A 72,089-nucleotide genomic window follows, 5' to 3' on the forward strand; every position below is an offset into this window, starting at 1 on the left:
CAACTGAGTAAAAGGGGCCAGGGCTCTGAGCTTGGGGCTGCCTTTGGCTCTTGTCCCAAAGGGATAGTGCAGAGGCTTCCCCGGCAGTGTCCAGAATCTCCCTAATCCCTCCTTCCCTACTTCAGTGCCTCAGCAAGTGCTGGTCTCGGGCTCAGCCAGAAGGCTGAGTCAGCGGGGAGGACCAGGGGGCCCCACACTCTCCCAAGCCAGTCAGTTCCCCGCGTTGGGGCCGAATTCCGTGTGTTCTCATTGCCATTCTCCCTACTACAAGAGGTTCAAGAGAACAGAGTGAACTGTCTAAGTGTCACAGTTTGGGATCCTTGGAACTGACAGCACCGCGATCACCTCGGAACTCAAGGGGAGGTCGGAGGGGCTGCTGGGGAACAGAGGGAAGCTGGGGTGGTTAGACACCATCTCCTGAGGTTAGGAGAGCCAAGGGCCTCCCATGGCCAGGCCCGCTTCCTCTCCAAGGCCAACCCCACCCCCACCCCGTCCCGGGCAGGCAAAGTACAATGGGGCAGCTTAAGGAAGAGCCGAAGCAAGAAGACGGGGAACAGGAGGCAACGATGGAGAGATATGGAGAGGGAGGAGGGAGGCAGAGGAAGAAGGGCTTTAAATGCTCCCTCCACCTGGAGGCCCGTCCTGGTGCCCATGACCAGCAAAGCGACCTCTAAGCTGGCACCGTGGGGTCTTTGTGATCTGTGTGTGTTACACGCGTGCCCACAACACCCCGAATGCCACGGAGCTCCTGGGCGCAGGGCTCGAGCCGGCCCTGATCCCGGCCCGGGGGCAGTGCCTCTTCCCTCCCTCCCGGGCACCTGGTGCAAGAGCTGGAAGAAGAGGCCCAGGCGATGAGCGACTCCGAGCAGGACGATCCCCAGGGTCCCGCAGGCCCAGAGGGCGCAGCAGGGAACCAAGGCCCAAACCGCGTCCATGTCCCAGCCACACTGGTGGACGCCAGCCCCGGGCAATCACTCGAGCCCCAGTCCCGGCTGGGCTACACAACCGGCCTAAGCCCGGGCAGCACCACGCCCCGTCAACGCTCCGGCCCACCTAGTGGGCGGGGCTTCGAGAGCTCCGGGCAAGCCCCGCCCCACCCTGCGTGGGCACGTCTCCTCTCCACCCAGAGATCTGAGCCACGCCCCCAGCCCCCGGGATTGGTGGCTCCCCAGTCCCTCCCTTTCTCCCTCGTTCTCCTCCGTCTTTCCTGCGAGAACGGAGGTCGCTCTGTGATTTGTCCCGCCTACGTCATCATGTGACCGGCGCCTCCCAGTCAAGCGGAAAGAAAGCCCTGAATTCCGAAGTCTTCCGCCCTCTGGAAGTTATGGTCATCCGGGTCCTTAGAGCGGGTTCCCGCCTTGGGAAGCTGGAGGAGGAAAAGAAAGGAAATCAGTTACTCAGAAACTCGCCAGCTTTTGCCTCTCACAGGCCCTATCCCCATAACCCTAGCCTTTTCTTAGGCCCCGCCCCATCGTCGCTCCAACTTCTGAACAAGTGGAATGGGGGATGGGAAGGGAAGCTCCTCACAGGCCCCGCCTCATCATTACCCCCCCTCCCCCCCCCAGTTTACAGAAACACCCCTCCCCGGCAAATACTCTCCTGACCACGCCCCATCACGCCGCGCTTTCTGTTTCTCAGCGCGCCTCCCTGGGCTTTTTACGTGCCCTCACTGGCCTCCCCCAAACCTCCTTCTTCGGGGGCCCCACCCCGTCAGGCTGTCAACTCTGGATACCCCAACTGCCCCCAGCCGCCTTCACTATGACTTGGAGCAAATAGCCCTGGACCACAAGCCAAGAAGACGGCAATTCAAATCCAGCCTCAGACTCTCCTAGCAGTGTGACTTTGGACAAGCGACTTCACCTGTATCTGTCTCTAGTTCCCATTTGTTAAAATAGGAGTGATAACAACAGCCCTGGAGGACCAAATGAGAGAGTATTTGTAAAGTGCCTTTTTGAGAGCTTTAAAATATTATCATCTAAATGCTATTGGAATTATTTATCGTCAACTCTGCCTCTTTAGGAGTTTAGAATTGCAGTGGATCACGATTGCCTGTTCTTCCTCCCAACGTTCTGTCCTGGGCCCACGTTCAGTTGTCTATGAGGAAGATTCTCCATTCAATTTCCAGCCCTATTCTCTCATTTCTTGAGTTATGGAGAATCTAATGGCCTTTAAATTAGAACTAGATGTCCTAAAAGGGTGATATGAGCAAATTAGGGGAACATGGTAAATTTCACCTGTCAGATATATGAATAAAAGAATTTAAGACCAAATAAGGGAGAACATGAAATGCAAAATGGATATCTGATCACATTACATTTAAAAGGTTTTGCCCAAACAAAAACAATGCTACCAAAATTAGAAGGAAAGCAAGAAACTGGGGGGGGGGGGGGAGGGAAGGGGGGAGGAAGAGAGGGAGGGAGGGATGTTAGAATTTTAAAGCAAGCTTCTTTTATAAAAAACTTCATTTTTCAGATCTATAGATTTCTATAGAGACCTGAGTCAGATTTATAAAAGGACTTATCCCCAATTGAAATCCTGGTCAATCCTGGATCAAAGAATATGAAAGCAGCTGGGTGACACTGTGGATTGAGTGTTAGGCCTAAAGTCTAGAAGATTCATCTTTCTGAATTCAAATCTGGACTTAAGACATGATTTTGGACAAGTCATAACCCAGTTTGCCTCAAGTTTCCTCATCTGTAAGATAAGCTAGAGAAGGAAATGGCAAACCACTCCAATATCTTTGCCAAGAAAACTTCAAAAAGGGTCACAAAGGGTCAGATTCAAACATGACTGAACATCATCACCACCAGGAACAGATAGGAATAACCAGTTTTCAGAAGAAATAAAAACGATCTCTAATATAAATACTCTAAAACTTGATTAGAGAATTGCAAATTAAAGCAATCTGAGAAAGCACTTTACATCTATTGATTGGATAATATTGAATAAAAAATTGATAAATAATTGGAGAGAAGGTGAAAAAATTGGGACATTTATGCATTGTTGATAGATTTGTGAACTGATTTACATTCTGGAAAGCAATTTAGGACTATGCCCAGAGGGCTATAAAACTGGGTATATTCTTTGACCCAGCAATGTCATTGAGAAAGGTATTGTATTTGTATCCCAAAGAGATCAGAGGAAAAGGAAGAGGATTTATATGTACAAAGGATTTATATGTGGGATTTTGTGGTAGAAAAGAATTGAAAATTTAAGGGATACCCTCAAATAGGGAATGGCAGAAGAAGTTGTGAGATATTATCTTGATGGAATGCTATTGTGCTATAAGAAATGACAAGCAGTAGGTGCTGAACACCTCTGACTTCAAGAGCAGCAAACAGTTCTTTTGTGTTTAGCTATAGGAGAAGGGACGGTTATCACAGAAGCTTCTTCAGAGCCTCTATGTTCCAAATAAGGGAGAATGGCATTGAGGGACACTCACCAAGTGAGGTCTTTTCAGCACTTCAGTGCCTCATTTTCTTGACTACCACACCAGCTACAACATGCCTGGCCCATATTGGGTTCTTACTAAATCCTTGTTGACTTGATCTGGCTGTCGGTAATAGTAATCAGCTGCATACAAAAACCAGGACAAACTTTCCTATAATGGAGCATGTGCCTCTGTCTTTTTCCAGCTTCTTTTTCCACAAACAATCCAAGACACCTTCCCCCAATTCTCACAGGAATCTTTGTTCCAAAATATCTATTGCTGATGTATTTGGATCAATTGTGTACCATAAATCAGATTTTACTTCCCACTAGTTGGAAAAGACCTCCTCAAACCTCATATAGCATATAGTTTTGTTATTTACTAGTATATTTTAAAATACATGGTATCACATAATAACTATGTTACTATTTTATTTCCCTAAGAGACTTTCAGGTCCATGAGGTCAAGGATCATGTCTCACCTAAACTTGGTATTTACCTCAATCTGAGCACAATGTTCTGCACATAAAGATCTGAACTGAACTGAATTCAAAGGGAAGAACTGGGACTACCTCCTCTATAACACCATACCCTCTTTGCAGTATCTTCTAGGCCTTGCCCTTTCCCAATCTGCTTCACTATCCCCCTTATAAATCCTATGTCCTCAAATAGTCTGATTTTCTCCTATATCTCAACCTTATGTAGTCCAATCTCCTTATTTCACAGGTAACCACAGCATGGCTTGGTAATTAATACACTGGTCCTATGAAATAAGAAGGATTAAGTGGATCATTAAGGCCCCTTCCGTACTTAATATATTATCTGCTCAGCAGTTGAATCCTCATATAGGGATTAGATGCCCCAATCGGAAGGTAAGATCATTGAGGAAAAGAACTATCTCACTTTTTTTTTATTTATAACCTCAGTGCTTAGCACAGTTTCTGTCCCATAATAAGCTTTGAATAAATACTTTTCTATTTCATTCTTCAGACAGCAAGTAAATCCTATGCTTATCCTATCAGTTCTACCCTACTATGCTAAGTAGTGGGCATACAAAGACTAAAGTGAAACAGTTCTGGCCTTCAAGGAGCTTACATTTTAATGAACTTCTAAGAACTTAGAAATATATACACCACAGATACATAATGAATATAATAATGGTAGCTGACACTTTACACTTTATCCCATTTGATCCTCACCAACAACTCAGTGAAGTAGGTGCTATTATTATGGCACTGACACATAGTAAGTGCTTAATAAATGTTTGTTGACTTGATTTATCTCCATTATAGAAGACAAAACTGATTCTGAGAGAAGTTGTGACTTGCCAAATTCACATAGCTAGTAAATGTCTGAAATAGGATTTGAATTCAAGTCTTTCCCATCCAAGCCTAGTATTCTATTCATGGTACTATCTAGCTCCCCAGGACTGAATTTGTATGCACAAAGTTGCCCTTCCTGGTTCTGGCCAATCCTAGGTGCTAGCTCATCACTTCAGTGTTTTGGCTATAATGAAACCCAGTTCTTCCAGATATATATAACTTTGAGATGCTGAAGCATCCCACCCCATTAACCAGTGAGCAGGAAGAACCAATGACTCAATGGACCTCTAAAAAGAGTGATTCCAGCCCTAGTGCTGTGAGCATACAGTAGTGAATCCTTCCTAGGCAAACCTAATCATAGGTCTTGGATAGCTTCCTCTGTGTTTGTATTTTTCTGACCTTGGATCAGATAAATAAATATTAGTCTAGAGATGGATGTGTTCAATTCACTTTCAGAAGAAAGTTCTTTTTTCTAAAAGATCACTTCAATCCTGGAATTCACAACTCTGAACTACCCTTTGATCCTATTGTCTATTCCTCTGAGTGAAAGGTAGAGAGTTGTTCCTAGAATGTCTATTTAAGAAGGAATAGTCCAGCTCTTCTGGACTGCTGAGATAGCTCTTCATTTTCTAATAGGCTACACAGGCTTCTGTTTTTCTCCATCATGCCTCAAGCCAAGCATCTTTCTCCCACCTCCTTCCTTTTCAACTTTCTTTTCCGTGTTGTCTTATCCATTAGAATGAAAGTTCCTTGGAGGCATTGTCTTTTTTGCTTATATTTGATTTCACAGGGTTTAGCACAGTGCCTGGCATATAGTAATCACTTAAACAATACTTGTCTGAGTTTGGGAGGTTTGTGAGTTTGGAAGGTTCTTGTTCTTAAATCCTTTGGTCAGGGAAGGACTTAGAGTCCCACCCACTACTCCAATGGAGAAGACAACTAGCAAAAGGATGAGCCAAGCCCTAGCCCAGCTTGCTAGAAGACTCTCTTATGAGAAGGACAGTGCAGAGCCCAGGTGAAATTTAAAATGCCTACTCAATAGGTCCACAACATATCTAATGTTTAGATGTTTAGATTCAATATCAGCCTACCAAGAGAGTATATATAAGTGATTACTGCCACTTTTTGAATGTTTTGCATTTAGTGTTTCTTTTGTATGTAGGCTATAAATACTTGTCCCATGCCTGATTCATATTGTACATAGAGTAACTTTTTACTCTTTTCTGGGAGACTATTCATGAGGCAAAATATAAGTTTTAAGTAAATCAGTCCCAAAGTACTGGAGGAACTAGGAGAAATCAGGAGGATGGGTACTCTATCCTCTGCTATCACCTCACTACCAACTTTTCAAATATCTGAAGACAGATATATAGTTGGCGCAGCTATGTGGTAAGATAGAGCTCTGAGCCTGGAGTCAGGAAGGCTTATTTTCCTGAGTTCAAATACAACTTCAGATACTAATCCTGTGATCCTGGGCAAATCACTTCATTTTCTTCATCAATTTTCCTGAAGAAGGAAATGGCAAACCACTCTAGTATCTTTGCCAAGAAAATCCCAAGAAAGATTTTGCCAAGAAAACAGGGTCATGAAAAGTCAGGCATGACTGAAAAATGGCTGAACAACAAATAAATCATATCATTTCTCCCTCACCCTCTTTCCCCAAATCTTGTCCTTTCACCTTCCTAGTCATCCTTCTCTAGATGTAGTCAAGGTGGTCAATGTTCTTCCTGAAATGAGAAGCCCAGAATGAACACTGACTAAGGAGACTTAGTGAGGCAAAGGACACACAATGGGATGTGTCAGGGGTTTCCTTATCTCTAAAGTAATAGCAGAAAAACAAAATTGCTGTGAATCACACAGTTGTTCAATTGGTCTATAAGCATTTACTAAGTGCCTACTATGTTTTAGACACTGAACTAAGTACCCAAGGATTCCTCTTGTTCAACTGCTACAATCACCACCACTGTTACTACCACAGCTATGCCTATGACTTTTAGCATTTTTTTTACTACTTTCACTAACCCATTAGTCTTTATATAGATCTTCAAGGTTTGTAAAACATATTATAAATATAGTCTCATTTTCACAACAACCCTATCAGATAAATACTATTATTATCTTCATTTTATTGGTGGTGGTGTCGTTCACTCCTGTTGTGTCTGACTCTTCATACACCACAGGCCATACTATTCATGGGGTTTTTTTTGGTAAATATATTAAAGTAGTTTGTCATTTTCTCCAATCCCCATTTTATAGAAAAGGAAACTGAGGCAGACAGAGGTTAAGTGACTTGCCCAATCACATAACTTGTAAGTGTCTCTGGCAAAAACAGTGCTTGCCCTCAAGAAGCTAATCATCTATGAAAACAATTATGAATAATTAGATATAAAGATTAAAAGAGAAATTTATTTCAGAGGGAAAGTACTAATATTAAGGAAAACAAGGAAAGGCTTCTTGCAGAAAATGGGATTTTAGCTGAGATTTGAAGGAAGTCATGAGGTAGAAATGAGAAGGGAGAGCATTCTAAGCATAGGGTGGGAGAGCAGCTAGCAAAAATACAGAATCAGAAGATGAAATATTGTCCAAGGAAAGCAAAGAAGCCAGTGTTACTAAGTAGTAGAATACACCGTAGAAGATGATATATGAAAAGAGCTTCATAAATTTTAAAGCACAGTTTCAATGTCATCTATAAAAGATGTACAAAATCCTATGGGGATGAAGGAAAGATAACTCTTTTTTCACTCTTCTTTCTAATAAGGTTCCTCAGAATTTTAATCAGACCCTGGGGAAGTCTTTAAAAAGTTGGACTTATCAAAAGACATTGATGGCAGGCCTCTTGAGGAGAATGTCCTTGCTTTCTAATTTAAAATCTTTGGCAAACAGTGAGCTCTACAGAGTTTTCATCTCCCTCAGGCATGGGCCCCAAGAGCCCAAGCAAACAGGTAGAAGAAAACAAAAAGCCAAGTACCCATGAGGTTTCAAGTGTGTCTCCTAAAAATCACTGTTATCTATCTTCAGAATAGGTCAAAGACAGGAAAATAAGTTTATGTGAGGGTAAGATACATATGAAATGCACAGAGACATTTGGAAGGAATCTGTATCTTAAACACTGATTTATAGCTAGATATTAGAAAGAAGTCATCCTATTTGTCATTTTCCTTCCCTGAGAAATCCTTAGGCCATCACAACAGTTAGGTGGTTTAGTAACTACAAGAGTTAGACCAACTTAAAAGAAAAAATAATGCTTATTGAATGTTGAGCACTAGGTCATCTAAATGAACTTCAGAAACTCCTCATTCATTCCAGCTCTTTGGAAAACTTGACTATCAAACCACAGCTTTCTAAAAGGTATATATTGCCCATATCATATATGTACATCCACATGGATGGACTAAATTTGGTTCACAGGAGTAACAGTTATCTCTGCAATATTACTAATTTATCTCCAAGGAAAATTCTGATTTCCATCTGGAAGTGAGCAAGAGAAAGCCATGAGTCTGACTGCCCTGTTCTCCTCTAAGAAGAGGAACTAAATTAGAATTCTATCTTTCTGCTCCCCTAAATAATCCTGGGATGATCTAAAGGCACAGTTTTTAAAAATTCAAAAACAAAGCCACACACTTTCCTTCCCATTATTCTTTTAAGAAGTGTAACCCAAACTTATACCAGCAGATGTCTAACAAATGCTCTTTACACAAAAAACCATCACAGTGAATATCAAGTATTTATTCAATTTGTCCAAAGAGATAGCAAACAGAAATTGTAAAAATTACAATATACCAGACAATACATGAGAGTGAATAAATTTTTAAATGGGATTGATTGAATATATCAATCAATCAAGAGAGGGACCTCAATTTTATCTGAGGAGAAATTGCCCTGAATTCTCTAGGGAGGCAAGTGGAACCAGTTTCCCCTTATATATCTTCAAGAGATTATTTCTTTCTCTGCAAGAGATACATCAATCCCATGTGGCTCTAATCGGCTCTCCCATCAATCCAGTCCACTTCCTCTCCCCATCCCCGACTTGTCCCTGCCATGGCAGACTATTTCAGCAGCAGCAGCACTTATTATGCCCCAGACAATGGGCTCAAGGTGCAGCAACTTTTCAATGTGGATATGGGCTCACTTACAATGATTTCCTTGTCTTCCCGAGCTTCATAGACTTCACAGAAGACCAAGTAGACCTCACTTCAGCTCTTACTAAGATCACCCTGAAGACCCCACTTTTTCATCCCCAATGGACACAGTCACGGAGGCTGGGATGGCTATCTCCATAGCACTGATAGAGGGTATTATTGGCTTTATCTGTCACAACTGTACCCCAGAATTTCTAGGTCGATGAAGTACACAAAGTGAAGAATTATGAGCAGAGCTTCATCACTGATCCTATAGTCCTGAGCCTCAAAGATTGAGTCAGAGATGTGTTTAAAGCCAAGGTAAGGCATGGCTTCTATGAATTTCCAGCCACAGTCAAAGGCAAGATGGACAACCATCTAAAGAGCATCATCTCTCTTGCAACATAGACTTTTTCAAGGAGGAGGAGGAACATGACTGTCTCCTGGGCCAGATTATGACTAGATCTAGTGGTAGTTCCTGCATGAGTCTCACTAAAGGAAGCCAATGAAATTTTGCAGTGGAGTAAGAAAGAGAAGCTACCCATTGTGAATGAGGATGATGAGCTAGTAGCTATCATTGCCCACAAGGATGAAGAAGAATCAGTATCCTCTGGCATCCAAGGACACCAAGAAGCAGCTTTTGTGCAGGGCAGCCATTGGCACAGATGAGGACGACAAGTATTGGCTTGACTTGCTGGCTCAGGCCTGTGTTGATGTGGTGGTTCTGGATTCTTCCCAAGGAAACTCTATTTTCCAAATTAACATGGGCAACCACATCAAGGAGAAATACTAAAACCTCCAAGTTATCAATGCCAAATGTGATTCTGTAGTGGATGCCCTGAGAGTTGGCGTGGACAATGGCTCCAACCACATTACACAAGAAGTGCTGGTATGTGGGCGGCCTCAGGCAACAGCTTCATACAAGGTCTTGGAATATACACCCCACTTTGATGTCCCATCATTGTTGATGGTGGCATCCAGAATGTGTATTACATTGCCAAAGCTCTTTTTCTTGGAGTTTCCACAGTGAGGATGGGCTGGCTGTTGATGGCCATCACAGAGACCTCAGACAAATACTAGAAGTATAGAATTCTGATGGAATCCAGCTAAAGAAATACTGGGGGATGGGCTCCCTTGACACTATGGAGAAGAGCTTTGGCAGCCAGAACCATTATTTCAGTGAAACTGACAAAATCAACAGTGGCTCAAGGGGTATCTGGGACCATTCAGGGCAAAGGGTTCATCCACAAGTTTGTACCCTACTTGATTGCTGCATCCAGCACTCCTGCCAAGAGTCTATCTCAAGTCAGAGCCATGATGTATTCAGAGGATCTGAAATTTGAGAAGAGGACTTCATCTGCTCAGGTGAAAGGTGGTATTCATGGTCTCCATTCATATGAAAAGCAGCTCTTCTGAGAAGTGGCCAAAAAAGGCTTTTAGTGCCTCTCACCTCTCCCTCTCTAGGTTTTTTAATAAAAAAGCTGGATATTAAGTATGTGTGTATAATATATATATATATATATATATATATATATATATTATTTCTCTTCTCCCTTTATGGTACCTGAAGAGTCTGAAATGACAGGAGTGCCTCTTTCTCAAACCAGTATTGAAGAATGTCTCTTTTCTCTCACCACCTCTACCCCTTACACAATCACATTTAACATAGATTTATCATTCTTGCTACAGGTTAGGAAAATTTAATGCAAAATGCTCCAAATTTGATGGGTGACATGTCCCTTAATCAGTCCTCTTGCCTCAAGACAGAAACATAAATTCTTTACCCTATTCAATGACTTTCCCAATCTGGTTCCAATTTACCATTCCAACTTTTTGGAACAAAACCCTTCAATTCCTATATTTTCTGACTCCTAAAAACAAAAAACAAAAAAAAAAAAAGAAAGAAAGAAAAAAAAAAAAAAGAAAACCATTTCAGAGGAAAGAAAAAGAAAAGATATGTAAAACATGAGTTATACTAATTTCATGCTGTATTCCTTCAAGCGCTGTATACTCCAATTGATCCCTGGCTTCCCTAAACTGCACATGTCACCTCTTTCCATTCATTTAGGGTATCTCTCATGCTTGAAACCCACTCACTTTTTACTCCAATGCATAAAAAAGACTTTTTTTCCTTTCAAGGTTTAGTTCATGTGTCACCTCCTCCATGAAACCTTCTCTAATTCTCTTGGTTGAAAATGTTCTCTCCCTGTTCAAATTTCCTTAGAACACTTTGTCTAGGTGTCTCCATTGTTGAACATATTATATTCCCTTCATTCCCAACTAAGAATGTAAATTATATAAGAACTGAGACTACTTTTTATTCCTAGTCTCCTTGTACATAGTAAGTACCTATCATATGTTTGCTGAATCAAATTAAAACAAAAAGGAGACATGTCATGCTCTGGAGATTTTAATGAGAATGAATTACGAGATAGTAAAAGAAAGATTGTGGGAGGTTCACTAGAGTTTCATAATTAGAAAAACTGGATTGGGCAAGGAAACTCCCTTTGCTTTACCTTCTAGTATTCAATCAAATACTACCTCAAATGCTCAGCTTTTCCATGTTAAATGATTCTAGAATTTTTGTCAGAAAGTTCCTCTTTTTCCTCTCTCTCTCTCTCTCTTTCTTTCTGAAGATTGAACAATATTAACTAAATCAGGACACACAGATTTACTTACCATGTATATGGGCTAGGAGAATACCTTGATCACTGCATTGACCAGTATTGCAGGAATTCTTGTTCTTCCTGGTCTCAGGGAGTAGAACCAGCTATTAGATTTTTGATTAAATATAAGGAAAAAAGTTCCTTTGAGATAATGTATATAAGATATTTTACAAATATTAGAGAGCTGTATAAAAATGTCAATGATTATTATTATTATTAGTAGTAGTAGTAGTAGTAGTAGTAGTAGTAGTAGTAGTAGTAGTAAGGAACCCCTAAGTGTTGGGCCTAGAGTCAACTCATTTTCTTGAGTTCAAATCTGATCTCAGATACTTCACTATCTGTGTAACCCTGGGCAAGTCACTTAATCCTGTTTGTCTCAGTTTCTTCATCTATAAAATGAGCTAGAAAAGGAAATAGCAAATAGCTCCAGTATTTTTTGCCAAGAAAAGCCCAAATGGAGTCACAAAGACTTGGTTATAACTGAAAAACATTTGAACAACAACAATTATTATTAACAATTGAAGCTGTGAGTGGAATGGGTTGCTCTGAGAGGTAATAATAATAACAATAATAGTGATAATAGCTAACATTTATATAGCTCTTATCATGTGCTAGGTACTGTGCTAAGCACTTTATGATTATTTTCTCAGTTGATTCTCATAATAACTTTAGGAAATAGATGCTATTATTAACCCCATTTTACATATGGGAAACTTAAGTTAGAGTTTAAATGGCTTGCCCAGGTCACTTAGCTAGTGAGTATCTGTAGCTAGATCAGAACTTAGATTTTGCTGACTTTAGGCTTGGTGCTCTATTTATCTAGCAGCAACTAGATGCCTTCACACTGAGACTGCTTGACAGCTAGTTTAGTTATTATTGATGAGATTTATGATTTGGGAAAGGACAGACTCGATACTCTCAGAGGGTCCCATCCATATCTAAGATATGATTTATAAGCTCATGTCTGACTTTATATATAACCTGTTAAAAGAGAAAAATCAATCCCACTTATAGAACTATAGAATTTTAAGTGACCTTGTTGTCCTAGTCATTTCATTTCTAACTCTTTGTGACCCCCATACGGGGATGAAGATGAGGAAATTGAAGCAAACAGGGTTGAGTGATTTGCCCAGGGTCACACAGCTACTAAGTGTCTGAGGCCATATTTTAATTCAGATCTTCCCAACTCTGGACCTAATACTGCATCCACTGTACCACTTAAGTGCCCCCAAGGGACCTTAGAGATCGACTAACACAATCTTCTCATCTTATAGAGGAGGAAACTGAGAGGTGAAGTAAAGAAGGAAAAACTTTCCCTGTGTCAATTTCACATAATGACTCTCAAATATTTGGTTTTGTGGGTTTTTTAAATTTACATCCCTAGCACTTAGCACTAAGCTTGGCACATAGTGCTTAATAAACCTTTGTAGATTAATTGATTGATTATAGAATATCAAATGGATTAGTGTTAGAGGAAGTATAATAGGATTAAAAAAAAAGCACTGGCTGTCTTTGAGTAAAGAGATCTGGGCTCCACTATGAAGTAAATCTTAGACAAATAATAACCTGTTCAAATTCCGGATTCATAAGGATCTAATGAGGCCATAAATGTGAAAGTCATCTGTAAGTTCTAAAGTGCTATTGCTTTTCAAACAGGTGAGGATCTTCTGAGGAGGCCTACAGAACTGTGTCAAACTTCATTTTCAGGCATGGTACAAGCTCCAAATATTTACTGTCATCTCACTCAACTAAATACCAGGAGATTCACAGGTATTTGACACAAGAAATGACTCATTCTTAGCCCCACATTACACATTAAGTAATTGTTTCCTTTAAGTGGATCCAAGACTTTTTTAAGGAAGTGATTGAACTTCAGGGGGTCATCATTCTTTGACTCTCTGCAAGAGAAAAATATCCAGTCCAGAAAGTCATGATTCCATAGTCATGGGATCACTCACACTGACTGTACCTGTGGTTGACTTTGCACATAGGAACTTAATCAGTGGGAGAAAATAACTGAAGCATGGTGGTAAAATCTGGAGAGTGAAGCATAATTCAATCTCATTTTAAAAGAACTTGCATTGTAAGTAACTTGCTTATGATGAGGTCTTGCAAAGGAACTGAAATCATTAAATCACAGAATCTCATATTGGAAAAGTTTTGGGTCCTATCTATGGGCTTCTACCTATGCTTCTCAAATTTGTTGGAATTGGCTAGTGATCGAAGAAAAGCAGCTTGAAAGCCATTGGTGAAAACACCTCAGTATTTGAAAGGAAAAACTCCTTTCTTTTGTATGGTTCTCCTTTACTTGCTTATTTATCATATATTGTCATCTCATTGTCTTCAAAAATCAGCTTCTTGACTATTTGCCTGGACTTTTGAATATCCATCTTGTTCTGCTGCTAAGCATTCTGTCAATTAAATCTTCAAACATTAACTCATATTTTAAATTTTATTTACCATGTATTATTTTAATGACAAGCTATTTTTAACTATTTTTAAATATGCATAGACATAGGCTACATATGTCATTTGATGTACCCCATGTGACTTGGGTATTATGTTGACATATAAAGCCCACATCAGCTTGCATGCTGCCTTACTAAGCCTATAGGAAGATAAGGTGTCACATTATTAATTCTCCAAAAAGGGAATGCAGTATTGTTATGCCACAGTTCTCTTTAACTGACCTGACTCAGTTTCCCTGTCCCAGTTTCCTTTACTGTTCTGTCACGTAGCTCTCTGGGTTATAAATTAGCAAGATAAAAGAGTAGATCTCCTGATTCTTTTACGGATTTACAATATTCCTTTAGAATATTCCAAGATACCCCTTGATATCTTTACTTCTTTGTCTCTGGAATTTTTAGGTTTTATGGTTTCCCCTCCCTGATAAAGACTTTCCCTCCCTTCTTCTTTGTCTCCAAAAAGTACTTAAAGATTTGTGATTCTCCCATACAGCACTGGATAATCTGAGACGAGAGTCCTGTCCAGTCAATCTTACTCTCCAATTAATAAAATATTAAACCTCTCTAATCTCTCTCCTGCCTCAGTTTCTCCGGCATTACAGTATGTGTATTTCCCACAAGATACTACTATACTTGAGCCACCAGCCAAGTGGTCAGAGTCCCTGCTTCTGTTTCCACTTTGATCTGATTCCTTCTTCCATTAGTCCTAATCATAACAGATAGGTTTTAAGGCATGACTACTGTTACCAGTCAAAATCTGGCCTCAGCAATTCCTACCACTAGTTCTATAGCAACATAGAGGTATAAATAGTGGATGCTGACAGAACACAGATCCAATCCTCCACATTTGCCATTGTCCACTCACATGGTGGAAAAGGACTACAATCCAACTGTCACAATTCTTCCTATCCTCAGTAGCAAAAATGCTAATGTAAAGCCTCTCTCACATGGAGATCTATGATCTCGATCCCCAGAATCAGTGGCTATTTGGGTGCAAAACAGGAACAGAACTAGAACCTCTCCATAGCCACTCTCTGTTCCCTTCTTGTATAACCAACAATAAGTCACTCCCAATAACAAAGGAAGAAAAAAGAGGGGAATTCTGAAAAGATCTCATATTCCAATGTCTCATAAATCTATTTCCCCTTCTTGAAACTGAGTGGTTTCCTTAGCTTCCAGCCGAGGTGAAGTGCTCACTAGGTTAAAAAATGTTTTACTGATATAGATAGTATACTTCTACTCATATATGGTGGTAGTTTTAATTTCTCCAGGTTCAAAATATTCTTTACTCTTTGATCTTATAACAATTGTTTCCTGACTGTTCCACAATCCACACACTGTATCTCTTGGCTCCAAGCATTTTCTCTGGTTGTGATCTATTTCTTTTTTTTTTTTTTTTTTGGGGGGGGGAAGCAAAATGGATAATTTTTATTATATTAATTTGAAAAGTTTTTATGTAAACAAAATCAATGCAGACAAGATTAGAAGGGAAGCAATAAACCTGGAAATTTTTTTACATCCAAGGATTCGGATAAAGGCCTCATTTCAAAAGTACATAGAGAATTGACTCAAATTTATAAGAATACAAGCCATTCTCTCTCTCTTTTTTTAAATATTTTATTTTATTTTATTTAATAATAACTTTATATTGACAGAATCCATGCCAGGGTAATTTTTTTTTTTACAACATTATCTCTTGTACTCGTTTCTGTTCCAATTTTTCTCCTCCCTCCCTCCACCCCTTCCCCTAGATGGCAAGCAGGCCTATATATGTTAGATATGTTGCAGTATAGGTTGTGATCTATTTCTAAAATGCTCTCCCTCTTCATCTTCAATTATTGCTCTCTCCAGTTTCTTTTAAGTTCCAACTAATATTCTATCTTTACCAAGAAAGCATTCCCACCCCTCCTTAATTCTACTGCCTTCCCTATATTAATGATTTCTAGTACATAGCTTCCTTTCTACATATATATTTGCATATTGCTTTGTACATTATATTCCAAACTCTTGAGATCAGAAACTGTCTTTTGCTATTTTTTTAAAAAGTCTCTAGCACTTAGCACAGTTCTTGGCACATAATAGGTATTTAATAAATTTTAATCGTTTGATTGATTGTATCTAACTAAAATTATGGCACAAGTGAGTCCCTACTAATGTTTTTATCTTTTGTAAGTTAGCCAAAGGAAAGGATTAATTCAAATCCAAGGTATTGTAATGCCGGAGAAACTGAGGCAGGAGAGAGATTAGAGAGTTTTAATATTTTTATTAATGGGAGAGTAAGATTGATTGGACAGGACTCTCATCTTGTTATGCCACAGTTTTCTTTAACTGTCCTGACTCAGTTTCCCTGTCTCAGTTACCTTAACTGTTCTGTCTCTGACCCAGTAAAACTAAGGATAATTCGCTCTTGGGTTATAAATTAGCAAGATAAAAGAGTAGATCTCCTGATTCTTTTATGGATTTACAATATTCCTTTAGAATATTCCAAGATCAACCCATGATATCTTTACTTCTTTGTCTCTGGAATTTTTAGGTTTTATGGCTTCCCCTCCCTGATAAAAACTTTCCCTCCCTTTCTCTTCTTTGTCTCCAAAAAGGTATTTAAGAAGTTGGGGTTCTTCCATTCATTGCTGGAGAATGGCATCTGGCAGCTGTATGCTGGACGCTGGATTCTTTGGGTCCTCCAGCCCTGGGACCAATATGGATTCCTTGGTCCCAGTATACTTATCTCTGTCTGACTGGATAATCTGAGACGAGAGTCCTGTCCAGTCAATCTTACTCTCCCATTAATAAAATATTAAAAACTCTCTAATCTCTCTCCTGCCTCAGTTTCTCCGGCATTACAATCTCAGATTATCCAGTCAGACAGAGATAAGTATACTGGGACCAAGGAATCCATATTGGTCCCAGGGCTGGAGGATCCAAAGAATCCAGCGTCCAGCATACAGCTGCCAGACGCCATTCTCCAGCAATGAATGGAAGAACCCCAACTTCTTAAATACCTTTTTGGAGACAAAGAGAAAGGGAGGGAAAGTTTTTATCAGGGAGGGGAAGCCATAAAACCCTAAAAAATCTGGAGACAAAGAAGTAAAGATATCGTGAGTTATCTTGGAATATTCTAAAGGAATATTGTAAATCCATAAAAGAGTCAGGAGATCTACTCTTTTATCTTGCTAATTTATAACCCAAGAGCGAATAATCCTTAGTTTTACTGGGTCAGAGACAGAACAGTTAAGGAAACTGAGACAGGGAAACTGAGTCAGGACAGTTAAAGAGAACTGTGGCATAACATTCCACACTCTCCTAAATATTCAAGCCTTTGAATCTTAGCAACTTCCTCTAGATACCCAGGAGGTCTTTGACCCACCTTATGTAAAGCAAATGAGCCAAAAATAAAACTAGAAAAAAATGTAAGGACTCATATGGCAAGAGCAAGTCTCTCCCTGATAACCCCAGAGTTAACAGCTGTACAAAGGCTCCCTTGTTGCAAGCATGTCAGGTCCTCTACAGTTTTGGAGCACCATCTCATCCAGAGAATCCAGTTTGAGATGGACAGTTAGATCTGTGATCATTTGTGCACTTAACTCAGTCTCTGCTTACAAAGCAGCAGGGTCCAAGGCCCATTCAGAGAGGCAGCCCTCTCCATGGGGAAGGATGAGGCTTGTAGTAGCTCCACCCGTCCCCACCCAGAGAAACAGGACTGCTATTAGAATACAGATTTCTGAGCAGATTATGCACAGTTAGACCATCAAGGCAGGCAAACTCCAAACTTTTTAGGTGCCTCAAGCCAAACTTCAAGGTCCTTTGAAATGCTGAAATACTTAATGAACTGGGGTTACAGGAATGGAAAAACAGATCTGAGAGACTGCCAGTGTCATGACAGGTGTCTGATTTCTAAAACTTTTCTAAAAAAAATAATCTCAAAACTGAGTCTGCCAGGGAAATTTTAACAAAATAAGGGATTCTAAAACTAAAGCATCCAAATTCAATCTGAACTAAGTGAGATAGGGGGTGGGGCAGAAATGCCTAAGGCAAAGTGAATAGGAAGCTAGGGGTTCCCATTCTTCCAGGTATTTTGAAAAAAATATACCAGTTTCCCCAATGTTCTATCTCTACCTCCCCCTTTTTTTTTCTCACGGAAAGGAATTATCAAATGACCATTCCCCATATAAATCCCAAGAGCAAATCAAAATCCCTAACAACATAACAGACTAATACAGTAGCATTTCCTAAAAAGCCCTCAAACATAACAGCAATAATTACACAGTTTTAACAAATCCCATCCCAAATCTTAAACACACAGTAATAGATGATCCAGGCAAGGTTTAACAGTCAGTCATCAACCATTCCCAAAGTCCCTTATATCAGTCCAAAGTACAGTAGATGCAGAGTCCAGTCCATGGTCTCATGTACAAACTGCTGCTTCAGGCTATGAAATGACAGGAGGCTCTCATTCCTTGCAGAGTGGGTGTGTGCCGTGGTGACAATCAAAGCTGATCAAAGCTGATCCAGGTTCCAGAAGCAAGTCAATATCTGTAATTTGACCAAAATCTAGAACAAAAACACAAATCTAACACATAAAGATTAGATCAGTCTCATAGACTCAGTTCACCAGACTGTTGCAAAACATGAGGAGGCCAAAATAAATTGGCCAGCAGTTTCCTATGTGAAGAGATGAGTTTGCTTTACAGGCCAAGCAAACGGCTGCAGTCTTACAGACCCCTGTTAATTGTCCACTTATCATGTAGAAACCTTAAAGGAACAAAACACAAATATCCAGTAACAGACAGATGACCAGGCAAAATAGTTGCCCAAGCATTTAGGATACAATGATTACATATAACCAGACTGAAAATAGCAAAGCATGACATAATTGAATTGCATTAACAATTCTATTGACCATTGCTCTGATCAGAGAGAGATCAGTTACAGAAGGAAAAATGCAAGAACATAACTATAATATAACATAAGCAGTTGAGTTTTAACAGCTTACCAATCAATTGTCCCAGTAACTGTCAGAGGGTGGAGCTTTAAAACTCCCAAATAGCATTAGCTAATTAACTCTAAGCCCAAAAACTTTTACCTCCAATAACAAATGTCATTAATCAAATTTCTGATAAATCTTAAACAAAGAGTTACCATAACCTTACAGTAATAACAGAAAGAAATTTCGCCTCAGTTATGTTAGCATACTGCTGTATATTAACTTTCCAAACTTTCAAATCCCTTTCAATCTATTTTTTTTCTTTTCCTTTTTTTTTTTTTGGGGGGGGGGAAGCAAAATGGATAATTTTTATTATATTAATTTGAAAAGTTTTTATGTAAACAAAATCAATGCAGACAAGATTAGAAGGGAAGCAATAAACCTGGAAATTTTTTTACATCCAAGGATTCTGATAAAGGCCTCATTTCAAAAGTACATAGAGAATTGACTCAAATTTATAAGAATACAAGCCATTCTCTCTCTCTTTTTTTAATATTTTATTTTATTTTATTTTATTTAATAATAACTTTATATTGACAGAATCCATGCCAGGGTAATTTTTTTTTTTACAACATTATCCCTTGTACTCATTTCTGTTCCAATTTTTCTCCTCCCTCCCTCCACCCCTTCCCCTAGATGGCAAGCAGGCCTATATATGTTAGATATGTTGCAGTATAGGTTGTGATCTATTTCTTTTTTTTTTTTCCTCAAGTAACAGACCCAGGTCCTGAGCCCCACTTAGGCCTAGGTGGAGACCGAGAGGTCTCTAATCTCTAATCCAGTTCTCAGTTTCTATTATCTCGGTAGGACCTCCAAATTGTAATGCTGGAGAAACTGAGGCAGGAGAGAGATTAGAGAGTTTTAATATTTTTATTAATGGGAGAGTAAGATTGACTGGACAGGACTCTCATCTCAGATTATCCAGTCAGACAGAGATAAGTATACTGGGACCAAGGAATCCATATTGGTCCCAGGGCTGGAGGATCCAAAGAATCCAGCATCCAGCATACAGCTGCCAGACGCCATTCTCCAGCAATGAATGGAGGAACCCCAACTTCTTAAATACCTTTTTGGAGACAAAGAGAAAGGGAGGGAAAGTTTTTATCAGGGAGGGGAAGCCATAAAACCCTAAAAAATCTGGAGACAAAGTAAAGATACCGTGGGTTATCTTGGAATATTCTAAAGGAATATTGTAAATCCATAAAAGAGTCAGGAGATCTACTCTTTTATCTTGCTAATTTATAACCCAAGAGTGAATAATCCTTAGTTTTACTGGGTCAGAGACAGAACAGTTAAGGAAACTGAGACAGGGAAACTGAGTCAGGACAGTTAAAGAGAACTGTGGCATAACATTCCACACTCTCTCTCCTAAATATTCAAACCTTTGAATCTTAGCAACTTCCTCTAGATACCCAGGAGGTCTTTGACCCACCTTATGTAAAGCAAATGAGCCAAAAATAAAACTAGAAAAAATGTAAGGACTCATATGGCAAGAGCAAGTCTCTCCCTGATAACCCCAGAGTTAACAGCTGTACAAAGGCTCCCTTGTTGCAAGCATGTCAGGTCCTCTACAGTTTTGGAGCACCATCTCATCCAGAGAATCCAGTTTGAGATGGACAGTTAGGTCTGTGGTCATTTGTGCACTTAACTCAGTCTCTGCTTACAAAGCAGCAGGGTCCAAGGCCCATTCAGAGAGGCAGCCCTCTCCATGGGGGAAGGATGAGGCTTGTAGTAGCTCCACCCGTCCCCACCCAGAGAAACAGGACTGCTATTAGAATACAGATTTCTGAGCAGATTATGCACAGTTAGACCATCAAGGCAGGCAAACTCCAGACTTTTTAGGTGCCTCAAGCCAAACTTCAAGGTCCTTTGAAATGCTGAAATACTTAATGAACTGGGGTTACAGGAATGGAAAAACAGATCAGAGAGACTGCCAGTGTCACGACAGGTGTCTGATTTCTAAAACTTTTCTAAAAAAAATAATCTCAAAACTGAGTCTGCCAGGGAAATTTTAACAAAATAAGGGATTCTAAAACTAAAGCATCCAAATTCAATCTGAACTAAGTGAGATAGGGGGTGGGGCAGAAATGCCTAAGGCTAAGTGAATAGGAAGCTAGGGATTCCCATTCTTTCAGGTATTTTGAAAAAAATATACCAGTTTCCCCAATGTTCTATTTCTACCTCCCCTTTTTTTTTTCTCACGGAAAGGAATTATCAAATGACCATTCCCCATATAAATCCCAAGAGCAAATCAAAATCCCTACACATAACAGACTAATACAGTAGCATTTCCTAAAAAGCCCTCAAACATAACAGCAATAATTACACAATTTTAACAAATCCCATCCCAAATCTTAAACACACAGTAATAGATGATCCAGGCAAGGTTTAACAGTCAGTCATCAACCATTCCCAAAGTCCCTTATATCAGTCCAAAGTACAGTAGATGCAGAGTCCAGTCCATGGTCTCATGTACAAACTGCTGCTTCAGGCTATGAAATGACAGGAGGCTCTCATTCCTTGCAGAGTGGGTGTGTGCCGTGGTGACAATCAAAGCTGATCAAAGCTGATCCAGGTTCCAGAAGCAAGTCAATATCTGTAATTTGACCAAAATCTAGAACAAAAACACAAATCTAACACATAAAGATTGGATCAGTCTCAGATAGAAAGACTCAGTTCACCAGACTGTTGCAAAACATGAGGAGGCCAAAATAAATTGGCCAGCAGTTTCCTATGTGAAGAGATGAGTTTGCTTTACAGGCCAAGCAAATGGGCGCAGTCTTACAGACCCCTGTTAACTGTCCACTTATCATGTAGAAACCTTAAAGGAACAAAACACAAATATCCAGTAACAGACAGATGACCAGGCGAAATAGTTGCCCAAGCATTTAGGATACAATGATTACATATAACCAGACTGAAAATAGCAAAGCATGACATAATTGAATTGCCTTAACAATTCTATTGACCATTGCTCTGATCAGAGAGAGATCAGTTACAAAAGGAAAAATGCAAGAACATAACTATAATATAACATAAGCAGTTGAGTTTTAACAGCTTACCAATCAATTGTCCCAGTAACTGTCAGAGGGTGGAGCTTTAAAACTCCCAAATAGCATTAGCTAATTAACTCTAAGCCCAAAAACTTTTACCTCCAATAACAAATGTCATTAATCAAATTTCTGATAAATCTTAAACAAAGAGTTACCATAACCTTACAGTAATAACAGAAAGAAATTTCGCCTCAGTTATGTTAGCATACTGCTGTATATTAACTTTCCAAACTTTCAAATCCCTTTCAATCTATTTTTTTTCTTTTCCTTTTTTTTTTTTCCTTCCTTTCTCTCCCTTTTCTCCCTTTTTCTCACAGGCTGCTGCAGTCAGCCAGAGACAGAGAGAGAGAAAGATTTTTCAAACTTCTTGATATTTTTCTAAGCCTGCAACACAAGAGGCTTGTATCTCTTACAAGCTTCCTAAATTTTAACACAGACACACACAGACAAACATGGAGCTCCAATTTACTATGCACAGTTGCAGTGTTGTTTTCCAACCAACAACATAACAGACAAACCCCACAGAACATAGAACATATATCACACAGACTACACAGTTACAACATTAAGCAAATATATAACACATACCCAGAGGATATTTTCCAGCATCCCAGAAAATACCTGTCTCAGAATTTTTAAACCCGTCGGTATTTATTCTGAGACCACAGGTTGCTAGCAACAGAACAGACCAGAACCAGAACCAGAATCAGATGGTACCCCAAAAGGTACCCAGACAGACTTACTCTCCCGAATGCCGAATCAAATGCTGAATCGATTTCGTTGTCCACTGTAGGCCAGACTGGGGCTGAAGAACCGCTTCCTTTTTTTTTTTTTCCTCAAGTAACAGACCCAGGTCCTGAGCCCCACTTAGGCCTAGGTGGAGACCGAGAGGTCTCTAATCTCTAATCCAGTTCTCAGTTTCTATTATCTCGGTAGGACCTCCAAATTGTAATGCTGGAGAAACTGAGGCAGGAGAGAGATTAGAGAGTTTTAATATTTTTATTAATGGGAGAGTAAGATTGACTGGACAGGACTCTCATCTCAGATTATCCAGTCAGACAGAGATAAGTATACTGGGACCAAGGAATCCATATTGGTCCCAGGGCTGGAGGATCCAAAGAATCCAGCATCCAGCATACAGCTGCCAGACACCATTCTCCAGCAATGAATGGAGGAACCCCAACTTCTTAAATACCTTTTTGGAGACAAAGAGAAAGGGAGGGAAAGTTTTTATCAGGGAGGGGAAGCCATAAAACCCTAAAAAATCCGGAGACAAAGAAGTAAAGATATCGTGGGCTATCTTGGAATATTCTAAAGGAATATTGTAAATCCATAAAAGAGTCAGGAGATCTACTCTTTTATCTTGCTAATTCATAACCCAAGAGCGAACAATCCTTAGTTTTACTGGGTCAGAGACAGAACAGTTAAGGAAACTGAGACAGGGAAACTGAGTCAGGACAGTTAAAGAGAACTGTGGCATAACAATATTTAATAAAATACCATGATAAGTAAAGAAACAATAAATATTTCCCTCATCAATCTGGGGCAAATTCATAAATACACAATTCAATTCAATTCAATTCAATCTTCAATTCTGTTCCATCAACAAGCATTGAATGAGCACATATTATGTGCCAGGGGATAAGGATGCAATGATAAAAATAAGACAGCCCCTATTTTCAAAGAAGTTGTATTCTACAAATACTATCCATGGAAAGAATAGAGTTATGTGGAGAACACATGGAGAGAAGTACTACACATGCAGGGAGCATGTATGGCCATGATATGTGCAACAAAAAGCATACTTATAGAAAACACATGTGACTAAAGAACACACTGAGGGACAACTCACAACTCAAGGCGACTGATGGCCTTGTCAACACACTCTGCCTGCTGGTCCTGCAACCACTGGCATTTTGTGGCATGAAGTCTCTGTGAGATGTACAGCTTCTGCCAGTTTTGAACTCTGCTGTGTACGGGTCCCTGGTGCCATCACTGCCAGCTACAGCTCCATTGGGCAAGAAATTATGAGATTCTTCTCTGTCTCTAGCTTGTGTCTTCAGCTAGAAGATAACTCCTTCCTCAGAAACAGTAGTCAACTAATATTAATTTAGCATCTAGAGGCCAAGCATTGTACTAAGCACTGGGAAAAAGACAAAAACAGAAGGCACTAGCAGTTAGGTGAGGAACCATCAAGAAAGCAGGCTAGGATTTGAGCTATCTTGGAGTAAATTACTCTTAAAGGAAGATGAGTGGTTCTACTATGCCTCTTTTAACTGAAACTTCAGAAACTTTTCTGTGCCATAACACACCTGAGAAAACTAAAGTTATGCTGTTATCATTTAATAATTGATTTTACTCTATAATCAACTCTTATTTTCCATTTTGCCAAACTCCATTTCTCAGTTAAGCTCAGAAATGTGGTCTCTCCCAGTAAGACAAGATCAAATGACATTGTCATCCCCTTTCACTTAGCCCCTAGGGCACCTGTTTTGCATACCAAAAACCAGTTTTTGGTTGAGTCCCTCTCCAAGGGACAGTTGTTTCTCTTTGTAAAAGTAGGAGTGGTTTGGTTTCCCCAATAGGATGGCTAATCCTGCCATTCTGACTAGAGTGGTTCTAACTTCTAGATAAGATTACTAGAAGCAGTTGAAGCCCATAAAACAATTAAGGTTCTTTTATTGTTTCATAATGTGAACATTCTCCACATCTGAAAAACAAGCCACCTTTTCCTGGTGAAGCTAATTGAGATCTTCTCCAATCACCCAGAAGTCCTCCCTTTTTATACTTCAAAAAATTTAGTTTCCCCCATCCTTTCACAGTCGCTGACCTAATTGAGAGGGGCTGTCTAACCCACTTTATTAACAGCTTCATGCATCATTGTTAATAAACTATATCTTGCTTGAAGAAACTTTCTCTGTTTGTTATTTTCTATGTTATAGCATTACGTTTCTCTGTTATTTGCATTTTATTTGATACATATCTTTTAGAATTCTTACAAGGTGCTAAGTCAGTGGAATTGGTAGAGACAATGGTTGTTCAGCAGGGTGCTTAACAGTTCTCTAGTTTACTAATTTACTTAGTACTTATTAGAGTTCCACAAGATTCACAGCTTTAAGAGAGCATATATAAGGAGGAGCTCTCAAGCCCACTAAACCACAAGCCCACTCTCAGAAGCAGAGTCAGATTCATTCCATATTCTACCTTAGTGCTGGCTGGAGATTCAGAGGGAGCCAAAGGCTGAAGCTGGCAGAGGCAAAGGACTAGCAACAAGAGCTCTTGTAACCAGGGAGAGAGATAGGCCTCTAAGAAAGCTAACCAAGCCAGGAAAGAGACATGACTTTGAAGGAAATAAAGGATTTGGACATTAACAGCTGGCTGCATTTGAGGCGATTATTACTTTGAACTGAAACTAAGGCTGCCTCCAGAAGCTCCCCAAAAAACCTGCTCCCAGAGAACATCACATTTTAGAAAAGGAACATTATACATATCCTAGTCATTTTTCATCTTTCAAAGGATTCCAAAAGATGAACAGAAACATTGACTATATTTTTTCTTAAAATCACTAAAGCATTTTAAAAAAAACTATTAATTGAATTTTTCCAGTTTCTTGTTCTTTCTCTACTCTGTGGGGAGGGGCAGGGAAGAATTGAAATGAATTTGAACTCCATTGTACCTATCTTCACATCCACTGTGAGCATATGAGAGCAGAATGAGGAGGAAGGAGGCCAGCACCACAATCACACTAAAGAAGAAGATAGTCAGGGCCTTGGCTACTAATGATTTTATCTTTTGTAAGTTAGCCAAAGGAAATGATTAATTCATATCAAAGGTACTTAATTAAATAACATAATAAGTAAAGTAACAAAAAATGTTTCCCTTCTAGAATTATGGGGATGGGATTTAAAGATAAACAATTGAGAAGCCTGATCTCCAATCCTGATCTCCAATTAAGTAGTGGTCTTAGAGTGGTCTCCAGTTAAGTTCACTGAGATATGACTTTGAAACCCTGAAACAATTAAAGCTGTCCACCCAACTGAATTTGGATAAGTGAGTCCCTTTTGAAACTGCAGTATTGCTTTGTTACTTTTTCTAGCCTCATCCTAGTAATTAGGTATTCTGGGTCCTCAGTCTGCAACCCAAGGTGCTCTTTAGTGCTACTCTGACCTCCTTGTTATGTAGAGTGTACACCACAGGGTTGAGCAATGGGGTAACCACTGTGTAGAAAACAGCCACCATGCGGTCCTCATCTAGGTTGCTCCCTGGGTCTCAGATAGATTATTGAGGCACATCCAAAATGAACAATGACCACTGTGAGATGAGACACACAAGTAGAGAAGGCTTTGCGCCGTCCAGCAGCAGAAGGGATCCTCACAATGGCAGCCACAATGAAGGCATATGAGAGCAGGATGAGGAAGAAGGAGGCCAGCAGCACAATCACACTAGAGAAGAAGATAGTCAGGACCTTGGCTGCACTCTGAGTACAACTGAGTTTGAGAACTGGTGCAATATCACAGAAGAAGTGTTCCACTCGGTTGCTATGGCAGAAGGAGGAGGAGAATATGAGACAAGTCTCAGTGACAGCCACCAGAAATCCCGAGCAGAATACCAAGCTTCCCAGATGGAGACAAACAGATGGACTCATGATCACTGCGTAACGGAGTGGGTGGCAGATGGCCACGTACCGGTCATAACCCATCAAGGTGAGCAGAAAACAATTACTGCAACCCAGGCCAATAAAAAAGAACATCTGAGCCCAGCAACTAGGAATGGAAATGACCTGGTTCTCCATCAACAGGTGGACCAGCATGTTGGGAATGGTGACCAGCGTGTAGCAAGTCTCTGAGAGCGATAGGACCCCTAAGAAGTAATACATGGGAGTGTGGAGGGTGTGATCCAGGTAGATAATGGTAATGATAGTGACGTTGCTACTGAGTGAGATCAAGTACATGAGTAGGAAGAGAATGAAGAGAATGGGTTTCAGATCTGGAAGATTGGAAAATCCCACAAGCACAAATTCTTTCACTATCCATGTCTCATTTTCCAACTTCATCCCAGGAGCCTACAAGGAGATAAAACAGGAAAGGAGATTTAAACTTCCACCATATCTAGAAATGAAATTTGCTCCATGGAGCTTGGTGTACCACTCTACTATTCATTTTGACTATCTTAGTCTTACTCTTCTCTTGCTAAATATCATGTCTACTTTAGGCTCATCATCCCTGAGTTAGGACCTCTTTGTCTCTGTAGTACTATTTTTATTTGATGTTGACACTGCTAGATTAATTCAGCGAACCTGTCATTTAGAGTCAGATTCAATGGTGATGAAAAAACTTGGTCTGGGTTAGAGAATAACCCTTGTGAGAATGAAGAGAAAGAGCTCACAAGGGTTTGAAGTGCAGCAGGATGTGATCCTGGAATGGATAGGAAGGAAGAGCTTCAAAATGACTAATCAAATATGATCTGTTCCTGGCTCTGAATTACAGTTACATCAAAGATGAAACCCTGGGCTCTGACATGGGTGCCAAGTACAAGTACAGCTTAATGCCTGAATCACGAGAAGGAAGGAAGCCATCTAGATTGACTGATCATTTTTCTGGATATTTTCCCAGCAGAGATAACAAAGAGCTAGAGCAAGGAATATACCCATTATCCACTAAGAGCACTGAAAGCATGCTTGCTTCTTTATGGTGCATCGCAGTCTTATCTCAATTTGCTGTTGTCTTGTCTTCCTTGAATACCTGACTTATAACTGCTCAACAACAGCAGGATTTTATGGCCAGGCTCAATCCATAAGCAACATTTTCTTTTCTTGGATGAATACAATTTCCATATGTCCAAAATTACCTGGAAAGTGGCTCCAACAGCTCCTTATTGCCTTTGCTACTACTTGAGGTCATTCAGCCTGCCAATACTATGAAAGCATGTGAAAGAAATTACTCAAGCTACAGAAAACTTCACCACCCTGGGATCCCCATTCTGCCCTCTCCTACTGACCAGCCATGTTTCCCAATCACACTTCTTCTCTTCTACGTCCCCTAAGCAGCCCAGATGTGGGCTCCAAGCCCAGCTTGGAGCAACACAGCTGTCTAAAAATGAGTAAGAATGGGAAGGAAGACAAAACCAGCTCCACGTCCCCTGCTTAGGAGACTTTTGTCCTCTCCAAGCTGCCTTCAGGATGCTGATGCTCCTGACATCCATTCTATTACCCCACCAGTGGTTACCAAGGGTAGAGAGGTAGGGGACTTGAACTATGGAAAGGCAGCACTTGCTTCCAAAGCTGGGAATAAAGTTACCAACTTTTCTCTTTTTCTCTCTCATTCTGAAGCGTGCCTAAAAAAAATGAATCAACAAGTAGAACTTAAACCTGGTGTGTGGAATAGAAAGATAAGATGAAGAACTTATAGGAACATGTGAATTCTTTTTCTGTATTTTATTTTCATTATTTCTGTATTTTCTCTATGACTTATATAATATGTGCAGGCCATGTGTACTTGAGCCTTGGCCAGCTATATCTGAAGCCTGAAGGCCTGATTTTCTATTTCCTAGAAATCAGGTGATTTCTGGGAAACAGAAACCTTCCATTCCAATCTCTCTAGAGAGCAACAATCAATTAGATGCCTCCCCCTCCCCTTCTCAATGTTCTCTTACTTGTGATGTAATCTCTTGTCTAAAAGCTGTGTATCTTTAGTTCTTCTTTAGCCCTCCTACCATCAGCTTTCTCTTTCTTATCTCATGATAGAATGGCTCATCCTCCAGAGATATAATAAATGACCTTTCTGTTTTCTATTTTGAGTGATCTCTAAGTAGTCATTTTGGGTAAGGGTCTTCTACATCCCACACACTGGGAATGAACATTCTTATTTGGAATCCTGTTCTGGAAATGCCAGTAGCCATTGAGCTAAGAAGTAGGGAAAGCCTTTCCTAGCAGAACAATGCAGTCCCAGGAGGCTCTTTTTAATTAGGTGGTTTTCCTCAGAGGGCTGTTTTGGGTTCTCCTATGTTTATACATATCCCTAGACAAAAGCATTGGGTTGGGATTCAAACTGCGTGAAATTACAGGCATGGAGACATCAATGTGTTGGGCTATGATGACTCTTTGTCCCAAGATCTGCAAATGCTCTAACATGCTTGAAGACACTCTCCGAATCCATCCTTTCTCTCTGATTCATGTATGTAAAGGCCAATAGACCCCAATATCAATCAATCAATCAATTTATCTGCTTGAATTCTGGAATCTGTTTCTGACTCAGACCATACATACTTTGGACATGGTTAAACTGCCCTAGACTAGGAGCTAGAAGCTTAGTCTTTGAATATTTTGTATATATTTACTTATTTTATGTTGATTTTACACACACACACACACACACACACATTTCTGTATCTCATTACAATGTAAGTTCCTTGTGAGTGAACATTGTTTCATTTTTCAAATGAATGTTTCCCCAGTGCCCACCACTACATCTGGTATGCAACAGGTAGTTAACAAACACTTGTTGATTGACAAGTTAATTAAATTTTGCACATTTTCCAACATGATGAACCCATCCCTTTGATAACACTAACTATCACTGACATCTATATGATGCTTCAAAAGGAGATGTGGAGGGATGAATAGAACACTGATCATGACACTAGGAAGACCTTGCCTCTGACACTCCAGCTGTGCAACCACAGTTAAGTCACTAAATCTCTCAATATCCCAAGTTACTCTTTAGGATACAATGTCAGAGACATCTAACTGCCAAATTGTTAAAGTGATGAACTGAGAATTAGGAAGGACTTCAACTCAAATATTGGGTAAATGGATGGTGAATAGATGAATAGATAGTTGAATGAGTGAGCAAGTAGGGAGGTAGATGAGTGGGCAGTGGTGGTTGGGCAGAAGACTAGATGGAGACGTGGGTGCTTAGCCAAATAGATGAATGCATGGATATTGCTTTAAAATCACTGAACCAAAAGAAACCTAAAAGAGAATCTCTAAGAAACATCATATGAAACAAGGAGATTCTAAATTCTACCTCAAACTGGGGGGAGGCTTATCACTTTAAGCTGATTGATAGAATTTAACTAAGTAGGGTACACCCTGCTTATATGGCTCCCCAGTCCTGATCATCCATTTATGACTCTTCAAAGGTATGTAGAACATCCATATGGCTTCCTTTAGAAGCCTGCTCCCTATTCCATTCAGCATGGTTTTCCCCTCAATCTGATCCCACATCTTCTAGAGCTCTCTACTGGACCCTTTGGAATCTCTGCTTTTTTGTTAACAAACATCCCTTCATCCTGAGGCTTTCAGTCACTATTTCTTCACACCTTCTCTGTGGTGGAAAATCTGAATTTCCTCTGAGGATGACATATTTCTTGCAATCCTTCTGGTTCTTCTACTGGTGTATCTTCACTTCCATCAATTAATTGGTTGATATCATAAGGAATTCTATCTGTCCTAGTATAAAAATTAGTCTCCCTAGGGGCAGCTGGGTGCCATAGAGTAAGCCACTTCAGTATCTTTCCCAAGAAAATCACAAATAGGGTCAGGAGTAGGTTGGGATTGAAAGGCCTAAACAACAACCACAAAGATCACCTGCCTGGACTACAGTCACATCTTTCTTGTATATGAAGCTGGCTATGAGACTTACACATGCCTACATTCTCCCACACTCTTCTTATTATTCCAGTTCTGATTGGTGTTTCTGTATTTGAGAAATAACCAAATGACATTAAAAAGGTCACTGGGTTGGAAGTCAAGAGACCTGGTTTTGAACCCAGGCTTGGACATAGCCTCTCAAAGCCTCAATTTTCTCATCTGTAAGAAAGGAAGGAAACAAGCTTTTATTAGGTATCCATTATATGCCAGATAGTATGCTAAGCACTTTACAAAAACTGTCTCAGTTAGTCTTCACATCAATTCTGGAAGGTAGATACTGTTATTATGCCTATTTTTACAGTTGAAGAAACTGAAGAAGACAGAGTTAAGTGACTTCCCAGGATAGCTATTGAGTGTCTGAGAAGACATGATAGATATAGAAATATACTATCCATTATCTCATACATAAGACTTCTAGGTGTCCTTCCAGCTCTAAATCTATGATCCTATCATTCTAAGAGTCAGACTTTCTTCCATATATGTGGTTGGAATATTGGGTGTGTGAATGAGAGAATGGGAAATAGGAATAGGAAAACTGAGAGAGCCATATTGGGGAGAGTTCCTTTCTAGGTGCCTAATAGAACTTTCTTAAGTTTTTTTAACCATTAAAAAAAAAGCTTAAACCCCTCCTCTGGCTCCCCTATCCAATCCTCAGCTATAGGACCTTTTCAGCAATTTTGACACACATTTTCTCTACTGGCTACTTCTACTTCCTCACAATGAGACTATCCTAAACCCTTGAGATTGGACTTCTGCTCCTAGAATGACTCGATCTATCCTTTCTAAGGTCTACAATGAATGGCATCCAATAATGGGATTTTTCACCCTTTTTAAATATTTTTATTTTATTTTTTATTTTAGCTTTTTATTTACAAGACATATGCATGGGTAATTTTTCAGCACTGACCCATGCAACACTTAATGTTCCAACTTTTTCCCTCCTTCCTCCCAGACCCTTCCCCAGATGGCAGGTAGATGGATTTTTCACTTTTTTCCAGTCCTATCCTTCTAGATTTTCCTATAGCTTTCAACACTATTTATCACTCCCTTTTGAAGAAGAACTGTCTATTGTCTCTTTTCTTGGCTTCAGGAAAATCCTCCTGGTTCTCCTACCTCTAAACTCGTACCTTTCCTGTTACTTCTAATGCATCTTCATTCTTGTCTAAATCCTTTAAAGTGAGTATTTCCCAAGTGTCTATCCATGGTCCTCTCCACTTTTCTTTTGTCTGTTCTAGAGGTAGCACAGTGTCTAAAATCCAGAGTCTAGGAACACCTGATTTCAAATCTGGCCTCTGATACCTCCTGCTGTGTGACCCCGTCAATACTGTCTGCCTTAATTTGTTCCACTTTAAAATGGGGATAATAATAGCTCCTATCTTCCCAGAGTTGCTATGAGGACTAAATGAGATGATATTAATAAAGCACTTAGCATTGTACCCAACACATACTAGGCATTTATTAACTGTTTCCTGACTTCTCTTCTTTGGTAACCTCATTCAATCCCCTTTCAATAGTCTTCAACTACCATATCTATTGAAAAGACTCCCAAATCTACATTTCTAGTCCTGGCTCCTCTTCTGCTGGACCTTAATCTTCTGCTATGTTAGGACCATCTTTCCCTGGATAACCCCCAGGATGGCAAAGCCAACATGTTCAAATCTAAGCTCATTAGGTCTCCTTCTCAAAAACTACCTCCCTTCCTGACTTCACTGTGAACTTGCTTCAGCCACCACCTTTCTCCTGAAGTTCCCTGACTTCCCTTTTGGTCATTTCTAATATTCCATCAGGTGCCTGTACCTCTACCTCATCCATCTACCTCTAGTATCTATTTCCATCACTTCTCCCTGTACCTGACCTTCCTGATCCTTCCACCTAGACTTTTGCAATGGATTCCTCAAAGGTTCCCCTTGTCTCTGTTCTCAGTCCCTCCAATCTTCTATGCTACTGTCAAAGTCAATCTTTCTTATTCATCGATTCTGCTCATATCACTCCTCTTCCATTAAAATTCTTCACTGTCTCCCTAGAGCTTGGGGGAATTACTTTGTCTGATATTCATATATCTTGTGCTGGAGCCATTTTTATTTATACCTCAGAAATTAGGAAATAGTACAAGACCAATGATTTGTTATATTGATTGTCTAGACAAAGAAAGTAATAAAGTGTTAACAGTGCTCATAACCTTAAAAGTATAACAAATAATTTTTTCTTTATTTTTTTTCTTTTTTTATTCTTTTTTCTTTCTTTCTTTTTTAAAAAATGGATTGTTAAGCTTTACCCAAACCTTCCTGCATTCAAGGACCTTTACAATGTGATGCTACCCTACCTTTCTACGATAATCTCATTCTTTTCTTCTTTTTTATACCTTTTGTTTCTATGGACAGTCTAGCAGTATGGCCAGATGAATGACATTTCTGACTTTGAATCATATGGACCCTGGTTTGAATGGCACATTAGTGGTTAGGAAATCCTAAAAGAACCTCTTAATCTCTCTTAAACTCACCTATCCAATTGTAACACTAGCACCTGCTTCGTGTACTTATTGTGAAGGTGAGATAATTTAAAGTATTCTGACAGTCCCAAGGTTCTGTATAAATGTCAGCTTTCTTGTTATTAGGCAAATTGAACAATTCTTTCCTCTCAAACACTCACTGGTTTCTTCTACCTCTCTGACTTTGATTAAATTGTTCCCTCTTGATTTCAGCCTGTAGAATTAGAAATCCTTTAAAGACAAACCAAAATGCTATAGCCTGTAGGAAGACTTTCCTAATTCCTCTTGTCCCCGAGTTAGTAATGGGATCTTCTTCTGCAGACTTCATAAGGCAGTTTGGGTCTCACTTATCTCTGGCATGTAGCATGTAATACTTTGGTTATTTTGTGTCAGGTGCTAGGGAGTCAAAAAATAAAAGGGTATCCCTGACTCCAAAAGCTTATATTCTATAGGGTAGAGGGTGGGAACGGGTTTGTAGAAAAACATATCTATACATCAATAAGTATCATACAAGAAAAATAGGGAGAGGTAACAGCATTAGCAGTAAGGTCAGGAAAGCAATTGTAAAGTTAAACTTTGAAGGAAGACATGATTCTAAGAAGCCAGAGTGATGAGGAAGCGTGTTGCAAGCTAAGGAACAGTTTTTGTTTACACATGGAGACAAGAGACGAAGTATTGAAATTTTGGGGGAATTCCCATCATCTGATTTGACTGTAATGTTGAATTTGTAAAGGGGAGCAGCATAAAAATGTTGGAAAGGTAGATGGGAACCTTCAGGCTATAAGAGACCTTAAGTGCCAGGCTAGGGAAATCCTACTTTGTTTTATGTCTAGGCAATGGGGAGCTATTGGAGACTTTTGAAAGAGGAGTGGAGATGATAAGACCTATGCTTTTAGCAACTACATGAAGTATGGACTAGAAAGAAGAGAAACTAAAAAAGAAAGAAATCCATTTGAGGTTAATATGGCAGTGTGGGCAAGAGAGAGGATTGAGACAATAGAAAAATGGAAGTTTGGAGGAGGGTGATACATATATGGAAGTCATCTGCACAGAAGGGATATTTGAATCCACAGGTGCTAATAAATCTCCAAGAGATGATGGGGGAAAAAAAAGACAAAGCCCAAAGGGAAAAACTCCCAAGATGCTTTGAGGTTTGCAAAGTACTTACATGTATTATTTAATTTGATGCTCATAATAGCCCTGGGAGAAAAGTACTTTTGCAGATATGCCACAGAAGTGGGACTGAAAGAGATTTTGTGCTTGCTCACAATCAGTGTCTAAAACACAACTTGAGCTCAGGGCTCTCTCTATGCCCCTAACAGCTAAAAGAAAGGGATATGGATGATAACCCAGCATCAGGAGGAGACCAAGAGGGAGCAGTTAGACAGGTAGAACAATGGAATGATGTCATGGATGCCAAGGGGGAAAGATTAGTTAGGGAGATTGGGTGGCCAACTGTATCAAAAGTTGCAGAGCAGTAAAGAAGGATGAAAACCAAGAGCTGCCATCACATTTGGCAATTAAAAGATCCTCAGTAACTTATCAGAAGATAACTCAGTAAGAAAGAATGGTTTACCCAAAATTGTTGGGCCAGAATATAGATTGCAAGAGATTGAAAAGTTGTTATATAACGGTGAGGGAAGATAGGTATGCAATTAAGATCATGGTATAAATTTGGTTGTGCAGAGATTGATGTTAGAACTTTTTCATTTAATAATTTTTATTTTTAATAGATTTGGAAGAAGTAGAAATTTTCCAGCTTTTCAAATAAAAGCAAAGCTCCTTTTCTGAATTAAACGTTGAACCTGCAGGTATAAACTTCAGAAGATCTTATGGCCCTAGGCTGAAAATTATAGGTAAGATTTACCTAATACAAAGATAAGAAAGGCCAGTAGGGAAAATAATATATACTAATTATAATATGATAGGCTTTCAGATATCAGTTATGATTTTGAGAGGGCACTTATGTAGCACAGTGGATAGAGCACCAGTTTCAGAAGTCAGAAAGTCTCATCTTTCTGAGTTCAAGTCTGGCCTCAGATACCTAGCTGTGTGGCTCTGAGCAAGTCACTTTACCCTGTCTGCCTCAATTTCCTCATCTGTAAGATGAGATAGACAAAAAAAAAATGACAAACCACTCCAGCCACCTTTATCAAGAAAAGCCCAAATAGGGTCATAAAGAGTCAAGCATGACTGAAAAACAACAAAAAACAAACAGAAACTCAGTGTAGCCTTCATTCCCATCCATCTCCCTAAATGTTAGACATCCAAAAGGGTATCAGGAAGAAACAAAAAAATTCTCTTTCTCCCTCTGTACAAAAGCACGGTGACTCCACACCTGGATGCTACTTAAGGAGAAACAGAATGAAATGGAAAGAGAAAAAGGCAACTGAAATGATCACAGAAGCAAAATGTATGACTTCCCTGGCTTTACAGAGAAAGAAACAGACTCCGAGCCATGAAATGGCTTGCCAAACTAGGATTCAAACCAGGTCTTCCCACTCCCCCAGTAGAGACAGCCAGAAGGTACAATGTGAAAGGTTAAAAAGGACTAGAAATGAGTGGAAATCCCTGGTGCTTGCTGGCCCAGAAGCAGAAACTATCTAATCCAGTTGTTGAATAAGGGAGGGGAGAGAATGGTCAATGCCATTTCTTCTAGATATAACCACACCTCCTTTGACTTCAACAATAGGAAGCTCATCTTAGAGAATTTGGGTGGATGGAAGTCAGACACTTACCTGTGTGTGCCTCAGTTTTTCTTTCTCGATGGTGAGAATCTTTATTGCTTTCCAAACTCTGACAAGGGCAGGGGACTCTTGTGGGAAGGGAGTAAGTGATGCTAAGCAACAGCTACTAGAAAAATGAAAGAGGCTGGGGTTTATGAATGTTGATTTTCAGTGTGGGGCTGGGGATGAAAGTTGTGGATAGGACTGGGATAGCATCTCTATTTATTGGCTAGAAAGCCTTTGAACTCAGTCTCCTTAGGACATGAATTATAGGACAATTGTGGATAATACTATTATCGAAAATATAGGGATAGAAATATGACCTAGACTTAAGAATTTCTTGGTCCTGGAATTTTACCAAAACACTTGTTCTGAAAATTAGTCTTAAAGTATTGCTTGGAGTGCTGAAATGACTTGCCTAGAGTCACAGTCAGTATGTGTCAGAAGTGAATGGAACTTGAATGTAGGTCATCATGGCTGTAAGGGGCAAAAAGAGGAGTGGCTAGGCCTGACTGAAAACTATTCCTGCCTAAAAGGAAAAAATGGAGAGAGGTGTTAACCAGCCTTCCAGTTTGCATTTTTTCGCATTTTAAAATTCACAAAACACTTTTTTGAGTATTTCATTTGAAATTCATACTACCTCTCCAAGCACATGGTGCAATTATCATTGTCCTTCTGGTGCTTATGAGAAAACTGATGTCTCTAGACAGGTGACAGTCAGTTCCATAGCTAGTCAATGGAAAGGCTTGGAACTTAAGCTTACTCCAAATCCAGCGCTCTGTCTCGGAAATAGTCAACTATCATTTATCAGGCACCTACAATGTGCCAGGCACTGTGCTACACCATCAGAGCATAAAAAAGATTATTGGGGGGGAGGGGGGAAAGGAGAATGGGCTGGGGTGAGAGTCCCTGACCAAAGGGAGTTCAAGGTCTAATGGAAGAGACCACATGCAAACAACTATGTATGAATGAAATGTAGGTGGGACAAGTTGAAGGCACTGAGATTAAGAAGGACAGGGACAGGCCTCTTGCAAAGGTAAGACACTAAACTAAGGCTTGAAAGTGGCCAGAGAAGCTAGGTCATAGGGATGAGCATATAGAGCATTCCATGGAAGGGGGACAGCCAGCCAAAACCCTTGGAGGTCAAGAAAAAGTGAAGACCTGGGAAAGAATGGATACTGGTATCTTTGGAACAACAACATTCCATGGCCATCATATAAGCCAAGGCCTGAACAGGTTTTCTTTTTGTTTGTTTTCTGTTCTTTTTCACTTTGGGTTGACCTATTATGTTCTAGAGTATGGATTCAAAGTCCAGGTCTACTACTCACTAGTTTCATGATCTTAGACAAGTCACTTCCTCCCTCTGGTCTGCAATTTATGATGGGTTTGGGCTAGAGGAAGTATATGGTCTTATTCAGATGTACATCCCATATTCCTATGGACTTCTCTTTTTTACCTTGAATGGGGTGAGTCAACGCTATGCCAAGGAAGCATCTTCTCAACCTCAGTGATATCTTTGGGAAGCTAAGAAGAGAATTTGTCTGGACATTTGTCTGGCCAGAGCTTGGACCCTCACCTCTGGGAGAGTGCAGGTCTGATAGCTCACAGATGCTTTTGTTCTTTGTGATTGGGTTACCGGGTCTTTCCTAAAGAGCTATGAGGGTTTTCATAAACTTTGTTATCTTCAGAAATAACTGGTCTAGTCCCCTCCATTTGTCCCTGATTGTCCAAGAACCCAGACTTACCTTTGAAAGAGAATGGCAAGAAACTTCTGTTTCCCCTTCAGGTTCTCCTCCTGAGTGGACTGTTTGTTACTTGGGATAGGTGGGCAGAAATTAAGAATCCCATTATATGTATGGTTCTTAGGAAGAAAGCAGAGACAATTCTATCTCAGAGGGATTGTGCTCACTACAAAACCTTTCCCTGAGGAGCTAAGAATGATAGAAACATTACTTGTGATTTTGTTCCTGGGATTTACATTATCAAAAGCCAGAATTTTAAAAAAACTTTGTACTCTAGGATACTCCCCTACAGGCTCCAGGGACTGACTTACTAAAGTCAATGAAAAAAGCTTTTTTAAAGACTTAGTCACCTAGTATCAGCATGAGAATACTGCTTATATCAGCATGATCTTTTGAAGAAGTGAGCATGTAATGCCAGAGAAACTGAGGCAAGATAGATATTAGAGAATTTTTAATATTTTATTTGGATTTCTCAGAGGGGGAGATTGTGCTGAGGACATGATTTCCCCCCAGGGCTGACGTCCAAATCATCCAGGAGCAATGTGAGTTCTCAGTGACATATATATCCTTGGCTCCAAGTTCAGAGATCTAAGACAAAGGGTAATGGAATCCAAACTCTGATGAGCGGGAATCTCCAGACAGGGACCATCAATCCAGTTCTGACAGTTTAGGGGTTAAAACCATAAATTCTTGATGACTTAGGAGGAGTTAGGAGTCAGGAAGTCTGAACTCCCCCTTATCTTGAGTTTACACATTTACAATTTATAACTTTAGAGTAACTAGCCTGAGTTATATCGGTCCTAATGAACTGGAAGGGGGATTTGCAACTAAGGGGATTGAGGCAGAAATTTTTAGGGAAACTGAGACAGGACAATTAGGGAAACTGTGGCACAACCAGAAGCTGGGATCACTAAAAACACTGTCTTAATTGCTCAAATGGAAGCTATCTTTTCATTGTCTTCAGAAATCAGCATTCAGAAATGAGTGTTCTTGACTGTTTTCCTGGACTTTTGAATATCCATCTTGTTCTACTGCTAAGCATTCTATCAATTAAATCTTCAAATATTAAATCACATTTAAACTTCATTTTACCAGTGTATTATTTTAATAACAAGCTACTTTTAACTACCTTTAAATGTGCATAAACATAGATTACATAGAGTATTTGATGTACCCCATGTGATACTTGGGTATTATGTTGACATATAAAGCCCACATCAGCTGCATGCTGCCTTACTTAAGCATATAGGAACTTAAGGTATCATTTTATAAATTCTCCAAAAAGGGAATGCAGTATGTAAATTTCCCACAAGATGCTACTATACTTGAGTCGCCAGCCAACTGGTCAAGAGTCCCTACTTCTGTTTCCACTTTGATCTATATATGGGAAAAGGTGAAGAACTTACAGATTAAGCACATATTGATCAGAGACTGTTAGCTAAAGTAGATCAAGACTATAGCCCTCAGTTTAGGCTTCTCCAGAGTCACTGATTTTAGATAAGGCCTGGACTACATTCCATTGTCCAAAGAAAGGATTAAAAATATATACATGGCTATAGAAGCTGTACAACACCTTATCTACTACATTCCACTGACCAAATAGGAGAATACAGACTTATGTGACCAATCACAACATATAGAGGATGGGATTTTGGAGGTTCTTTGTCTGAAATGTGAAAAGCTGTGAACGTTTTCAAGGGAGCGGTTTGGTCCTGCTGTGAATTTGGCTCACAGACCAGTATGGGATCCGCTTCTCCAGATTCTAATAAATAATTCTGTTTTCTATAAGTAATCTCTGTAGTAGTCAATTTGGGTAGGTCTTTTTGTCCCAAACAATCAGGTTCCTTCTTCCACTGGTCCTAATCATAACATGTAGGTTTTAAGGCATGACTACTGTAACCAGTCACAATCTGGCCTCAGCAAGCCTACCACTAGTTCTAGTGGTAACATAGAGGTATAAATAGTGGGTGCTGACAGAACACAGATCCAACCCTCCACATTTGCCATTGTCCACTCACATGGTGGAAAAGGGCTACAATCACAATTCTTCCTATCCTTGGTAGCAAAAGTGCTAATGTAAAGCCCCTTTCACATGAAAATCTTATGATCTTGATGTCCAGAATCAGTGGCTATTTGGGTGCAAAGCAGGAACAGAACTAGAACCTATCCATAGCTATTCTCTGTTCCCTTCTTGTATGACCAACAATAAGTCACTCCCAATAACAAAAGAAGAGAAAAGAGAGGAATTCTGAAAAGATATCATATCCCAATGTCTCATAAATTTATTTCCCCTTCTTGAAACTAAGAGTGGTTTCCTTAGCTTCCAGCTGAGGTGAAATGCTTACTGTTTTAAAAATGTTTTGCTGATATAGATAGTATACTTCTACTTATATATGGTAGTATTTTAATTTCTCCAGGTTCAAAATATCCTCTACTTTTTCATCTTTTATAACAATTGTCTTCTGACTGTTACATAATCCAGACACTCTATCTCTTGGCACAGGCATTTTCTCTGGTTTTTAGAATACTCTCCCTCTTTCTCTCCAGTTTCTTTTAAGTTCCAACTAAAATTCCATCTTCACCAAGAAAGCATCTACACCCCTTCTTAATTCTACTGCCTTCCCTATATTAATTATTTCTAGTATATAACTTACTTTCTATATATATGTTTACATATTGCTTTGTACATTATATTCCAAACTTTTGAGATCAGAAACTGTCTTTTGCTATTTTTTTAAAAGTCTCTAGCACTTAGCACAGTTCTTGGCACATAATAGGTATTTAATAAATTTTAATTGTTTGATTGATTGTATCTAACTAAAATTATGGCACAAGTAAGCTCCTACTAATATTTTTATCTTTTGTAAGTTAGCCAAAGGAAAGGATTAATTCAAACCCAAAGTATTTAATAAAATAACATAATAAGTAAAGAAACAAGAAATATTTCTCTCATCAATTTGAGGTAAATTCATAAATACACAATTCAATTTGATCTTCAATTCTTTGCATCAACAAGCATTAACTGAGTACATACTATGTGCTAGGGAATAAGGATGCAGTGATAAAAATAAGACAGCCCCTACCCTCAAAGAGTTTGTATTCTACAAATACTATCCATGGAAAGAATAGAGTTATGTGGGGAACACATGGAGAGAAGTGTCACACATGCAGGGAGCATGTATGGCCATGATATGTGCATCAAAAAGCATACTTATAGAAAACACATGTGACTAAAGAACACACTGAGGGACAACTCACAACTCAAGGCGACTGATGGCCTTGTCTACATAGTCTGCCTGCTGGTCCTGCAATAACTGGCGCTTTGTGGCATGAAGTCTCTGTGAGATGTACAACTTCTGCCAATTTTGAACTCTTCTGTGTATGGGTCCCTGATACCATCACTGCCAGCTACAGAAGTTCCATTGGATATGAAGTTATAAGATTCTTCCCTATCTCTAGCTTGTGTCTTCAGCCAGAAGGTAACTGCTTCCTCAGAAGCAGTCAACTAATATTAATTAAGGATCTAGAGGCCAAGCATTGTGCTAAGCACTGGGGATACAAAGAAAAGGCAAAAAAAGAAGGCACTAGCAGTTAGGGAGATGGGTGAGGTGAGGAACCATCAAGAAAGCAGGCTGGGAGTTGAGCTATCTTGGAGTAAATTACTCTTAAAGGAAAATGAATGGTTCTACTATGCCTCTTTTAACTGAAACTACAGAGACCTTTCTGTGCCATCACACACCTGAGAAAACTAAAGTTATACTGTTATCATTTAATAATTGATTTTACTCTGTAATCAACCCTTATTTTCCATTTTACCAAATTCCACTTCTCAGTTAACTCAGAAATGTGGTCTCTCCCAATAAGACAAGATCAAATGGCATTGTCATTCTCTTTCATTTAGCCCCTGGGACACCTGTTTTGCATACCAAAAACCAGTTTTTGGTTGAGTCCTTCTCCGAGGAACAGTTGTCACCTTGTAAAAGGAGGAGTGGTGTGGTTTGGTTTCCCAAAGGGATGGCTAATCCTGCCATTCTGACTAGGGTGGTTCTAATTTCTAGCCAAGATTACTAGAAGCAGTTGAAGCCCATAAAACAATTAATGTTCTTTAATTGACCATCCTCCACATCTGAAAAGAAGCCACCTTTTCCTGGTGAAGCTAATTGAGATATTCTCCAACCACCCAGAAATTCTCCCTTTTTATAACTCAATAAAATGGGTTTCCCCCAAAATTTCACAGTCACTGACCTAATTGAGAATGGCTGTCTGATTCACTTTATTAACAGCTTCATGCATCACTATTAATAAACTATCATGGAGAAACTGTTTCTATGTTTGTTATTTTCTTGTTATATTGTTAAGTTTCTCTGTTATTGTCATTTTACTTGCTACATACCCTAGTCATCTTTCACCTTTCAAAGGAGTTGTAAAGATGAACAGAAACATTGGCTATCTTTTTTAAGTACTAAAGCATTTAAAAAACTATTAATTGAATTTTTGCACTTTCTTGTTTTTTCTCTATCCTCGGGGCAATTGGGAGGAAGAGGTGAAATGAATTCAAACTCCATTGTACCTATCTGCACATCCATTGAATTAATTCTGGCAAAGAGGTGCTTCTCTTCTTTCCAAAGATTTTCTGAACTGCTTGACATGAAGCACAGTCATCCTGGATCTCTTAGTGGTTCATATGCCCAGCCAATGAAAGGATAACAAGAAAGTAGAGGAGTCTATAGGGCATTGATGATTTCCATGCTGCTTCAACAAAGCCATTTTCAAAGCTAATTAATTTGGAAAATATGGATGCAAAAGTAGACTATACAACTGCATGATCTACTGAAGTGAGCCTTCTATAATTATGGGGAGGGGGATTTAGAGATAGGCAATTGAGATGTCTAGCCTCTAGTTAAGGTGTGGTCTTAGAGTGGTCTCTAGTTAAGGTGACTAAGATCTGACTTTGGAACCTTGGGACAATTAAAGTTGTCGACCCAACTGAATTTAGATATGTGAGTCCCTTTTGAAACTGCTGTATTGCTTTGTTACTTTTTCCAGCCTCATCCTAGCAATTAGTCATTCTGGGTCCTTAGTTTGCGACCCAAGGTCCTCTTTAGTGCTACTCTGACCTCCTTGTTGCGTAGGGTGTACACCACAGGGTTAAGCAATGGGGTAACTACTGTGTAGAAGACAGCCACCATGCGGTCCTGATCTGGGTTGCTCCCTGACTTTGGTCTCAGATAGATTATAGAGGCACATCCAAAATGCACAATGACCACTGTGAGATGAGACACACAAGTGGAGAAGGCTTTGCGCCGTCCTGCAGCAGAAGGGATCCTCACAATGGCAGCCACAATGAAGGCATATGAGAGCAGAATGAGGAGGAAGGAGGCCAGCACCACAATCACACTAAAGAAGAAGATAGTCAGGGCCTTGGCTGCACTCGGAGTACAGCTAAGTTTGAGAACTGGTGCAATGTCACAGAAGAAGTGTTCCACTCGGTTGCTGTGGCAGAAGGAGGAGGAAAATATGAGGCAAGTCTCAGTGACAGCCACCAGAAATCCTGAGCAGAAGACCAGGCTTCCCAGATAAAGGCAAACAGACGGATTCATGATCACTGCGTAACGGAGTGGGTGGCAGATAGCCACATACCGGTCATAGCCCATCAATGTGAGAAGGAAACAATGACTGCAGCCCAGGCCAAGAAAAAAGAACATCTGGGTCCGACAACTGGGAATGGAGATGACATGGTTCTCCATCAACAGGTGGACCAGCATGTTGGGAATGGTGACCAGTGTGTAACAAGTCTCTGAGAGGGACAGGACCCCTAAGAAACAGTACATGGGAGTGTGGAGAGTGTGATCCAGGTAGATGATGGTAATGATAGTGACGTTGCCACTGAGTGTGATCAAGTACATGAGCAGGAAAAGAGTGAAGAGAGTAGCCTTCAGATCCGGAAGATTGGAAAACCCCACAAGCACAAATTCTTTCACTATCCATGTCTCATTTTCCAACTTCATCCCAGGAGCCTACAAGGAGATAAAACAGGAAAGGAGATTTTAACTTCCACCATATCTATAAAAGAAGTTTGCTCCATGGAGCTTGGTGTACCACTCTACTATTCATTTTGACTATCTTAGTCTTACTCTTCTCTTGCTAAATATCCTGTCTACTTTAGGCTCATCATCCCTGAGTTAGGACCTCTTTGCCTCTGTGCTTCAGTGAATGCAGTTCATCCACCAAGAAAATTTTCCAATGACCCAAACAATCCAGTCTTGTTTTTTTCACAAAGGATAAAGTCCCCAAAATGAATATTATTGTTCCATAAGGAATGATGGATGGTTTCAGAAAAATCTGAGAACATGTGTATAAACTGATCCAGAATGAAGTGAACAGAAACAGAATACTGTATAATAACAACATTATAAAGAAATGACTTGAATGACTCAAGGACTCTGATCAGTATAACAATGAATTAAAAGGAAGGAAGGAAGGAAGGAAGGAAGGAAGGAAGGAAGGAAGGAAGGAAGGAAGGAAGGAAGGAAGGAAAGAAGGCCATATGGATAGAACACACTATAAACATAGCCAAAGAAATGGGTGGTCTGGATGCACAAGCAGTAGCAATTCTTCAGAGAGATTTTAGCTGAGCAGAAGCTGACCTTGATTTCAAAAAAACCAATTTGGAGACTGAAAAAGACCAAGAAGTCCTGAGACTTGTTCAATGGAAAAAGTGCTATATCTGGGGTCAGAAATTGGGGTTGGAATAAGAGGCTCTCTTCTTTATTCCAGGTGTGATCATGGACAAGGAACTTCCTTTCTTTGGGCCTCAGTTTCCTTATGTTTTAAATAAATTAGTTATATTAGGCTCCTTAGAAAAAAGATCTTAAATCTAGAACTTTAAGAGAACGTAAAGGTTATAATTACAACCCGTTATTTTATAAAAGGAAAATGAGGTCCTGAGAAGGGAAGTACCATGCCTAACATTATATAGGTTAATGGCTGAAATGGAATTTGAAGTCAGCTTTTAGCTCAAAATTAGGGATGTCAAATACTCTGCTCATAACACTCCTGAATGCATCCCAACCAGATAAAAATGAAATAAGAAAATATTTACTAAAACAAACTAAAACACAAGAGAACATCAATAATGCTGATGAGAGATTTTCTCAGTAAGCAGCCTGCAAAGAGCTTTTCATTTGATTTACTGGTAACATTGTTGTTTGATGTTGACACTGCTAGACTAATTCAGTGAGCCAGATTCAAAGTTGAAAAAAACTTGGTATGAGTTAGAGAATAACCCTTGTGAGAATGAAGACAGAGAGCTCACAAGGGCTTGAAATACTGCAGGATATATTCCTGGAAGGGATAGGAAAGAAGAATTTCTGACTAATCAAATATGATCTGCTCCTGGCTCTGAATTACAGTCATGAAAGGTGAAACCCTGGGCTCTGACATGGATGCCAAGTACAAGTACAGCTTAATGCCTGAAATACCAGAGGGAAAGCAGAGCCACCTGGATTGGCTCATCATTTTTCTGGATATTTTCCCAAAGGTAACACACTAGCAGAGATGACAAAGAGATAAAGCAGGGAATATACCCACCACACACCAAGAACATTGAAAATGTGCTTGCTTCTTTGTGACGCACTGCAGACTTACCTCAGTTTATTGTTGTCTTGTCTTTCTTGAACACCTGCCTTATAACTGCTCAAGAACAGCAGGATTCTGGGGCCAGTCTCAATCCATGAGCAACAATTCTCTGTCCTTTTGTGAATACATTTCCATGTGACCAAAATTACCTGGAAAGTGGTTCCAATAGCTCCCTTATTGCCTTTGCAGTCACTTAGGGTCATTCAGCCTGCCATCATTATGAAAGCATGTGAAAGAAATTACTCAAACTAGAGAAAATTTTAACAACCTGGGGTCCCCTGGGATCTGTCCTCTCCTACTGACCTGCCATGTTTTCCACTCACACTTCTTCCCTTCCATGTCCCCTAAGCAGCCCAGATGTGGGGCATCAGCCTTCCTTGGAACAACACAGCTGTCTAAGAATGAGTAAGAATGGGAAGGAAGACAAAACCAGCTCCATATCCCCTACTTAGGAGACTTTTGTCCTCTCCAAACTGCCTTCAGGATGCTGATGCTCCTGATATCCTTTCTGTTACCCCATCAGTGCTTAGCAAGGTCGGGGAGCTAGGAGATTTGAACTATGGAAAGAGAAAGGCAGCATTTGCTTCCATTGCTGGGAATAAAGACACCAACATTTCTCTCTCTCTCTTCTGAAGCATGCCTGAAAAAAATGAATCAACAGTAAGGAGACTCAAATCTGCAAATGAACATTCTTATTTGGACTCCTGTCCTGGAAATGCTTGTAGTCATTGAGCTAAGAAGTAGGGAAAGCCTTTCTAGCAGAGCAATGCAATCCCACGAGGCTCTGTTTTCTTGGGTGGTTTTCCTCAGAGGGCTGTTTTGGGTTCTCCTATGTTTATACATATCCCTAGGGAAGACAAAAGCATTGGATTGAGCTTCAACCTGCCTGAAATTACAGGCATGGAGACACCAATGTGTTGGGCAATGATTACTCTATGTCCCAAGATCTGCAAATGCTCTAAAATGCTGAAGACACTCTCTGAACCCATCCTTTTTTTCTGATTCATTCATGCAAAGGTCAATGGACCTCGATATTAATCAATAAATTTATCTGTTTGAATTCTGGAATCTGTTTCTGCCTCAGATGATACATCTACTTTAGACATGATTAAACTGCCCTATATTTGAATATTTTGTATATATTTACTTACTTTATTTTGATGTTATATATAGATATACTTCTGTGTCTCATTAGAATGTAAGTTGCTTGTGAGTGAACATTGTTTCATTTTTCAAATGAATGTTTCCCCAGTGCCCATCACTACATCTGGTACACATCAAGTAGTTAACAAATACTTGCTGATTGATAAATTAATTAAATTGTATATGGTCCAACGTGATGCATCCATCCTTTTGGAAACAATAATATCACTGACATCTATGTGATGCTTCAAAAGGAGATGTGGAGGGATGAATAGAGCACTGATCATGAGACTAGGAAGACCTTGCCTCTGACACATACCAGCTATCCAACCACAGTTAAGTCCCTTAATCTCTCAATACCCCAAGTTACTCTTTAGGATACAATGTCAGAGGCACCTAACTGCCAAATTATTAAAGTGATGAACTGAGAAGTAGGAAGGACTTCAACTCAAATATTGGGTAAATGGATGATGAATAGATGAATAGATAGTTGGATGAGTGAGCAAGTAGGTAGGTAGATGAGTGGGCAGTGGTGGTTGGGTAGAAGGCTGGATGGAGATGTGGGTGCTTAGCCAAATAGATGAATGTATGGATATTGCTTTAAAATCACTGAACCAAGAGAAACCGAAAAGAGAATCTCTAACAAACATCCTGTGAAACAAGGAGATTCTAAATTCTACCTCAAACTGGGGGGAGGCTTATCACTTTAAGCTGATTGATAGAATTTAACTAAGTAGGGTACACCCTGCTTATTTGGCTCCCCAGTCCTGATCATCCATTTATTACACTTCAAAGGTATGTAGAACACCCATATGGTGTTCCTCTAGAAGCCTGCTCCCTATTCCATTCAGTATGGTTTTCCCCTCAATCTGATCCCATATCTTCTAGAGCTCTCCACTGGACCCTTTGGAATCTCTGCTCTATTGTTAACAAACACCCCTTCATCCTGAGGCTTTCAGTCATTATTTCTTCATTCCCTCTCTCTGGTAGAAAATCTGGATTTCCTCTGAGTATGACATATTTCTTGCAATCCTTCTGGTTGCCCTACTGGTGTCTCTTTACTCCCATCAATTAATTGGTTGATATCATAAGGAATTCTATCTGGCCTGGTATAAAAATTAATCTCCCTAGAGGCAGCTGGTGCCATAGAGTGTCAACTCTGGAGTCAGGAATATCTGTGTTTAAATGTAGCTTTAAACACTGACTAACTGTCTGACCTTGAGCAAGTCATTTAATCCTATTGATCAGTTTCTCTAACTGTAAAATGAACTGGAAAAGGAAATTGTAAGCCACTTCAGTATCTTTCCCAAGAAAATCACAAATAGGGTCAGGAGTAGGTTGGGATTGAAAGGCCTAAACAACAACCACAAAGATCACCTGCCTGGACTACAGTCACATCTTTCTTGTATATGAAGCTGGCTATGAGACTTACACATGCCTACATTCTCCTACACTCTTCTTATTATTCCAGTTCTGATTGGTGTTTCTGTATTTGAGAAATAACCAAATGACATTAAAAAGGTCACTGGGTTGGAAGTCAAGAGACCTGGTTTTGAAACCAGGCTTGGACATAGCCTCTCAAAGCCTCAATTTTCTCATCTGTAAGAAAGGAAGGAAACAAGCTTTTATTAGGCATCCATTATATGCCAGATAGTATGCTAAGCACTTTACAAAAACTGTCTCAGTTAGTCTTCACATCAATTCTGGAAGGTAGATACTGTTATTATGCCTATTTTTACAGTTGAAGAAACTGAAGAAGACAGAGTTAAGTGACTTCCCAGGATAGCTATTGAGTGTCTGAGAAAAGAGATTCTATCTAGTGATAGATAGAGAAATATACTATCCATTATCTCATACATAAGAAAAAGGGCTTGGACTAAAAGATCTCTAGGTGTCCTTCTAGCTCTAAATCTATTATCCCATCATTCTGAGAGTCAGACTTTTTTCCATATATGTGGTTGGAACATTGGATGTGTGAATGAGAGAATAGGTAATAGGAATAGAAAAACTGAGAAAGAATAGGAAATAGGAATAGAAAAACTGAGAGAGCCGTATTTTTTAGTGGTTAAAAAAACTTAAAAAAGTTTAATTAGGCACCTAATTAAACTTTCTTAAGTTTTTTTAACCACTAAAAAAAGCTTAAAACCCTCCTCTGACTCCCCTATCCAATCCAGCTATAGGACCTTTTCAGCAATTTTGACACACATTTTCTCTACTGGCTACCTTTACTTCCTCACAATGAGATTCTCCTAAATCCCTTGAGATTGGACTTCTGCTCCTAGCATGACCGGATCTACCCTTTCTAAGGTCTACAATGAATGGCATCCAATAATGGGATTTTTCACCTTTTTAAAAATTTTATTTTTTATTATAGCTTTTTATTTACAAGACATATGCATGGGTAATTTTTCAGCACTGATCCATGCAAAACCTTCTGTTCCAATTTTTCCCCTCCTTCCTCCCAGACCTTCCCCAAGATGGCAGGTAGATGGATTTTTCACCTTTTTTCCAGTCCTATCATTCTTGATTTTCCTATACCTTTCAACACTATTGATCACTCCCTTTTGAAGAAGAACTGCCTCTTTTCTTGGCTTCAGGAAAATCCTCCTGTTCTCTTACCTCTAAACTCGTACCTTTTCTGTTACTTCTAATGTATCTTCATTCTTGTCTAAATCCTTTAAAGTGAGTATTTCCCAAGTGTCTATCCATGGTCCTCTCCACTTTTCTTTTGTCTGTTCTAGAGGTAGCACAGTGTCTAAAGTCCAGAGTCTAGAGTCAGGAACACCTGATTTCAAATCTGGCCTCTGCTACCTCCTGCGGTGTGACCCCATCAATACTGTCTGCCTTAATTTGTTCCACTTTAAAATGGGGATAATAATAGCTCCTATCTTCCCAGAGTTGCTATGAGGACTGATGATATTAATGATGATGATGATATTAATAAAGCACTTAGCATTGTACCCAACACATACTAGGCATTTATTAACTGTTTCCTGACTTCTCTTCTTTGGTAACCTCATTCAATCCCCTTTCAATAGTCTTCAGCTACCATATCTATTGAAAAGACTCCCAAATCTACATTTCTAGTCCCGACTCCTCTTCTGCTGGACCTTAATCTTCTGCTATGTTAGGACCATCTTTCCCTGGATAACCCCCAGGATGGCAAAGCCAACATGTTCAAATCTAAGCTCATTAGGTCTCCTCAAAAACTACTTCCCTTCCTGACTTCACTGTGAACTTGCTTCAGCCACCACCTTTCTCCTAAGGTTCCCTGACTTCCCTTTTGGTCATTTCTAATATTCCATCACGTGCCTGTACCTCTACCTCATCCATCTACCTCTAGTATCTATTTCCATCACTTCCCCCTGTACCTGACCTTCCTGATCCTCCCACCTAGACTTTTGCAATGGATTCCTCAAAGGTTCCCCTTGTCTCTGTTCTCAGTCCCTCCAATCTTCTATGCTACTGTCAAAGTCAATCTTTCTTATTCATCGATTCTGCTCATATCACTCCTCTTCCATTAAAATTCTTCACTGTCTCCCTAGAGCTTGGGGGAATTACTTTGTCTGATATTCAAATATCTTGTGCTAGAGCCATTTTTATTTATACCTCCGAAATTATGAAATAGTACAAGACCAATGATTTGTTATATTGATTGTCTAGACAAAGAAAATAATAAAGAAAGTGTTAACAGTGCTCATAACCTTAAAAGTATAACAAATAAATTTTTCTTTATTTTTTCTTTCTTTCTTTTTTTCTTTTTAAATAGATTGTTAAGCTTTACCCAAACCTTCCTGCATTCAATAACCTTTACAAGAAAGAATCTACCTTTCTACAATAATTTCATTCTTTTCTTCTTCATACTCTTTGTTTCTATGGACACTCTATCAGTATGGCCAGATGAATGATATTTCTGACTTTGAATCACATGGACCCTGGTTTGAGTGGCACATTAGTGGTTAGCAAATTAGTAGTTAGTCTCCAGGAAGACTTCCCTAATTCCTCTTGTCCCCGAGTTAGTAATGGGATCTTCTTCTGCAGACTTCATAAGGCAGTGTGGGTCTCACTTCTCTCTGGCATGTAACATGTAATACTTTGGTTATTTTGTGTCAGGTGCTAGGGAGTCAAAAAATAAAAGAGTATCCCTGACTCCAAAAGCTTATATTCTATAGGATAGAAGGTGGGAAAGGGTTTGTAGAAAAACATATCTATACATCAATAAGTATCATACAAGAAAAATAGGGAGAGGTAACAGCATTAGCAGTAAGGTCAGGAAAGCAATTGTAGAGTTAAACTTTGAAGGAAGACATGATTCTAAGAAGCCAGAGTGATGAGGAAGCGTGTTGCAAGCTAAGGAACAGTTTTTGTTCACGCATGGAGACAAGAGACGAAGTATTGAAATTTTGGGGGAATTCCCATCATCTGATTTGGCTGGAATGTTGAATTTGTAAAGGGGAACAGCATAAAAATGTTGGAAAGGTAGATGGGAACCTGCAGGTTATAAGAGACCTTAAGTGCCAGGCTAGGGAAATCCTGCTTTGTTTTATGTCTAGGCAATGGGGAGCTATTGGAGACTTTTGAAAGAGGAGTGGAGATGATAAGACCTATGCTTTTAGCAACTACATGAAGTATGGACTAGAAAGGAGAGAAACTAAAAAGAAAAAGATCCATTTGAGGTTAATATGGCAGTGTGGGCAAGAGAGAGGATTGAGATAATAGAAAAATAGAAGTTTGGAGGAGGGTGATACATATATGGAAGTCATCTGCACAGAAGGGATATTTGAACCCACAGGTGCTGATAAATTTCCAAGAGATGATGGGGGGAAAAAAAGACAAAGCCCAAAGAGAAAAACTCCCAAGATGCTTTGAGGTTTGCAAAGTACTTACATGTATTATTTAATTTGATACTCATAATAGCCCTGGGAGAAAAGTACTTTTGCAGATATGCCACAGAAGTGGGACTGAAAGGGGTTTTGTGCTTGCTCACAATCAGTGTCTAAAGCACAACTTGAGCTCAGGGCTCTCTCTATGCCCCTAATAGCTAAAGAGAAAGGGAGATGGATGATAACCCAGCATCAGGAGGAGACCAAGAGGGAGCAATTAGACAGGTAGAACAATGGAATGATGTCATGGATGCCAAGGGGAAAAAAGATTAGTTAGGGAGATTAGATGGTCAACTGTATCAAAAGTTGCAGAGCAGTAAAGAAGGATGAAAACCAAGAGCTGCCATCAGATTTGGCAATTAGAAGATCCTCATTAACTTATCAGAAGATAACTCAGTAAGAAAGAATGGTTTACCCAAAATTGTTGGGCCAGAATATAGATTGCAAGAGATTGAAAAGTTGTTATATAACAGTGAGGAAAGATAGGTATGCAGTTTAGATCATGGTATAAATTTGATTGTCCAGAGATTGATGTTAGATCTTTTTCATTTAATATTTTTATTTTTAATAGATCTGGAAGAAGTAGAAAATTTCCAGCTTTTCAAATAAAAGCAAAGCTCCCTTTTTGAATTAAAAGTTGAACCTGCAGGTATAAACTTCAGAAGATCTTATGGCCCTAGGCTTAAAATTATAAGTAAGATTTACCCAATACAAAGATAAGAAAGGCCAGTAGGGAAAATAATATATACTAATTATAATATGATAGGCTTCCAGATATCAGTTATGATTTTGAGAGGACACCTATGTGGCAAAATAAAGTGCCGGTCCCAGAAGTCAGGAAGTCTTATCTTCCTGAGTTCAAATCTGGACTCAGATACCTAGCTGTGTGACTCTGGGCAAGTCACTTCACCCTGTCTGCCTCAATTTCCTCATCTGTAAGATGAGATAGACAAAAAAGTGGCAAACCACTCCAACACCTTTATCAAGAAAAGCCCAAATAGGGTCACAAAGAGTCAAGCATGACTGAAAAACAACTGAATAACAAAACAAAGAGAAACTCAGTGTAGCCTTCATTCCCATCTGTCTCCCCAAAGATTAGACATTCAAAAGGGTATCAGGAAGAAACAAAAATTCATCTTTCTCCCTCTGTACAAAAGCATGGTGACTCCACACCTGTACACTACTTAAGGAGAAACAGAATGAAATGGAAGAGAGCTCAGAAAAAGGCAACTGAAATGACCACAGAAGCAAAATGTATGACTTCCCTGGCTTTACAGGGAAAGAAAGAGATTCAGCCATGAAATGACTTGCCAAACTAGGATTCAAACCAGGTTTTCCCACTCCCCCAGTAGAGACAGCCAGAAGGTACATGTTAAAGGTAAAAAAGATTAGAAATGAGCAGAAATCCCTGGTGCTTGTTGGTCCAGAGGCAAAAGCTGCCTACTCTAGTTGCTGAATAAGAGAGGGGAGGGAATGGTCAATCCCATCCCTATTAGATATTGCTATACCACCTTTGACTTCAACAATAGGAAGCTCATCTTAGAGAATTTGGGTGGATGGAAGTCAGACACTTACCTGTGTGTGCCTCAGTTTTTCTTTCTCGATGGTGAGAATCTTTATTGCTTTCCAAACTCTGACAAGGGCAGGGGACTCTTGTGGGAAGGGAACAAGTGATGCTAAGCAACAGCTACTAGAAAAATGAAAGGGGCTGGAGTTTATGAATGTTGATTTTCAGTGTGGGGCTGGGGATGAAAGTTGTGGATAGGACTGGGATATCATCTCTATTTATTGGTTAGAAAGCCTTTGAACTCAGTCTCCTTTGGACATGAAGTATAGAATAATTGTGGATAGTAGTATTATCGAAAACATAGGGATAGAAATATGATCTAGACTTAAGAATTTCTTGGTCCTGGAATTTTACCAAAACACTTGCTCTGAAAATTAGTCTTAGTGTTGAAATGACTTGTCTAGAATCACACAGTCAGTATGTGTTAGAGGTGAATGGAACTTGAATGTAGGTCATCATGGCTGTAAGGGACAAAAGGAGAAGTGACTAGACCTGACTGAAAACTATTCCTGCCTAAAAGGAAAAAGTGGGGAGAAGTGTTAACCAGCCTTCCAAGTTTAAATTAGTAATAATTGTGGTAATAATGGGTGGCATTTTTATAACATTTTAAGATTTACAAAGCACTTTTTGAGTATTTCATTTGAAATTCATACCACCTCTCTAAGCAGATGGTGCAATTATCTTTGTCCTTCTGGTGCAGATGAGAAAACTGAGGTCTCTAGACAGGTGACAGCCATTTCTATAGTTAGTCAATGGAAAGGCTTGGAACTTAAGCTTACTCCAAATCTAGCGCTCTGTCTTGGAAATAGTCAACTATCATTTATCAAGCACCTACAATGTGCCAGGCACTGTGCTAAATTCTTAGAGCATAAAAAGATTGTTGGGGGGGAAGGGGGAGGAAAGGGAGTTCAAGGTCTAATGGGAGAGACCACATGCAAACAACTATATATGAATGAGATGTAAGTGGGACAAGTTGCTGAGGGACAAGTTGAAGCCACTGAGATTAAGAAGGACAGGGATAGGCCTCTTGCAAAGGTAAGACACCAAGCTGAGGCTTGAATGTGGCCAGGGAAGCTGGGTCATAGGGATGAGCATATAGAGCATTCCATGGATGGGGGACAGCCAGCCAAAACCCTTGGAGGTCAAGAAAATATGAAGACCTGGGAAGGAATGGATATTGGTGTCTCTGTAAGAATACCATTCCATGGCCATCATGTAAGCCAGGGCCTGAACAGGTTTTCTTTTTGCTTGTTTTCTGTTCTTTTTCACTTTGGGTTGACCTATTATGTTCTAGAGTGTGGATTCAAATTCCAGGTCTACTACTCACTAGTTGCACAATCTTGGACAAGTCACTTCCTCCCTCTGGTCTGCAATTTATGATGGGTTTGGGCTAGATGAAGTATATGGTCTTATTCAGATGTACATTCCATATTCCTATGGACTTCTCCTTTTTACTTGGAATGTGGTGAGTCAACACTATGCCAAGGAAGCATCTTCTCAACCTCAGAGGTATCCTTGGGAAGGTAAGAGCAGAATTTGTCTGGACATTTGTCTGGCCAGAGCTTGGACCCTCACCTCTGGGGAAGTGCAAGTCTGATAGCTCACTGATGCTTTTGTTCTTTGTGATTGGGTTACCGGGTCTTTCCTAAAGAGCTATTAGGGTTTTCATAAACTTTGTTATCTTCAGGAATAACCGGTCTAGTACCCTCCATTTGTCCCTGATGTCCAAGAGCCCAGACTTACCTTTGAAGAAGAATGGCAAGAAACTTCTGTTTCCCCTTCAGGTTCTCTTCCTGAGGGGACTATTTGTTACTTGGGATGGGTGGGCAGAAAGTACCAATTAAGAATCCCATTATATGTATGGTTCTTAGGAAGAAAGCAGAGACAATTCTATCTCAGAGGGATTCTGTTCACTCCAAACAACCTCTCCCTGGGGAGCTAAGAATGATAGAAACATTACTTGTGATTTTGCTCCTGGGATTTACATTATCAAAAGATAGAAGGAAAAAAACTTTGTACTCCAGGCTCCTCTCCACAGGCTCCAGGGACTTACTGAAGTCACTGAGAAAAAGCTTTTTTAAGATTCAGTCACATAGCATCATGAGAATACTGGCTTTATCATCATGAACTTTTGAAGAAGTGAGAAATCTGGGATCACTAAAAACACTACTTTATTGCTCAAATGGAATCCAGCATTTCATTGTATTTAGAAATCAGTGTTCTTCACTGTTTGCTTGACTTTTGTATAACCATCTTGTTCTACTACTAAGTAAGCATTCTGTCAACTAAAATTTCAAACATTAAATCACTTTTTAAATTTTATTTTACCAGTGTATCATTTTAATGATGAGCTATTTTTAACTATTTTAAAAGTGCATCGACATAGATTACATAGAGGATTTGATGTACCACATGTGACTTGGGTATTATGTTGACATATAAAGAGTTTGCATGCTGCCCTACTTAAGCATATAGGAAAATAAGGTGTTACTTTACTAATTCTCCAAAAAGGGAATGCAGTATGTGAATTTCCCATAATTTCCCATGGCTACTATACTTGAGTCACCAGCCACGTGGTCAGAGGCTCCTGCGTCTATTTCCACTTTGATCTGGTTCCTTCTTCCACTGGTCCTTATCATAACAGATAGGTTTTAAGGCATGACTACTGTTACCAGTCACAATCTGGCCTCAGCAATCCTACCACTAGTTCTACTGGCAAAATAGAGATATAAACAGTAGATGCTGACAAAACACAGATCCAATCCCCCACATTTGCCATTGTCCACTCACATGGTGGAAAGGGGCTACAGAGTCCAACTGTCACAATTCTTCCTATCCTCCTAGCTAAATTGCTAATGTAAAGTATCTCTTGCATGGAAATCTATGACCTTGATTGCCAGAATCAGTGGCTATTTGGGTGCAGAGCAGGAACAGAACTAGAGTCTTCCCATAATCACTCTCTATTCCCTTCTTATATGATCAACAAAAAGTGGCTCTCAATAACAAAGGAAGAGAAAAGAGAGGAATTCTGAAAAGATCTCATATCCCAATGTCTCACAAATCTATTTCCCCTTATAGAAACTAATAATGGTTTCCTTAGCTTCCAACTGAGGTGAAATACTCACCGTTTTTAAAATGTTTTACTCATATAGATAGTATCCTTCTATTCATATATGATGGTACTTTTCATTTCTCCAGGTTCAAAATATTCTTTACTCTTTGATCTTATGACAGTAGTCTCCTGAACTGTTCCACAATCAAGATACATTCTCTCTTGGCTCTAAGAATTTTCTCTGGTTGTGATCTATTTCTAGAATGTTCTCCCTCTCCCTCTACAAATAATGATCTCTCCAGTTTTCTTTTAAGTTCCAAATAAAATTCCATCTTCACCAAGAAAGCATCTCCGCCCCTCCTTAATTTTACTGCCTTCCCTATGTTAATTATTTCTAGTACATAGCTTTATATATATATATATATATATATATATATATATATATATATATATATATATATACATTTACATATTGCTTTGCACCTTAGATTCTAAACTCTTGAGATCAGAAACTGTCTTTTCCTATTTAAAAAAAAATCTCTAGCACTTAGAAAAGTTCTTGGCACAGAAAAGGTATTTAATAAATTTTAATTGTTTGATTGATTGTATCTAACTAAAATTATGGCACAAGTGAGTCCATACTAATGTTTTTATTTTCTGTAAATTAGCCAAAGGAAAGGATTAATTCAAACCCGAGGTATTTAATAAAATAAAACATAAGTAAAGTAACAAAAAACATTTCTCTCATTAATTTGAGGCAAACTCATAAATACACAATTCAATTTGATCTTCAATTCTGTTCCATCAACACCCATTAACTGAGTACATACTATGTACTAGAGAATAAGGATGCTATGATAAAAATAAGACAGTTCCTACCCTCAAAGAGTTTGTATTCTACAAATACTATCCATGGAAAGAATAGAGTTATGTGGGGAACACATGGAGAAAAGTGTCACACATGTTGGAAACATGTATGGCCATGATATGTGCATCCAAAAGCATACTCATAGAAAACACATGTGACTAAAGCAAACACTAAGGTGCAACTCACAACTCAAGGCTACTGATGGCCTTGTCTATACACTCTGTCTGCTGGTTCTGTAACAACTGGCATTTTGTCACATGAAGTCTCTGAGATGCACGACCTCTGCCGGTTTTGAACTCTGCTGTGTTTGGGTCCCTGGTGCCATCATCATTGCCGGCTACAGCTCCATTGGATATGAAATTATGAGATTCTTCCCTACTTCTAGCTTGTGCCTTATGCCAGAAGGTTACTCCTTCCTCAGAAGCGGTGAGTCAGTTGATATTTATTAAGCATCTAGAGGCCAAACATTGTGCTAAGCACTGGGGATACAAAGAAACATTAAAAAAAAAAAAAAAAAAGACACTAACAGCTGGGGGTAAGGGTGGGGTGAGGAACAATCAAGAAAGCAGGCTAGGATTTGAGTGTCATGGAGGAAATTACTCTTAAAGGAAGATGACTGGTTCTACTATGTTCCTTTTAACTAAAACTACAGAGACTTCTCTGTACTATAACACACCAGAATAAAACTAAAATTATGCTGTTATCATTTAATAATTGATTTTATTCTGTAATCAACTCTTATTCTTCATTTTGTCAAACTCCATTTCTTAGTTAAATTCAAAAATGTAGTTTCTCCAATTCTCAGATGAAGAAATTGAAATTATTTCTAGCCATATGAAAAGATGCTCCAAGTCATTATTAATCAGAGAAATGCAAATTAAGACAATGCTGAGATACCACTACACACCTGTCAGATTGGCTAGAATGACAGGAAAAGATAATGCGGAATGTTGGAGGGGATGTGGGAAAACTGGGACACTGGTACATTGTTGGTGGAATTGTGAATACATCCAGCCATTCTGGAGAGCAGTTTGGAACTATGCTCAAAAAGTTATCAAACTGTGCATACCCTTTGATCCAACAGTGTTTCTACTGGGCTTATATCCCAAAAAGATCTTAAAGAAGGGAAAGGGACCTGTGTGTGCAAGAATGTTTGTGGCATCCCTCTTTGTAGTGGCCAGAAACTCGAAACTGAATGGATGTCCATCAATTGGAGAATGGCTGAATAAATTGTGGTATATGAATATTATGGGATATTATTGTTCGGTAAGAAATGACCAGCAGGATGATTTCAGAAATGCGCGGAGAGACTTACATGAACTGAAGCTGAGTGACATGAGCAGGACCAGGAGATCATTGTATACTTCAACAACAATACTATATGATGATCAGTTCTGATGGACCTGGCCATCTTCAACAATGAGATGAACTAAATCAGTTCCAATAGAGCAGTAAGGAACTGAACCAGCTACACCCACCGAAAGAACTCTGGATGATGACTATGAACCACTACATAGAATTCCCAATCCCTCTATTTTTGTCCGCCTGCATTTTTGATTTCCTTCACAGGCTAATTATACACTATTTCAAAGTCCGATTCTTTTTGTACAATAAAATAACTGTTTGGACATGTATACATATATTGTATTTAACATAAACTTTAACATATTTAACATGTCTTGGTCTACCTGCCATCTGAGGGAGGGGGGAAGGAGGGGAAAAATTGGAACAAAAGGTTTTGCAACTGTCAATGCTGAAAAATTACCCATGCATATATCTTGTAAATAAAAAGCTATTATAAAAAAAAAAATGTTGTCTCTCCCAGTAAGACATGGTCAAATGACATTGTCATCCAGTTTCACTTAGCCCCTGGGATACCTGTTTTGCATACCAAAAAACAGTTTTTGGTTGAGTCCCTCTCCAAGCAGTTGTCTCTCCCTGTAAAAGGGAGTGGTTTGATTTCCCTAAAGGGATGGCTAATCCTGCTGTTCTGACTGAGGTGGTTTTAATCTAGCCAAGATTACTAGAAGCATTTGCAGCCCATAAAAAAATTAATGTTCTTTAATTATTTCATGGTACAACCATCTTCCACATCTGAAAAAGAAGCCACCTTTTCTTGGTGAAGCTAATTGTCACATTCTCCAACCACCCAAATATCTTTACTTTTTGTAGCTCAATAAAAAGGGTTTCCCCATCTTTTCATCATCACTAACCTAATTGAGAGGGGCTGTCTGATCCACGTTATTTATAACTTTATACATCACTATTAATAAACTATCATCTTCCTTGGTGAAACTGTTTCTGTTTGCTATTTTCTCTGTTATATTGTTATGCTTCTCTGTTTCTCTGTTACTTGCATTTTACTTGACATATCCTAGTCATCTTTCACCTTTCAAAGGAGTTCTAAAGATGATCCGAAACATTTACAATCTTTTTTAAGTACTAAAGCATTTAAAAAACCATTAATTGAATTTTTCCAGTTTCTTGTTCTTTCTCTATTCTGGTGGGGAAGAGGAGGAAGAGTTGAAATGAATTCGAACTCCATTGCACCTATCTGCACATCCATTGAATTAAAACTGGCAAAGAGGTGCTTCTCTTCCTTCCAAAGATTTTCTGAACTGCTTGGCATGAAGCACAGTCATCTTGGCTCCCTTAGAGGTTCATATGCCCAGCTAGTGAAAGGATGGCAAGAAAGTCGAGAAGGCTATGGGGCATTGATGACATCCATGCTCCTTGAACAAAGCTACTTTCAAAGCTAACTAATTTTGAATATATGGATGCAGAAGTAGACTTAAACAACTGCATGATCTGCTGAGGAAGACCTTCTAGAATTATGGGGATGGGATTTAAAGATAAATAATTGAGAAGCCTGATCTCCAATTAAATTGTGGTCTTAGAGTGGTCTCCAGTTAAGTTCACTGAGATATGACTTTGGAACTCTGGGACAATTAAAGCTGTCAACCTATTATAAGTCAGTCCACTTTAAAATTGGAGTATTGCTTGGTTACTTTCTCTAGTCTCATCCTAGTAATTAGTCGTTCTGGGTTCTCAGTTTGCGACCCAAGGTCCTCTTTAGTGCTACTCTGACCTCCTTGTTACGTAGAGTGTACACCACAGGATTGAGCAATGGGGTAACTACTGTGTAGAAAACAGCCACCATTCGGTCCTCATCTGGGTTGCTCCCTGATTCTGGTCTCAAATAGATTATTGAGGCACATCCAAAATGCACAATGACCACTGTGAGATGAGACACACAAGTGGAGAAGGCTTTGCGCCGTCCAGCAGCAGAAGGGATCCTCACAATGGCAGCTACAATGAAGGCATATGAGAGCAGAATGAGGAGGAAGGAGGCTAGCACCACAATCACACTAAAGAAGAAGATAGTCAGGGCCTTGGCTGCACTCTGAGTACAACTAAGTTTGAGAACTGGTGCAATATCACAGAAGAAGTGTTCCACTCTGCTGTGGCAGAAGGAGGAGGAGAATATGAGACAAGTCTCAGTGACAGCCACCAGAAATCCCGAGCAGAAGATCAGGCTTCCTAGATGGAGACAAACAGATGGATTCATGATCATTGCGTAACGGAGTGGGTGGCAGATAGCCACATACCGGTCATAACCCATCAAGGTGAGGAGGAAACAATTACTGCAACCCAGGCCAAGAAAAAAGAACATCTGGGTCCGACAACTGGGAATGGAGATGACATGGTTCTCCATCAACAGGTGGACCAGCATGTTGGGAATGGTGACCAGTGTGTAACAAGTCTCTGAGAGGGACAGGACCCCTAAGAAACAGTACATGGGAGTGTGGAGGGTGTGATCCAGGTAGATGATGGTAATGATAGTGATGTTGCCACTGAGTGTGATCAAGTACATGAGCAGGAAGAGAATGAAGAGAGTAGCCTTCAGATCCGGAAGATTGGAAAACCCCACAAGCACAAATTCTTTCACTATCCATGTCTCATTTTCCAATTTCATCCCAGGAGCCTACAAGGAGATAAAACAGGAAAGGAGATTTTAACTTCCACCATATCTATAAAAGAAGTTTGCTCCATGGAGCTTGGTATACCACTTTATTATTCGTTTTGACTATCTCAGTCTTACTCTTCTCTTGCTAACTATTCTGTCTACTTTAGGCTCATCATCCCTGAGTTAGGACCTCTTTGCCTCTGTGCTTCAGTGAATGCAGTTCATCAACCGAGGAATCTGTCTGATGACCCAAACAATCCAGCCTTGTTTGTTTCACAAAGCATAAAGTCCCCAAGATCAACATTATTATTCCATAAGGAATGATGGATGGGAAATCTGGGAACATTTGTATAAACTGATGCAAAATGATGTGAATAGAAACAAAACATTATATATTAAGAACAACATTATAAAGAAAGACAACTTGAAAGACTTAAAGACTCTAATCAATACAATGATGAATTCCAGAGGATTGATGATGAAGCATGGCATCCGCCTCTTGGCAGAAAAATGGTGAACTCAAAATGCATACTAAGACATGCATTTCAGATACAGATAATGTGGGAATTTACTTTGCTTGATTATGCTTATATGCTACAAGGCATTTGTTTTTCTTTTGTGAGTAATGAGTAGAAAAATAGAGGATGGAAGGAAGGAAGGAAGGAAAGAAGGGAAGACGGGAGAAAAGAAGAGAGAGAGAAAGAAAAGAAGGGATAAAAGGAGTGAGAAAAGATGGGATAGAAGGAGGGATGGAGGGATGAAGGAAAGAAGAAAAGGAGGAAAGGAAGGAATGGAAAAAAGAAGGAAGGGAAAAAGTAAGGAAAGGAAGAAAGGAAGGAGGAAGGGAGAGAAGAAGGAAGGAGAATCAGGACATGTGGAGAGAGCACACTATAAAAATGACCAAAGAAATGGGTGGTCTAGACGCCTAAGTAGTAGTAATTCTTCAGAGTGACTCTAGCTGAGCAGAAGCTGACCTTGACTTCAAAAAGACCAGTTTGGAAAATCATAGAAAGATCAAAAAAATCCTGAGACTTGTTTGATGGACAAAGTATCTGGGGTTAGAGATTGGGGTTGGAATAAGAGGCTCTCTTCTTTATTCCCTGTGTGACCACGGATAAGGTCTCAGTTTCCTCATCTTTAAAATGAATTAGTTGGATTAGACTTCCTGGAAAAAAGACCTTAAATCTAGAATTTTAAAAGAACTTAAAGGTTATAATTATAACCCCTTTATTTTAAGACTGAGGAAAATGAGGTCCTGAAAAGGGAAGTAGTATTCCTAACATCACACAGGTGAATGGCTGAAATGGAATTTAAACTCAAGTACTCAGAGAACTCAAGTACTCAAACACTAAGCTTCTAGCTCTAAATTAGGGGTTTCACATTCACTGACCATAGCGCTCCTAAATGCATCCCAACCAGATGAAAATGAAATTTAAAAAATTTAATAAAACAAATTAAAACACAAGAGAATATCAATAATGTTGATGTAAGATTTTCTAAGTTAGTAAGCACCCTACAAGGAATTTTTCATGTAATTTAATGGTCCCATTTCAATTTGATGTTGAAACTGCTAGACTAATTTAGTGAGCCAGATTCAAAGTTGATGAAAAAAACTTGGTATGAGTTAGAGAATAACCCTTGTGAGAATGAAGAGAAAGAGTTCACAAGGGCTTGAAATACTGCAGGATATGTTCCTGGAAGGGATAGGAAAGAAGAACTTCTGACTAATCAAATATGATCTGCTCCTGGCTCTGAATTACAGTCATGAAAGGTGAAACCCTGGGCTCTGACATGGATGCCAAGTACAAGTACAGCTTAATGCCTGAAATACCAGAGGGAAAGCAGAGCCACCTGGATTGGCTGATCATTTTTCTGGATATTTTCCCAAAGGTAACACACTAGCAGAGATGACAAAGAGATAAATCAAGGAATATACCCACCATACACCAAGAACATTGAAAATGTGCTTGCTTCTTCATGGAGCACCACAAACTTATCTCAGTTTACTGTTGTCTTGTCTTTCTTGAACACCTGCCTTATAACTGCTCAAGAACAGCAGGATTCTGGGGCCAGTCTCAATCCATAAGAAACAATTTTCTGTCCTTTTGTGAATACATTTCCATGTGACCAAAATTACCTGGAAAGTAGTTCCAATAGCTCCCTTATTGCCTTTGCAGTCACTTGAGGTCATTCAGCCTGCCATCACTATGAAAGCATGTGAAAGAAATTACTCAAGCTAGAGAAAATTTTAACACGCTGGGGTCCCCTGGGATCTGTCCTCTCCTACTGACCTGCCATGTTTCCCACTCACACTTCTTCCCTTCCATGTCCCCTAAGCAGCCCGGATGTGGGGCATCAGCCTTCCTTGGAACAACACAGCTGTCTAAGAATGAGTAAGAATAGGAAGGAAGACACAACCAGACACAACCAGCTCCACGTCCCCTGCTTAGGAGACTTTTGTCCTCTCCAAGCTGCCTTCAGGATGTAGATGCTCCTGATATCCGTTCTGTTACCCCATCAGTGGTTACCAAGGTTGGAGAGGTAGGGAACTTGAACTATGGAAAGAAAAAGGTGGCACTTCAAAGAGATTTAAACCTGGTAATGAACATTCTTATTTGGATTCCTGTCCTGGAAATGCCTGTAGCCATTGAGCTAAGAAGTAGGGAAACCCTTTTTAGCAGAGCAATACTCTGTTTTCCTAGGTGGTTTTCCCAAGAGGGCTGTTTTGGGTTCTCCTATGTTTATAAATATCCCTATGGAAGTCAAAAGCATTGGATTGGGCTTCAAACTGCCTGAAATTACAGGCATGGAGACACCAATGTGTTGGGCAATGATTACTCTATGTCCCAAGATCTGCAAATGCTCTAAAATGCTTGAAGACATGCTTTGAACCCAACCTTTTTCCTGATTCACGCATGCAAAGGCCAATGGACCTCGATATCAATCAATAAATTGATCTGCCTGAATTCTGGAATCTTTTCCTGCCTCAGACCATACACCTATTTTGGACATGGTTAATCTGCCCTATAGTTGACTATTTTGTATATATTTAATTACTTTATGTTGATGATATATAAATATAGATACGCACACACACACTTGTTTGTCTCATTAAAATGTAAGTTCCTTGGGAATGAACATTGTTTCATTTTTCAAATGAATGTTTCCCCAGTGCCCACCACTACATCTGGTATGCAACAGGTAGTTAACAAACACTTGTTGATTGACAAGTTAATTAAATTTTGCACATTTTCCAACATGATGAACCCATCCCTTTGGTAACACTAACTATCACTGACATCTATATGATGCTTCAAAAGGAGATGTGGAGGGATGAATAGAGCACTGATCATGACACTAGGAAGACCTTGCCTCTGACACTCCAGCTGTGCAACCACAGTTAAGTCCCTTAATCTCGCAATACCCCAAGTTACTCTTTAGGATACAATGTCAGAGACATCTAACTGCCAAATTATTAAAGTGATGAACTGAGAAGTAGGAAGGACTTCAACTCAAATACTGGGTAAATGGATGGTGAATAGATGAATAGATAGTTGGATGGGTGAGCAAGTAGGTAGGTGGATCAGTGGTGGTTGGGCAGAAGAATGGATGGAGAGGTGCTTACCCAAATAGATGAATGCATGGATATTGCTTTAAAATTACTGAACCAAGAGAAACCAAAAAGAGAATCTCTAACAAACATCCTGTGAAACAAGGAGATTCTAAATTCTACCTCAAACTGGGGGGAGGCTTATCACTTTAAGCTGATTGATAGAATTTAACTAAGTAGGGTACACCCTGCTTATATGGCTCCCCAGTCCTGATCATCCATTTATGACACTTCAAAGGCATGTAGAACATCCATATGGCTTCCTTTAGAAGCCTGCTCCCTATTCCATTCAGCATGGTTTTCCCCTCAATCTGATCCCACATCTTCTAGAGCTCTCCACTGACCCTTTGGAATCTCTGCTCTGTTGTTAACAAACAACCCTTCATCCTGAGACTTCTCAATTATTATTTCTTCACTCCCTCTCTCTGATGGAAAATCTGGATTTCCTCTGAGGATGACATATTTCTTGTAATCCTTCTGGTTGTTCTACTGGTGTCTCCTCATTCCCATCAATTAATTGGTTGATATCATAAGAAATAGTCTCTGGCCTGGTGTAAAAATTTATCTGCTTAGGTGCAGCTGGGTGCCATAGAGAATAGAGTGTCAATTTTGGAATCAGGAAGACCTGAGTTCAAATCCAGCTTTAGGCATGGACTTAACAATGTGATCCTGAACAAGTCAATTAACTGATGCTTCAGTTTCCTTAACTGCAAAATGAACTGGAAAAGGAAATTGTAAGCCACTTCAGTATCTTTCCCAAGAAAATCCCAAATAAGACCAGGAGTAGGTTGGGATTAAAAGGCCTCAAAAGCAACTAAAAAGGTCACCTGCCTAGCCTACAGTCACATCTTTCTTGATGAGTCTGTCTATGAGGCTTCCACATGCCCACATTCTCCCACACTCTTGTTATTGTTCCAGGTCTGATTGGTGCTTCTGTATTTGAGAAATAGCCAGATGATATTAAAAAGGTCACTGGGTTGGAAGTCAAGAGACCTAGTTTTGAAGCCAGGCTTTGACCCATCCTGGTCATGCAAACTTGTGTAAATTACACTCTTTCAAGGCCTCAATTTTCTCATCTGTAAGAAAGGAAGGAAACAAGCATTTATTAGATACCCATTATATGCCAGATAGTATGCTAAGCACTTTACAAAAACTGTCTCATTTAATCTTCACAACAATTCTGGAAGGTAGATACTGTTATGAAACTGAGACAGACAGAGTTTAAGTGACTTCCCAGCATAGTGACTGAGTATCTGAGAAGAGATTCTATCTACTGGGCCACTATCTCATACATAAGAAAAATGGTTTGGACTAAAACACCCCTAGGTGTCCTTCCAACTCTAAATCTGTGATCCCATAATTCTGAGAGTCAGAGATGATGAGAGAATATATTCCAGTGTGGTTGGAACATAGTGAGTAAATGAGAGAATGGGTAACAGGAATAGGAAAACTGAGAGAGCCATAGTGGGGAAGAGTTCCTTTTGAAGCGCCTAATTAAATGTTCTTAACTTTTTCCAATCATTTAAAAAAACTTAAAATGCTCCTCTGGCTCCCCTATCCAATCCAGCTATAAGACCTTTTCAGTAATTTTGAATCACATTTTCGCCACTGGCCACCTCTGCTTTCTCACAATGAGACTCTCCTAAATCCCTTGAAATTGGACTTCTGCCCCTAGCACAACTGGATCTACCTTTCTAAAGTCTACAATGACCGGCATCCAATAATGCGATTTTTGACATTTTTTTCCAGTCCTATCCATGGCTTTCAGCACTATTGATCACTCCTTTTTGAGGAAGAATTGTCTCTTTTCTTGGTTTCAGGAAGACCCTCCGGGTTCTCCTACCTCTAAAATCATGCCTTTCCTGTTACTTTTAACGCATCTTCATTCTTGTCTAAATCCTATAAAGTGAGTATTTCCCAAGTATCTATCCATGGTTGGCTCCTCTTTTCTTTGTCTGATCTAGAGGTAGCACAGTGGATAAAATCCAAAGACTACAGTCAGGAACACTTGATTTAAAATCTGGCCTCTGATGCCTCCTAGCTGTGTGAGCCTGGTCAAATAACTACTGTCTGCCTCAATTTATGTTCCACCTTAAAATGGATAATAATAGCTCCTATCTCCCCAGAGCTCCTGTGAAGATTAAATGAGATAATATTTGTAAAGCACTTAGCATTGTACCCAACACATAGTAGGCATTTAATAATTGTTTTCTTACTTCTCTTCTTTGGTGATCTCATTCAGTTCCCGAGGTTCCCTGACTTCCCTTTTGATCACCTCTAACATTCTATAAGGTGCCTGTTGATAATACCTCTACCTCATCCAGCTACCTCCCACATCTATTTCCATCACCTCCACCTGTACCTGACATTCCTGATCCTCCCACCTAGACTTTTGCAATGACTTCCTCAAAGGTCCAGTTGACTCTGCTCTCAATCCCTTAGATCTTTTATATTACTGTCAAAACCAATCTTTCTTATTCATCGATTCTGCTCATATCACTCCTCTTCCATCAAAATTCTTCACAGTCTTCCTAGAGCTTGGGGGAATTACTTTGTCTGATATTCAAATGGGATGTGCTGGAGCCAGCTCTGAATGGTAAGTTTTCTATTTCATTTATACCTCAGAAATTGGGAAATGTTACAACACTACTGATTTGCCATGTGGATTGTCTAGATAAAGAAAGCAATGGAGAAAGTGTTAATGTACATAACCTTAAAAATATGATAGGTAAACTTTTTTCTACTTTTTTTGGTAAATGGATTGTTAAGCATTTATCCAAGCCTTCCTGCATTTAAGGACCTCTACAATGTGATGCTACTCTACCTTTGTAAGATAATTTCATTCTCTTCTCCCTCTTCATACTCTTTGTTTCTATTTATAATCTAGCAGTGTGGCCTGATGAAAGACATTGCTGACTTAAAATCATGTGGACCCTGGTTTGAGTGGCATATTAATGGTTGTGAAATCTTAAAACAACCTCTTAATCTCTATGAAAATCAACTATACAAATAAAAAACTGGCATCTCCTTCATGAGATTATTGTGAGGGTGAGATGATTTAAAGTATTCTGATAGTCCCAAAGTGCTAGATAAATGTCTGCTGTTATTGTTATTCAGGCAAATTGAATAGTTCTTTCCTCTCAAACACTCATTGGTCTCTTCTGCCTCTGTAATTTTGAAAAAGCTGTTCCCTCTTGATTTCAGCCTGTAGAACTAGAAATCCTTTCAGGCCAAACCAAAATGCCAAAGCCTCCAGAAAAATTTCCCTGATTCCTCTTTTTATGAGTTAGTAATGGGATCTTCCTCTACAGACTTCACAAAGCTGTTTGGGTCTCACTTCTCTCTGGCATGTAGCATGTAATACTTTGGTTATTTTTTTCCAGGTGCTAGGGAGACAAAAAATAAAAGGGTATCCCTGCCCTGAAAAGTTTGTACTCTACAGGGTAGAAGGTGGGAGGGGGTTTATAGAACAACATATCTATACATCAATAAGTATCATACAAGAAAAATAGGGAGAGGAAACAATATTAGCAGTAAGATCAGGAAAGGAATTATTGAGTTAAACTTTGAAGGAAAAAATGGATTCTAAGAAGCTAGAGTGAGGAGGGAGGGCATTGCAAGCTAAGGAACAGTTTTTGTTCATGAATGGAGACAAGAGACGAAGTATTGAAATTGGGGAAATTCCCATCATCTGATTTGGCTGGAATGTTGAATTTGTAAAGGGGAACAGCATAAAAATGTTGGAAAGGTAGATGGGAACCTTCAGGTTATAAGAGACCTTAAGTGCTAGGGAAATTCTGCTTTGTTTTATGTCTAGGCAATGGGGAGCTATTGGAGACTTTTGAAAGAGGAGTGGAGATGATAAGACCTGTGCTTTAGCAACTACATGAAGTATGGACTAGAAAGAAGAGAACCTAAAAAGAAAGAGATCCATTTGAGGTTAATATGGCAGTGTGGGCAAGAGAGAGGATTGAGTCAATAGGAAAATGGAAGTTTGGAGGAGGGTGATACATATATGGAAGTCATCTGCACAGAAGCGATATTTGAACCCACAGGTGCTGATAAATCTCCAAGAGATGATGGGGGGAAAAAAAAGACAAAGCCCAAAGAGAAAAACTCCCAAGATGCTTTGAGGTTTGCAAAGTATTTACATGTATTATTTAATTTGATGCTCATAATAGCCCTGGGAGAAAAAATCCTTTTGCAGATATGCCACAGACTGAAAGAGGTTTTGAGCTTGCTCACAATCAGTGTCTAAAGCACAACTTGAGCTCAGGGTTCTCTATGTGCCCCTAATAGCTAAGAGAAAAGGAGATGGATGATTACCCAGCATCAAGAGGAGACCAAGAGGGAGCAGTTAGACAGGTAGAACAATGAAATGAAAAGAGATTAGTTGGGGAGATTGGGTGACCAACTGGATCAAAAGTTGCAGAGGAGTAAAGAAGAATGAAAATCAAGAGCTGTCATCAGATTTGGCAATTAGAAGATCCTCAGTAACTTTAGAAAGAATGATTTCCCCAAAACTGTTGAGCCACAATCCAGATTGCAAGGGATTGAGAAGTTATTATATAACAGTGAGGGTAGATATCCAATTTAGATCATGGTATAAATTTAGTTTTCCAGACAATGATGTTAAATCTTTTTCATTTAAGATTTTTGTTTTTAATAGATCTAAGAAGTAGGAAATTTCCAGCTTTTCAAATAAAAGCTAAGCTCCCTTTTTGAATAAAAAGTTAAACCTGCAGGTATAAGCTTCAGAAGATTTCATGGCACTAGGCAGAAAATTTTTAGGTGAGATTCACCAGTATAAAATAATGAAGGCCAGTAGTAATAGGCTTCCAGATGTCAATTATGATTTTGAGAGGACAGCTATGTGGCAAAGCAGATAGAATGCCAGTCCCAGAAGTCAGGAAGTCTCATCTTCTTGAGTTCAAATCTGGCCTCAGATACTTAGTTGTATGACTCTGGCAAGTCACTTTACTCTGTCTGCCTAAATTTCCTGATCTGTAAGATGAGATAAAGAAAAACATGGCAAACCACTCCAGTACCCTTATCAAAAAAAGGCCAAATAGGATCACAAAGAGTCAAGCATAATTGCAAATTAATTGAACAACAAAAACAAAGAAAAACTCAGTATAGCCTTCATTCCCACCAGCCCAACAGCTCCTATAAATTAAGTCCTCCCAAACGTTAGACATCCAAAAGGGTATCAGGAAGAATTTTTTCCTCCCTCTGTACAAAAGCATGATGACTTCACACCTTGACTCTACTTGAGGAGAAACAGAATGAAATGGAAGAGAGTTCAGAAAATGGCAACTGAAATGATCACAGAAGCAAAATGTATGACTTCCCTGGCTTTACAGAGAAAGAAAGAGACTCAGAACCATGAAATGACTTGCCCAAACTAGGACTCAAAGCCAAATCTCCCCACTTCCTCAATAAAGACAATGTGAGAGGTAAAAAGGACTAGAAATGAGTGGAAATCCCTAATGTTTAATGGCCCAGAGGCAAAAGCTGCCTACTCCAGCTGCTGAATAAGGGAGGGTAGGGAATGGTCAATGCGATTCCTTCTAGAGGTTGACACATCTCCTTTAACTTTAGCAATAGGAAGCTCCAGCTTAGAAAATTTGGGTAGCTGGGAGCCAGACACTTACCTTTCTATGCCTCAGTTTCTCTTTCTTGAGGTTGAGAATCTTTATTTCCTTCAAAAAATCTGATGAGGGAGGGGAGACTAGGACTCTTGTGGGAAGGGAGTAGACGCTAAGCAACAGCTACTACAGAAAATGAAAGGGGCCATTGTTAATTTATGTAGATTCTCATCCCTAGTGGGGCTGGGGATGAAAATGCTGTGAATAGGACTGGGGCATCATCTATATTTATTGCTTAGCAGTTTAAAAAGCCCTTGAACTCAGTCTTCTTTAGACATGAATTATAGGACAAGTGGGGTCTAATACTATTTTTGAAATCATAGGGATAGAAATATGATCTAGACTTAAGAATTTCTTGGTCCTGGTGAGGAATTTTACCAAAACACTTGCTCTGAAAATTAGTCTTAAAGTATTGCCTGGAGTGCTGAAATGATTTGTCTGGGTCACACAGTCAGTATGTGTCAGAAATGAATAGAATTTGAATCTAGGTCTTCCTGGCTGTAAAGGGTAAAAGGAGGAGTGTCGAGGCCTGACTGAAAACTATTAATGCCTAATAGGAAAAAGTGGGGAGAGGTGTTAACCAGCCTTCCAAGTTTAAATTAGTAATAATTGTGGTAATAACAGTTTGCATTTTATAGCATTTTCAGATTTACAAAGCACTTTTTAAGTATTTCACTTGAAATTCACACCATCTCTCTAAGCAGACAGTACAATTATTATTGTTCTACTGGTGCAGATGAGAAAACTGACGTCTCTAGACAGTTAGGTGACAGTCAGCTCCATAGCTAGTCAATGGAAAGGCTTGGAACTTAAGCTTACTCCAAATCCAGCGCTCTGTCTCAGAAATAGTCAAGTATCATTTATCAAGTACCTACAATGTGCCAGGCACTGTGCTAAACTCTTAGAGCATAAAAAGATTGGGGGTGGGGAGAAGAGAATGGGCTGGGGTGGAAGTCCCTGACCAAAGGGAGTTCAAGGTCTAATGGGAGAGACCACATACAAACAACTATGTATGAATGAGATGTAGGTGGGACAAATTGCTGAGGGACAAGTTGAAGGCACTGGGATTAAGAAGGACAGGGAAGGGCTTCTTGCAAAGGTAAGACACTAAGCCGAGGCTTGAAGGTGTCCAGGGAAGCTGGGTCATAGGGATGAGCATATAGAGCATTCCATGGATGGGGGACAGCCAGCCAAAACCCTTGGAGGTCAAGAAAAAATGAAGACCTGGGAAGGAATAGATATTGGTGTCTCTGTAAGAACACCATTCCATGGCCATCATGTAAGCCAAGGCCTGAACAGGTTTTCTTTTTGCTTGTTTTCTGTTCTTTTTCACTTTGGGTTGACCTATTATGTTCTAGAGTGTGGATTCAAAGCCCAGGTCTACTACTCACTAGTTGCATGATCTTAGACAAGTCACTTCCTCCCTTTGGTCTGCAATTTATGATGGGTTTGGGCTAGATGAAGTATATGGTCTTATTCAGATGTACATCCTATAGTCCTATGGATTTCTTTTTACCTTGAATGGGATGAGTCAAGGATATGCCAAGGAAGCATCTTCTCAACATCAGAGGTATCCTTGGGAAGGTAAGAGGAGAATTTGTCTGGACATTTGTCTGGCCAGAGCTTGGACCCTCACCTCTGGGAGAGTGCAGGTCTGATAGCTCACTGATGCTTTTGCTCTTTGTGATTGGGTTACCGGGTCTTTCTTAAAGAGCTATTAGGGTTGTCATAAACTTTATTATCTTCAGCAATAACTGGCCAAGTTCCCTCCATTTGTCCCTGATTATCCAAGAGCCCAGACTTACCTATGAAGGAGAATGGCAAGATACTTCTGTTTCTCTTTCAGGTTCTCCTCCTGAGGGGACTTTTGTTACTTGGGATGGGTGGGCAGAAAGTAGAAATTAAGAATCCCATTATATGTATTGTTCTTAGGGAAAAGGCAGAGATAATTCTAGCTCAGAGGGATTCTGCTCACTACAAACAACCTCTCCCTGGGGAGCTGAGAATGATAGAAACATTACTTGTGATTTTGCTTCTGGGATTTACATTATCAAAAGCTAGAAGGAAAAA

General features: G+C 39.5%; 4 protein-coding genes and 1 pseudogene across 4 annotated transcripts in view; 1 reads left to right on the top strand and 4 right to left on the bottom strand.

Moving 5' to 3' along the window:
• Positions 1-1,100, bottom strand: part of ILVBL (ilvB acetolactate synthase like) — a 10,861-nt gene extending 9,761 nt beyond the window's left edge. Inside the window, exon 1 of the mRNA XM_051972014.1 lies at positions 819-1,100. Coding sequence (XP_051827974.1) covers positions 819-935 — 117 coding nt within the window. The 5' untranslated portion in view covers positions 936-1,100. The remainder of the gene's footprint in view (positions 1-818) is intronic.
• A 7,048-nt stretch (positions 1,101-8,148) lies between these two features.
• On the top strand, positions 8,149-10,391 carry LOC127542579 (inosine-5'-monophosphate dehydrogenase 2-like; annotated as a pseudogene).
• A 15,756-nt stretch (positions 10,392-26,147) lies between these two features.
• On the bottom strand, positions 26,148-27,090 carry LOC127548294 (olfactory receptor 10T2-like). The gene is given in 2 exon segments (XM_051975651.1): positions 26,148-26,295; positions 26,297-27,090. Coding segments are annotated over 2 exon segments (942 nt in total).
• Positions 27,091-42,703: 15,613 nt separating this feature from the next.
• On the bottom strand, positions 42,704-43,651 carry LOC127542650 (olfactory receptor 10T2-like). Its single transcript, XM_051968436.1, has one exon. It carries the CDS (start codon positions 43,649-43,651, stop codon positions 42,704-42,706), a length of 948 nt encoding a protein of 315 aa, XP_051824396.1.
• A 16,174-nt stretch (positions 43,652-59,825) lies between these two features.
• On the bottom strand, positions 59,826-60,770 carry LOC127542802 (olfactory receptor 10T2-like). Its single transcript, XM_051968662.1, has one exon. The coding sequence runs from the start codon at positions 60,768-60,770 to the stop codon at positions 59,826-59,828; it is 945 nt and encodes a 314-aa protein (XP_051824622.1).
• Positions 60,771-72,089: the final 11,319 nt, after the last annotated feature.

Source organism: Antechinus flavipes, chromosome 1 (genome assembly GCF_016432865.1).
Source record: "Antechinus flavipes isolate AdamAnt ecotype Samford, QLD, Australia chromosome 1, AdamAnt_v2, whole genome shotgun sequence".
Lineage (NCBI taxonomy): Eukaryota > Metazoa > Chordata > Mammalia > Dasyuromorphia > Dasyuridae > Antechinus > Antechinus flavipes.

Excerpts from the sequence above, each read along its gene's own strand:
- LOC127542650 (XM_051968436.1), bottom strand. The coding sequence starts at position 43,651 with ATGAAGTTGGAAAATGAGACATGGATAGTGAAAGAATTTGTGCTTGTG.
- LOC127542802 (XM_051968662.1), bottom strand. The coding sequence starts at position 60,770 with ATGAAATTGGAAAATGAGACATGGATAGTGAAAGAATTTGTGCTTGTG.